General features: G+C 38.2%; 2 protein-coding genes across 4 annotated transcripts; one reads left to right on the forward strand and one right to left on the reverse strand.

Annotated features, from left to right (window-relative positions):
- Positions 1-7,883: 7,883 nt before the first annotated feature.
- GUF1 (GUF1 homolog, GTPase) lies at positions 7,884-28,645 on the forward strand. 2 transcript variants are annotated; one of them, XM_030449802.1, is made up of 17 exons: positions 7,884-8,205; positions 9,115-9,226; positions 10,699-10,847; positions 11,062-11,142; positions 12,553-12,630; positions 12,873-12,956; positions 13,427-13,491; positions 14,478-14,681; positions 16,168-16,307; positions 19,810-19,933; positions 20,339-20,471; positions 21,767-21,910; positions 22,834-22,967; positions 24,713-24,814; positions 26,158-26,277; positions 27,308-27,344; positions 28,297-28,645. In XM_030449802.1, exons 1-17 carry the CDS (start codon positions 8,068-8,070, stop codon positions 28,432-28,434), a joined length of 1,983 nt encoding a protein of 660 aa, XP_030305662.1. In that variant the 5' UTR covers positions 7,884-8,067; the 3' UTR covers positions 28,435-28,645. The 2 variants fall into 2 exon arrangements, with proteins under 2 accessions (XP_030305662.1, XP_030305663.1); XM_030449803.1 differs by lacking the exon at positions 27,308-27,344 and having other exon boundaries at positions 28,297-28,398.
- On the reverse strand, positions 26,864-38,592 carry GNPDA2 (glucosamine-6-phosphate deaminase 2). 2 transcript variants are annotated; one of them, XM_030449804.1, is made up of 7 exons: positions 38,442-38,592; positions 36,793-36,956; positions 36,368-36,469; positions 35,697-35,879; positions 35,190-35,374; positions 34,920-35,094; positions 26,864-27,171 (listed from the first exon to the last, which is right to left on the reverse strand). In XM_030449804.1, exons 2-7 carry the CDS (start codon positions 36,914-36,916, stop codon positions 26,903-26,905), a joined length of 1,038 nt encoding a protein of 345 aa, XP_030305664.1. In that variant the 5' UTR covers positions 36,917-36,956; positions 38,442-38,592; the 3' UTR covers positions 26,864-26,902. The 2 variants fall into 2 exon arrangements, with proteins under 2 accessions (XP_030305664.1, XP_030305665.1); XM_030449805.1 differs by lacking the exon at positions 26,864-27,171 and adding an exon at positions 30,612-31,635 and having other exon boundaries at positions 38,442-38,576.
- Between the last annotated feature and the right edge of the window lie 33,497 nt (positions 38,593-72,089).

Raw genomic sequence — 72,089 nt, forward strand, 5'->3', positions numbered from 1 at the left:
GGATTTCTAATGGTGCCTTGCAGGGCAGAAACTTTACAAACCTCATTTAGCAGATGCTTTGAAGCAAAATCTACCAACCAGAGCCAGTCACAGGCTGGCTTGACCAGAATCTATTAGGACAAAAAAGGAGTTACTTGAAGCTTCTGGTCAATGGTAAAATGAAATTCAGAGCAAAATTGCTTGAAAAATTTTGCAGTGACAGCAGAAGTTGACCACAATAGGATTTTCCCAACAGTGCCAGCAAGTTTCCTGTAATAGAACAGCTGATGATCAGATGAGATACCATATTTTAGTTCAGGAAGGGAATTAATTCAGTGAAGCTCCATGAGCTCTGCTTATCAGTGCTTTCTAATCTTAGAGTCTGTAAATAAGAAAATTTGCTTAGGCCTGAAGACTAAAGAAAACATTCAGAAGTGAAAAAAACACCTATAAGACTGAAAAAGATCAGAGAAGGGCTAGTAAAAACAGATGTGTCCATGACCATTATAGATATAACAAATGTTAAATGCTTAAGTTTGGTGTGAGTGGAGCACCCAGTTGATATTTCCTGGTACAGGCCAGGAGACTGAGCAAAGGGATGCCTGAGTTTAGCATTTCTTCAGGAACCTGATGTTTAGTCCACCACTGACACACCACATCAGAGAAGGCTGATACATATGTTAACATAAGGAAAAAGGAAGTTTTTGCATGCCAGTGCTTTAGAGCAGCGTGTAAATATAACTCTCTCTCTTTGATTGACATGCACATACCATGTCAACAATCCAGGGAAATATTAGTCTGGAGGAGGTCTAATAATCAAAAATGAAAATGACAAATTAAGCTGATGAGTACAAAAAAAGATTGAGTTAATGAAAAACGTGAGAGTTTCTACAAGAAATTTAAAACTTTTCTCTACATTACACTTCTAGGGTTTTATTTACCTATATTTTCCATCTTACCAGAGAAGGAAAATAGATAATGTGAGGAAAAGTATAATATCATCAGTTTTCATAAGCTTACATTTTAATGTTCAGCTTTTTTTGATAAAATGGTGTAATAGTTAAAATATTTACTAAGGGTCTGGTAAACATTTGTTAAAAATTAGCACAAGATGAAATGGGCTAAAGTAGAAAAGACTGGAATACTAACTATAGAATCAACTAATAACACAATATTTATTACTCAAAATAAACTGCTGAGTATGGAAAATTCATTAAAATAATTAGTCAATTATTCTATGGTTTTTTTAGAAAAAATTAATCACTGTGAAGATTAATTCAGTAAGTCTTAAGCTTACTTACACTTACAGGCCCCATTAATAATTTTATAAGTGGGACATCATTAAAATGTGTTACTAAAGAAAGGGGAAAAAATTAATTGCAGCAAAATATATCATTTACTACTTCTACAAAATATTTTTTTACCAGATTAATTGCTTACATTATATAAGGTGTTTACTAAATTAATTTTATGTATACCAGTCTCAGACACTTCTATGTACTGCCCTAGTTCTTTCCTATGACAGATCTTCCAAGGGTGCGTAGGAGGTGAAAAAAAAAAAGTGAAATCTAAATCTCTTTTATTTCCTTTCTTATGCTAAACAGCTTAGTGAGACCTGAACTAACAGGTGAGGTTATATTCCTGCATGAATGGTTTTACCTATCTATACCCACTAACCAGCAAAAGCACAATTCTGCTGCTAAAAATGATTAAGAAAAGACAGTAAAAGAGAAAACATCATTATAACACCGTAAAATCTGTGATTCACAGGGAAGCTGAATACTGTGTGCAGTTCTGGCTCTTTTTTGGCCTCAGGAAGTGTATAGGAGAATGGTGAGGTGGTGACAGAAGGGCAGGGGAGGTTTGCATGGAACAGGCTCCACGTGAGGTCAGTGAGGAGTCCTTGGGCTGGGAAAGCAAAGATTAGCAGTGGTTTACAAAACAGAGTGACATAGACTGGTGAGTGGGGATAAACTGTTCACTCTTCTGAAAGAACAACAAAGGCCACAGAGTGTTTGGGTTAGGTTAAAAACAAACAAAAGGTTCGTGGGGGACAGATCTGTGGATGGAATTCCTTGTCAAAGGAAGTTATACATTTTGAATATTCATATGGATCTGGAAAAAGTTCATGAAAGATAAATCCACCAAGAATTACTATTTGCATAGGAAGAGTATGTAGCTCAGGAAGTCCATAAATTATAATTAGCAGGAGACAAGGAAGATATTCAGGGAAAGCTTTCACATTCTTCTCCATGCATTCATCCTCTTACACCTAATATAAGCAACCCTTTCTCTTCTGCTGAGAAGCATTGTCTTTATTTGCAAATCTTTTGGGGCAATAAGTATCAAAAAGGTTTTAATTGTTCCTTCTCAACTACTGAATGACTCTTGCTTGCTAATACAGATGATTTAATGAGAGAGAAAAGCAATTAAAATTGGGATTAATGACCTTGGCCTAATCGATATCTGAAGGGAATTGAAAGAAATATTGAAGAACATTGATCTTGTTCCTTCAGATAGGGTTCATATGCCCTGCTTAATACTGTTGTCATCCTCAGGACTGTCCCATTATTGGGACCTCATGTTTAGACAACAGTATAACAGCTAATATAAGAGCTGTTTAGCAGAGTTAAAGATGTCTTAAGTGCTGGCTCTATAATATTTTCAGGGAATGAAATACATTTCTCAGAAGAAAAAACCTCCAATCATGTTGATTAATTTGGTGTTTCAATGATTAGATGAAAAATAATGTTTGTTATACAAAACAGTTGATTTCTGTCAAAATTCAACCCAGCAATATCTATATATGCATGGCACACAGTAACAGGATTGAATTCTTTACATTCTAATAGCAATACCAGAAAATTTTGCATAGTTAAATTTTAAAATAGCTTTATCCAGATAATTTGCATACAAAACTTTCAGAAGTGATGCCTGACAAGCTCTGTGCTTCACATTGCATTAACATTGCTTTTTAATACCTCTTGAAACAACCTGTCTGTTCTAGAACAGTGGTAGAGAGCAAACACGTTTCAGCTTTTAAAGAGTGCAATTATAGAGCTGTCAGCTGGATGTCAATCATATGCAAAGGAAAGGAACAGATGCTGCTGGACTATAATTAAGGATTAAAAGAGGATAACATTATTAATGACAATCAATCTGGATTGCTGAAAAATATATCCCATCAAAGTAACCTGATTTCTTACTTAAAATAAGGTCACAAGAAAGGTTGACTGAGGTGGTATATAGCATTGCCAGCATAGCATATCTAGATTCCTATATGGTATGTGACTTTGATAACATGCAATATGTGATAACAAAACAACATTTACACTGCTCATCAAATGAATTAGTATACTTGTTATGTCTCAAACATATGATGAGGGGAAATGATCACGAGTTACTTGTGTTTCTAGTGGAAGTCTAGAAGTTTTTCCTTACTTGCATAACAATTCTGTTTATCATCTCTAGGGAACAAAGTCATTTCCAATAGACTTCAAAATAACACAAAGGCTGAAGATTATGTAGGTAGTGAGAAAGACAAGTCACTTATTTTAAACAATCTGAATTTGGTTTCTAAGGTGGACATAATCAAACCTGGTATTTATGATGTGACCAAAGGTAAAGTTACCCATCTAGGAACAAAGAAAGTGGTCTGGGCTTACATGGTGGCAGCATCAACTTCAGAAACTTGGAAGCATAATAATTACTCTTAAATACTTAAATGGGTCAATAGTGAGAAAGAGAAGGCTATGTTACTAGTCTTTTCTCATTAACAAATCATGAACAGAGAACAACAAAAATATAAGAAAATTGATTAACTGGGAAATAAGGAAACAAAAACAATAAAAGAAACATAATGTGTTTAATCAGAAAAAAAACCCCAAACAAACAAACCAAAAAAACACCCAACCAAACAAAAAAACAGGGAACTTAGCCAGCTTTGGAAAGAAGAGACTGATGGAGTCCTACTGCTCAGGTAAGAACTTATACAGGAGAGAAACTTTCATTATGGTATTTTCAGTCCTGGAAACAGGCAGATGATAATAGAGTAATTCAGAACAGTAATAAATTAACTTTTTACAAGATTTAAAACTAGGCAGCTGATAGAGTAATTGTCCCAAGTGGCAGAAGATTCTGCACCACTGACAGCCTTCTAAATCAAGACTCTTGGCTTTTTATTAATAACCATACATTAGCACAAAAATGAATTATATCCAAAAAGTCTTAGAAACTTTCTAAAGTACAGGTGAAACATAAAGGACATCTTTTTTTTTGACCTTTTATCCACATACATTTGGCACTTTTTCAGTATTTTGAAATGTCTAGACTGAATTTTAGTTTAGTTCACCTTACTTCATTAAATATATGCTCTATATATCCAGCACACTATAATATATTGCTTAAAAAGTATCTGCTAAAACTAAGAACTTTCCTGTAAAAGTAAATGGATAATACAAGGCTGAAAACACATTTTAAATGCCCTATTTCTATGAAGAGGAAATTTGATTAGAAATCAGACCCCTCTCATCAGTAATCTTTTTTGTTCAAGCATTTTTCTCAACATTTGTGTTAAAATGGAGCAACCTAGCAAACATATTTGAACTGTTTTGTAAATCAAGATAATAGGAATCCATCTAATACTCATTAAGTCTTCACAAGAAAATTTAAGATAGGCAATTTTTCATTAGACTGCTAAACTCATGCAAAGATGCTAATCACAGTCTTTATACTAACAATGTAATACATAGGAGAGGAAGGAGAATATTCTTGATCACTGCTCATTGAAATGTGTTGGAATTATGAACTCATGAAAGTAAACAGAATATAATTCTAAAATATTGTCTTCCCAGTAAGTAGAATATAGAAGATGAATGTCTTAAATTATAAATGTTTCTAATATAGAGAAAAGCATAATTTATTCTGTTAAGTTGCACACTTCATTATATGCAAAGAAAGGAAAGGAAAAATAGGAATTTAGGAAAAATATTGGCAAAGTTTTGCTCTCCCAGGTACAACAAACTCTGTATCATCCTCTGGTCAAGAAACTGTCAGACACAGGTCAGTTAATTTGGGCACCTCACTCAGCTACAGACATACAGTAGGAAGATGAGCATCAGTGGCTTGCCCTATAACGTATTTAGTTTAAGAGTTGCATGAATTAATTTCATTAACCTTGGGGTTTTTTCTTATTTGTCTATTAGTTTTGGGGTTTTGTTTGGGCTTGTTTGCTTGGTTTTTTGGGGTTTTTTTTCAGGGAAAATTTAGTCCTTTTAATTAAGTTCATTATTGTGCAGTGAAAAGCCTGTGAATTTGGCTCAGGAGAATATATCTTATAGAAAACTTCTGCCTTTCAGCATCTTCTGGCAGAAGCATTGCCCAGCATCAGGAAGGTTTTTTGTCACAGGTATACTAGCTATTCGTGCAGAACACAAATCTGTCATTTTGCTCACCCAGCTTCTGCTAGAGAAATCCTCACAGAAGAAATAAAGGAATACTCCCCTCTCCCCCTATTTATTTATAGTATTTTCATTAATGCCATGGAATCCTCTCCTGGTTTTATTTTTACATTCCCAGAGTCTCCCAGTGCTACTGAAGACTGCTTCCAAATGAGGTGCATTGCTGACTGAATAGCAAGTGGTAGACTCTCTGCTGTGTTTCATGGGTACCACTGATTACTGATTTACTCAGCCTTGAGAGTGGATACATATCCATAGTACACTAAGAAACATTAGCTGCATTTTACCAGATCAAATTTTCTACTGGGTAAATCTTTCTTTTCTTTTTCTATCACTCACTGCACTCTGGTGTGCTGTTCCATTCAGTGTGACTGTCACCCCTACAGAAGTGTCAGAAGTGCAGAGGACTCAGATCACTGACCATGTAAAGCATAGAATCATAGAAAGGTTTCAATTGAAAGGGACATGAAAAATCATCTAATTCCAACCCTGCTCCATGAGCAGGAATACCTCCTACTAGACCAGATTTTTTCAGTTTATAGGAAAATAAGCAACTGTTAAAACTCAGGCTATGACACAATGTCAGCATGGGAATATAATTGTTTCTATTGAACACAACTGCCAACAAACATGTAACACTGACTGATTTGCAATTACGACATAATTCCATTGTTTTCAACAGAAATATTTATTGATGGGATATTCAATGCTGCATTCCTGTGTGGCTAAAATAAGAGACTTAGAAATCAGTCCAGAAAATCATGCTCATATTTTGTTTTGATGTTTTCAGTCATAATCTGTAAAAATATGAATTTACTATTTTATGTGGTTGGCTTCAATGCTACTCCATATAAGCTAATGATAGATACATTAAATTTATCTGAGTTAAAACTAATGGCTTTTGAAGTACAGGAAATGTTAATTGTTTATATCCATCCATCACATTTTGACATGTAAATGGATTACTTGAAAATTTATGTTTATGCTACTGATTTGCTGTCTCGTAAATACTTTATTATTCTGCTGAACTAGACATATTTCCATGATTATTTTAGTGTGTTCCATTGAATACAGAGCTCAAAGCAAATTAATCAAAAATCTTACTATTTCCTTCATATTTATCCAAGCTGAAACTTGAAAGTAAAGACAGATGACCTTGTCATTTTACTGTGTTGTATCCTGCCTGACAGATCACCGATCTGGATTTATAGTTACAATATTGCATTCACATGGCTAGCAGTCATACTTGAAACACGGTTCCATTCCTGCTTTGCTTCCTTCATTTCAGAATTCTAAAACACGTGGACCTCCCAATAGCCTAACCTTAGGGATGCTGTCTCCCTCCCTGCGGATGGGCACTCCCTTCAAGGGTGCTCACTCCATGTCAACACAAGGAGTTCCAGCATGAAGATGCAATGTGTAAGCTCTGCCAGTAACTCCTCCAGCACAGCTCCTCGAACCCTGGCTTCATCCAGACACCTTGGTCTGCAGGTGGGGCACATACAAGTCTTTGTTCTCTAATAAATAGATAAGGAGTGCAAGTGCAATCTTCAGTCATGCAGTTTTGTTCCTGGTAACTTTTGCTTTGGCAGGTGATTTTGTGCATGGACAACGTGTGTTGTGAATGTGCAATTTAGCTACCTCTGCCTCTGCTCTTGGAATTCCTCAAATGTGGAACTTACACACATGGTCTGTGGGGGTGGTATCTGAAGATATTCTGTAAAGCTTATTATTTAACTCCTGATAATGGAGTGCCTTCTTACATATTCTTGTCTCTTGAACAGTATTTTCAGGCAATGGTATTCTACCCCTTGAAGCAGCTGATGCTACTATCAAAAACCAAGGTGTTCCTGGGAGCAACTTCACACACACAAAGTTTCAAAAATTACAAAACTGGTAAAAACACAGTTTGCCTTATGTATAATTAATGGAGCCCAAAAACCAAACCAAACCAAACAAACAAAAAAACAAAAGAAAAAACCAAAACAAAACAAAAAAACAAACACCCCCCCCCCAACAACCCATACAGACAAGTTGTCCTAAGAACTGCTGTTCCTCTAGCATCACATAAGAGATCAAACTGCTGTGATTTTTTTGTAATTTTTTTTTTTAGCAGACAGCCAAGGGGAAAACCCCATGGAGGCTCCCCTGAGATTTCCGCACTTCTGAAGTAGCATTACGAGCCCGATGGAGAAGATTCAGAATTAGCAACTCAGAGCCGGGCCGGTCCCGGCGGGCAGCTGCCGCACAGCCAAGGCCACGGCGCGGCCCGGCAGGCCCCGCACTATCGCAGCCAGCAGCAGCCTCCTGAGCCACGGGCAGGAGACCGAGGACGCGAACCGTGCCACCTCCGGCACCTCACTGCCGCCTCAGCCCTCCCTGGCGAGAAGAGGAAGAGGAAGGAAGGTGGCGGAGCTCTGACATCTTCCTCCGCCTCCAGGGAGGGCTTCCGGGTCGCGGGGCTCCGAGTTCGGTGGGGCGGCCGCGGGTGTTTGACACCTGCAGTGGAAGTGGCGGCTGGGAGCCGCTGAGTGAAGGGAGAAGCTGCTATGGGGGCTGGGGCTGCCATGGGGGCTGAGGCTGCCGAGCGCCCCTGCGCACAGTGAGGCCGGGAGCCGGGCACAGCGCGATGGCTCTGGCCGGCAGGACGGCGATGTGGTGGGCCCGGCTGCGGAGCCCCTTCCCCGCCGCCGCCCCGCTCTGCCTTCCGCCCTGGCTGCCCGCGGGGCCCGGAGCCTGGGAGCGGCTCTACAGCTCCCACGGGCAGGTGAGTCCGCAGGGATGGGGTGCGGCACGTTTTTTTTGCCCGGGGCTGGGCTGCAGGAGGTCCCTCGAGTAGGAGGTGTCCTTCTCCGCAGCCGCCCTGTCCCGGTGCGGGCGTACCCCGCTTAGAGGGGGATTTTGCCGGTCTCTGCCCGGGTGTCTGCAAGGAGCACGGCAGTAGCGCTGCCCAGCGGCACTAGCGAGGAACTCTGGGCTTGCTTCTCTGCTTGGCTCGGAGCTTGTTTAGCCTGTGTGAGCGTGCTGGGCTTCTAAAATCCATGACCACAGCTTTTCAGTGAACTGTTTGCTCTTAGGGTTTTCCTGATGCTGAAAGCAAAGGAGCCACCCCTCTTCAAGATGCTTATTACTTGGAATGAGCGGGAGTAACACAAAATGAAGGCTTCCTGTATGTGAACCGAGGGGGTCAGGCTGGTTTTCTGCATATTTTTAGTTTTGCCAGCCAAGATAACTGTTACCTGTAGATTCCTTTTTCCACAAAGTTTGCTTGCTTCTTATGATAAGGTCACTGCTACTTGAGCTGCTTAGTAATGGCACTGTATCCTTATCATGCTTGTGAAGAGTGATGTCCATAATGGTCTCCTGAATCCAGTTTTGTAGTTTGGCAAACTTTAAGCTTTTTTTAGTTTTTCAGTCCCTCTATTTATAAGAATGTACTACCTTTCACAGTACTTTTAAACACACTGGTAATTCAGAGTAATAAATAAATGTATGCATGTGCATGACTAAAATGAAACTCTAGCCTTTGGAACACTGATGACAGTTTAAATTTTTGTATCGCTATTTAACCTGTGCCTTTTCTAGAGAAAAAATTTAATTCTTTTTTTAAAGTCCAGGTCACATTGTACATAGAGACTTTAACCATGGTTTATGAAAATAAATTTCTGTTTTTCAGGAAAAAATCGATATGTCAATGTATCCTGTTGAAAGCATTAGAAACTTCAGTATTATAGCTCATGTAGATCATGGCAAAAGTACACTAGCAGACCGATTGTTGGAAATTACAGGTGAGTGTTCCCATTTTATACAGCCTTTTCATGAAATGTATGTTTAAGTAGCTTTAATATCTAAATCTTGGCTCTTCTAGTGCCAGGTTGCTTGTGCTTTTAGGCTTCCAGTTTTGTCCTGTTACAGGTGGGAACACTACATACTTTCTTCCTGGTTGAGGTCTGCCTTCAAGTAGGAAGTGTGTAAATTCACTCAAGGAAGTATATTTTGGAAAGAGACTGGAAAGGAGCATACTTCAAGATGCTACTCCTGTCATTCTTGACCAATCATCCATTAGACCAAACCACAACAAGTTTATGATGTTCACTGCCAGTGTTTGGGGTGGACAGAATGGGACTGTTGTAACCTAGGAATTCTGGAGAGAGTAGGTTTCAAAAGTGTTGGTAAAATAGAGAAGAACCTCATCTGCCTGTACTTACATGAAAATAATGGTGTGCGCTCATGTGAGCAAATCAGAAACAACAGCCTTGCTTGGTGGTGGAGCTCACTGGTACTGAAACTGATACCATGCTGCCTAGTAAATTTTAGAAATATACAGCCCTATGTTGATTTAAACTTAGTAAAACTGCTGCTAGAAATTCAATGTAAATTCCATGGATTCTCAGCTTCTCTTTTGGCTTGCTTATCCCTTCACTGTAAATATGTTCATCTTCAGAGGCATTTATTTTGTCCTCATCAGAGTGATCCTTGGACTTCAGTGTTATTGTTGAGGATAAGGAAAACTATCCTCCTTTAAAGTGCGAATGAGTAGTAGAAATGCCCAGGCAATTTTCCATAACTAGAGGTAATTGAATTAACCTTTTCTTGGAAAAGAGACACAGAGGTTGCTTTAGAGGCTTCTCTTTAACTTAGCTGTAAAATTGATTGCTCTGTCTCCCAAGAGGAGATTAATTTCAGAGCAGAGCTTATATTAGTTTCTTGGAAATACTCTTTGGAAGAGGATTGCTCTTCTTATTTAAGAGCTGAACAAAACAAAACCTGGGAGAGAAGTTTATGATCAAAGTTACTCTTTATGATAGCCTCCTGTATGTCACTATGGGCAGTGATCCCTGTGGTAGAGTGAAGTTTGAATTCATGTCTGTCAAGCTCTATAATGCTATTTTCACACTTGAAATTGTTGCCTTCTAGTGATTGCAGGTGAAGTTTCCTTAAACATAAAAATTAGTTAGTACTAACTGGAATTTTTGCTACTTCTTAGTTTCTTGATTTAGACTTACATGTTTTGTGTCCTGCTTATTCAGTGAATTTATTTGATATAAATTCATATATAAGAATGTACTTAACAAATGTTACAGAGTTGAAGCCCAAGTTGTTTTTTTTAAATGAAAATTGAAGTAGTGCTAAATCAGATGAAAAAGCTTCATTTGCAGCAGCAAGTCCCATAATCTCATGGTTAATGGCATTTTTAAGAATTACTCACTTTTGAAAGCTAATTTACTAAATGTGGTAATAAAACTTTTTTTAATCTTAGGAACAATTGCTAAAACTAACCATAATAAACAAGTGCTGGATAAGCTGCAAGTGGAACGTGAAAGAGGAATTACAGTTAAAGCACAGTCTGCATCTCTATTTTACAGTCACGAAGGAGTAAACTACCTCTTGAATCTTATCGACACGCCAGTAAGTTAAGTATAAGCAGTGTTTAAATCATGCAAAACTAAACATTTTTATATTTAAAAGTAGGAGATTTCTAGCTGCTTGTGTTTATTCAATTTGTGTTTAGGTTTTTTTGGTAAGATTTGTGAACATCTATACAAATGGAAACATCATAATACAGAAGTTTTTGCAAAAGATTCTAGAAATACATGAAAATGTAAACATATTTTCTCCACAGGGCCATGTAGATTTCAGCTATGAAGTCTCTCGATCACTGTCTGCCTGTCAAGGTGTCATACTTGTAGTGGATGCAAATGAGGTAGAGTTCTTAATTCTTATTTTCTACTTAGAATTTCAGCAACTTCTTTAAGCAAGCTAGAGAGAACATTAAGTGGGTTGTTTTTGTAATTTTTCCATCACTGTTTTGTTTCTCATCTCCATAGAAGAATAAAGTTGCATAAGAAGAGTAATGGGAATTTTTGTTTAAAATCTAGGGACAAATACTTCTGTGTTGATAGATACTGCTGTTCCATAACATAGCAATAAACACACAGGATTCATGAAAAATCAAATAATACTTTTTTACAGATTATGAACTTTGCAAATAGTAGTCTGGGGAACTTGTAGTTATTGCACTGTTGCCCACTGCACTAACTTTCAGTTTCAGTGCTTATGAACACGTGCTCCTTGTAGCTTGGGAGGCTCAAGTAGGGTTCGTTAATAAATAGGTTTTCTAAATATGCTGATGTTTTTATGTTTAATGTGTAGGTAATTTTTAGCCATATTTAGAGGTTAAGTGTTTATTTGGTATTCTGTATTTGCTTTTCAGTCAGAGTGCTTCTTTTTCACTATAATTTCTAATGAGTCTTTCCCCTGTCAGCCTGAATTCTTGAGGTAACTCTGAAGATTCAGTTCTTGCTCCTTTTTTTTTTCCCCTAAAATAATTGCTCTTTGCTTCTTTACATTGCCTAAAAAAAATATTCCCATGTATCCATAGTGAATATCCTCATGTCACTAATTTTCTACTTGATCTGTTGTAAACAAAGGGGAGGACAGCAAGTAGCTTTTTCTGTGCTCTCTAGTCCAACTGTGGTACTATGCTTTATACTCTCATTTATTAGCATCTGTATATCTTTGCTTTCCTTTTTCTGGTACTTAGATCTAGAAGGTAATCTACCTTTTTTCTAATCAGATACGTTTTTTTGTTATCCTTTTGAAAGAAATGTGATATAAAATTTACAATTTGTTTTCTTTTTTGAGAATAACTGTAAGTTGAAGTTCCCCTTCAATTCCTCCCCTTTGGAGTAACTGCAGACCTATTACAATGCTAAACATCATTTTTTCTCCGTCTTAGTACATTTATTATTTTGTTATATTCAAAGGATGTATGTTTTGAGGTATCTGCTATAATCTTGGCTATTTAGAAACAAATTATATAAACAGAAATATGTACTTGTCTTTTCTATAAATAAAAGGATGTAAGTGCTCACACATACAACCTTATTAGTTTGTCTACTATTATTCAGTTATGAGCAATTATAATTAGGAATGTGATTTTCTTTCTCTGCAATGTGTGTAAACAATAACCTTTACTTATTTTCCAACCCCCAAATGAAGGGGTGGATAGAAGACTGAAGTAATCTTATATTGTATAGCATGTCTAAAAAAATAAAAACCTGTCCAAACTGAGGAAGATTCCATATTAAACTTTTCAATGCTTATTTTCTAGGGTATTCAGGCTCAGACAGTGGCAAACTTCTATCTTGCTTTTGAAGCACAGCTTACAGTAATTCCTGTCATAAATAAGGTATGAAAGTTTCAGAGTTTCCTTTTTAGTAGCTGGGTTGCTTAAAAGTGTAGAAGATCGGTAGGAAATGTGTCCTCAAATAGGAGTGTATAATATCAAATTCTAGTTATTTTTCATTATTATTTTTTAAGACCTTTGTGTATTTGCTTGTATTTTAATATTTTATAGTAATTGGAAACTACAGTGTTGCATCATACAGCCAATGTGATTGCCTGCATATTTAGCAGTTTGGTTTTTTTCAGATTGACTTGAAGAATGCAGACCCTGAAAGAGTTGAAAAACAAATTGAGAAGCTGTTTGATATCCCTATAAATGAATGTGTAAGGGTAAGTTTTATAACATGGCTGTTTGTGTGACTTTATCTACTTTTTAGCTAATGAAAGACTTGTGTATGTAGTAAATCAACCAGGTGTCACCTGTGTTTGACACACGTATTTCTGTAAAGATTGTCTCCTAGAAAACACGAGTGGAGACCATACGTCTCAGTTAAAAATTCTAGTATGTCTTGATGAATGGTATCAGATAGATTTAAAATTATTTCTCATTGTAAATGAGAAACCTCTTTTCATTTTTAGCATAGCAGTAATTGCCATTCAGGAGACAAAAAATTACAAAATAATTAATAGTGAAATAAGCATTTTATACTAATAGCATTATAAGTGTTGCTTCAGATTGCTTTTATGGCTACTATTACCTGTGACCACCAAAGCTGACTAAGTAAACGTAACACTATTTAATTGATGCTGAGTAAGCAGAAGGCACACATCTTAAAAAATTCTTTCTGGACTTTTTTTAGATTTCTGCTAAACTAGGAACAAATGTTGAAAAAGTTCTTCAAAAGGTCATTGAGAAGATTCCACCGTAAGTCTGAATTTAATTATGAAACCTTGTATGGTTAATTAGGAAACCATGGGTTGCATTTATACAATAATGGCAGTAGTTTTGCTCTTAATAATAATCTGATTTAAAGTGAATACTTAATGTGAGAAAAATCTAATGTCAGATTCAGTTTTAAATTGCAAACAGGAACCAATGACACTTCAGATTTGAGATTCATTTTTTAAAAATTGAATGTGTGAATATCAGAAGAGAAGATTTTCTCCACAGAAAATTTAATTCAATTTGAAATGAAATATGAAAGGTGAGCCACCAAAGGTGGTGCTTTAATGACTGTTTGTATAGGTTGCATGAAGCTCAGTGTCTGAGGATGTTTGCAGTTAGAACTTTGGACTGTTAAAATAGCACTAACTGAAAACTGCTGTATTTATGGTGCCATATCCTAAACCCAACCTTTAAAATAGACTTTTACCTAGGAGCTGGATGGCAAAGCTGCTGAAGTACAGTTTCGTTTCAATCACCATGTTGCTTTTCATTATTTTCTCCTACTATTAACTAATAATTAACTAGGCCTTCTGTTAGCTAATAATTATAGTTAAAAGAAACCTAAATGAAAATTTGAAATTAGGTTTCCATGAAATATGACAAAACAAACATCAGTGGACAGCTTTTTTTTTTTAAACCAAGCTGTTGGAATGTAATTGGTCAATTTTTATTGTCCTCTGTATTATGATATTTGAAGCATCAGTTTCACCTTCTGTCAAATGCACACAATAGATATGTATTTAGTTGTGTTTGTACTGCTGTTGCATCTGGGAAAATTAAATGTGAAGTTTTGCTGCTAAGTACGTAGTGAAACACTAAAATGATGCCTGGTATGAGCTTGCTGAAAATGATCTAATATTTTTATCTATATTAATATGAAGGTTTTGGGGATAGGAGTGCTTATTCAATCAATACTGAATAAACACACAGTGGTTAATTTATTGTTTTAAATTCTTTTGTGGCAGACCCGAATGTAATACCTCTGATCCATTAAAAGCCTTGGTATTTGACTCCACCTTCGACCACTACCGGGGAGTCATAGCTAACATTGCACTTTTTGGTGGGGAAATTCAGAAAGGGCATAAAATTGTGTCTGCGCATACAAAGAAAAGATACGAAGTGAATGAAGTTGGAATTCTGACTCCAAATGAACAGCCAACACATAAGCTGTAAGTGGAACAAATCGTAAATTGGTGTAAGAAACAAAATCCTGCATTTCTGTTTGGTTTTTGCTTTGAATGAGAGATGTCTGGGTTTTGGGTTTTTTTGTTTGGTGTTAGAGTTTTTTGTGATTACTATTTGTAAAGTAATGCTTAGTGTCAGTCTTTTTCATTTGGGGCATGCTGAGGCAGAAGCTTTTGGGGACTGCTTTTTGGGTACTGCTGGGGGTGGGAGGAAACCATTCTATCATCTAGAGTACATGGAACACCTGGACAGCTAATGTTTTAAGAGTAGCATCTGATATAATTATTCAGCTGCCCGATTTGTTTCTAGGAACTGCCTTGTTTGAGAGTGGAAGGGAATGGGGCTTCATCTTAGTTATTGCTGCAGCATATTTTGAGGGTGGAAAAGCTCAAATCCATGAATGCAACAGCTTCCAGAAACTGGCTTCTTATGGCAGCAGTGGGAAGAAAATCAGGTACATAGAATTAGTGGAGAAGCTTTATAATTTTTCATCCACAAATTTTTAATGGCTTTCTTGGGAGATTCTCAGTGAGACCAGCTAAATATCTGTGGTGAATTGCACCCAGCTGGCAACTAAGTACCCTACCAGCCACTTGCTCAGTCCCCCAACCCCAGTGGGATGGGGAAAAGAATGGGAAAAGCCCTGTGGGTAAAGATGAAGATAGATTTGTAACTGAAGGAAAAAGAAAAGAAATAAAACCCATAAGCAGACCAGTGCTATGCTAGTCTAGGTATCATGGACAAAGACTACACTCCTTGGTTTTTACAGGCAAGCATGACATTATATGGTGTGGAATACCCCTTTGGTCATTTCAGGTCCTCTTCTGGCTTTGTTACCTCCCAGCCTCCTGCCCACCTTTAGCCTATTTGCTGGACGGGGGTCAGAATGAGAGAAAACATTCACATTGTGCAAGTACTATTCATCAGCTGCTAAAATATTCATGTTATCACCACCATTTTTGTCACAAATCCAAAATGCAATGCCATACGGGGCTGCTGTGGAGAAATAAGCACTTTATGCATCTCAGTTTCCTTTCCTAACAGCATTATGTGCTGATGGAAAGCACTGGGCTTTTGTTGGTCCTGCCACTTAGCATAATGAAACTTGTTTTGGTGGTAGCTGGGAGCTGTTCTGGTTCTCTTAGATCACTGAACTTTCTTCTAACTCCACCTTTCAAACTGGGAGTAGCACAGAATTCAAAATCCAGAGCTATAAATGAACATTATAACTGTAACAGAAATAGAGCTACTTGGATCAGCAGATAGTTTGTCCCTTGAGACAGAGCTCACATCTTGGAGAAGGAACAACCTTAATCTGGTTTTGGCCTGCATGTAAGCTTTTAGGAGGGGTAACTGGATTTCTGACTGAGCTAAGTCAAGTGGGAAAAATCTAGCCATTCTTTGATTGTATTCTATGAAAATAGAGGAAATACTGATAACACATGTCCATATAATGCCATTTTTATTTAGATATGCTGGACAGGTGGGCTATGTGATTGCTGGAATGAAAGAAGTAACAGAAGCCCAAATAGGAGACACACTGTTCATGTATAATCAGCCAGTGGAGCCTTTGCCTGGCTTTAAGTCAGCAAAGCCAATGGTTTTTGCAGGTAAGGACTAAACTGATATCAAGTGGAATTACTTCTTTCCAGTAAAAAGAGAGCTTACAAGACAATATACATGTATGTTAAGAGTTGTGAGGATGAGAATTTTAGCAAATTTATATTGCATAGGCATGTCATTTGACAGGATTAATAATAGTTGCAGAACTGTTGGGAGAGTTTTTGTAAAATAATGGACATGTGAGCAATCCTGACTAATAAGCATTCACCAGAGTGAGCTAAAGGCCTTGAGGCCCAGCTGCAAGGTTATTAAAAGATCAGCTACAGGCAAAAGATAAGGGAGTTGGCAGCAGAAAAGAAGAATAACAGGATGGGAAAGTATCACATAGACAGCACATAAACAATTGCATTTAACCAGTTAGTTAGTGCCCTGTGGCATATGAAGAATGTGTTGTACCAATCAGCAATATGCTCATGTTATCAGCCTGACTGTGTATAAAAGGGCTACTGCTACTCTCAATAAATGGCACTACTTGGATTATATTACTCTGCCTGTTGTCCACTGCACTCTTCCCGACAAATGGCGCCTGAACAGGGATCCTGAACTGCTGGTAGTTGCTTCACACAAGGGTTTATCTGGCCATGGGGAAACGTGGATGGGAGTTGGCCCTGCCTGGTGATCATGGCAGGAGCTGGAAGTGCACTGGCTCCTCACCCCCGTGAGGTAGGCACTGCAAACCCGAGGGAAATGCAGAGGTGGCAGTGCCGTGACTAGGTAGTATGCTCTCTAAGAGAGGGATTCCTAGTAATTTGAAACAGATCCATGAGCTGATCAGGTGGGCTAAAGAGAGAGCCCTGATCCCCATTGTCGGTATAGCTTTCGAGCTGGAAACGTGGGAAGAAATTGGGAAGTCCCTATGGGATGAAATTAGCAAAGGATCTAAGGAGGCTGGAAAATTAGCCATGTTGTGGAGACTGATTCGAGACACACTAAAAGAAATGAAAAGTGAGAGGGCAGCAGCAGCCTCAGCATTCACTGCCTTAATGCCTGATCTACCAGTACCAACAAATGCTCAAAATATGTTGAACATATTTTCAGTTATTTGAGACACCTAAAATACCCCCACCAGCACCTGCCGGGACTATACTGATTCAAGCTCAGCCAGCTTTACCATTTGACCCTGTGGTTCCGCCAAGAAGTAAAAATGGAACCGAGAAGCAACACCAAAAGTGACTGAAAACACCACCAGAATCGTTGGAGGACCCAGAGGGAGAGAGGCCGGAGAACACGGGTGAGGAATCTCAGGATGCAGATGCCCCATCTCCCACCTGCAGCGGCTCCCGGCTGCTCTGCTGCCGCTGCCTTCCTTTCCACCTCCACTGCCTGTAGTGGAACAAAGCAATCAGATGCCTCTGATTACCGAGAAGTGGGTGTGAGCCGGTATCAAATCCACCTGTGCCCAATCAGGACAGGCCCCCTATTGAGCATGTGCAAGACCAGGGGGCCGATAAAAGGTGAAACTCACAGCCACAGACTAGCTCACTCCCGAACACTGTATCACCTTTATTGCGCCACTAGCGCTCATCGCCTCCAAGGTGAGGCTCTCTGTGGAGTCTCGAACCCGGGGCCTTCGTGGCGCAAAATGTTCGGGAGTGAGCTAGTCTGTGGCTGTGAGTTTCACCTTTTATCGGCCCCCTGGTCTTGCACATGCTCAATAGGGGCCTGTCCTGATTGGGCACAGGTGGATTTGATACCGGCTCACACCCACTTCTCGGTAATCAGAGGCATCTGATTGCTTTGTTCCACTACAACTGCCTGATTTATCTTCTCGATCACCGTTGCCACCAATCTATCCTCTGCTTCCCCTGTCAGCACCGGCAATGCTATAGAGCAACAACCCAAGGAAGAGCTGGGACTCAGAGACAAGCAACTAAGCGAACTCCTGAAACAACAGAAAGAACTGGAGATCAAGGATGAGTATACCCCTGAAAAACCCCCTGATCAGGGTGAGATTCCTCCAGCAAGCACACAGTACTCCCAGCTGTCAGGGCAATGAGCTGTTTCAGTCGGCTTTCCCGCTGCCCTCTCATTCCAGCTGTCTTCATCGCTCCTGGGAAGCAACAGCAAGAGGGTCCCTGTTCCAGGCACCATTTGCTGTGAAGAGCGCAAAAACAGAGTCTGCGGCACACACCAGTATGGTTAAAGCACAGATCCTAGATCTGTTTAGAATTGCTAGGAATCCCTCTCTTAGAGAGCATACTACCTAGTCACGGCACTGCCGCCTCTGCATTTCCCTCAGGTTTGCAGTGCCTACCTCACGGGGGTGAGGAGCCAGTGCACTTCCAGCTCCTGCTGCGATCACCAGGTAGGGCCAACTCCCATCCACGTTTCCCCATGTTCAGATAAACCCTCATGTGAAGCAACTACCAGCAGTTCAGGGTCCCTGTTCGGGCGCCATTTGTCGGGAAGAGTGCAGGGGACAACAGGCAGAGTAATATAATCCAAGTAGTGCCATTTATTGAGTAGCAGTAGCCCTTTTATACACAGTCAGGCTGATAACATAATATGACCATATTGCTGATTGGTAAAACAGATTTTTCATGTGCCACAGTGCACTATCTAACTGGTTAAATACAACTCTTTATGTGTTGTCTGTGAGATGCTTTCCCATCCTGTTATTCTTCTTTTCTGCTGCCAACTCCCTTATCTTTTGCCCATAGCTGAACTTTTAATAACCTTGCAGCTGGGCCTCAAGGCCCTTAGCTCACTCTAGCGAATGCTAAATAGTCAGGATTGATCACATGTCCATTTTCTTCCAAAAACTCTCCAACAGCTTTAGAAAGAAAGAAATTCTGTAAATCACTTTCCAGACTCAAGAGAGAATGTGTAAACTCACTTGAATTGTCTCATGGAGAGTAGGTGGTCTGTCAGTGGATGTGGAAAAGTGTAGTCCTGTAAATGAGTTTTTCTTGTATGCATGTGAGTTGCTTCTTGGTGTGGAACAATTAACATTTGCTGAACATGTGTTGATGTGAAAAGTGCTACAGTAGAAAAAGTGACTCAGGTAGTAATTATACAGACAGCTGCGCTTATTCGTTTCAAAAATGTGCAACTTTCCTGTATGTGACACTTTATGTGACACTTTTTTTTTTTGGTCTTCACTTTTACTTTGAAGGGACATCACAGTGAAATTTGTCTGCGTATTCATTTATTCTTAGGCTGTATGTTTACGCTTTAGCCCTGCAAAACAGTGCTTCTATGTCATTGTAAATCTTCTGCAACTGTGAAGGAGTAGTACAGTATCCCCACCATTATGTCTTGAATTTTAATTCCTCTTTTTCTGAGGTAATCTAAAACTTCAATCTGTTTTAAGTTTTTTTCAGGGTAAAAAAAAAATAAATCTTTATATTCTTTGTTTCACTTTAAAGTTGGAACAGTAAGTATATTTCTGATTTCATTAACCATGTTCACTTCAAGAGGCATGTTTGAAAGCTAAGACATTAGCTAAAGCTGTCTATCACATCAGTTCTTTCTAATATGTTTTGACAGGAATGTATCCTATAGATCAAACAGAATATAATAATCTCAAAAGTGCTTTGGAAAGGCTGACACTGAATGACTCCAGTGTAACTGTTCATCGTGACAGCAGCCTTGCCTTAGGAGCTGGATGGAGGTGAGGCTTTTTGTACTGCTTTCATTTTTGGAATGGTTTGTAAACTGAGAATGCAAGTTTAGGTCAACCGAAGTTTGAATTAAAACTAATTCAAGATTAGTCATTTGAATTAAAACTAATTCAAGATTAGGAGCTTTAATTTAAATAAACGATAGGTAAAGATCAAAATAATTTGATTTTCTTATGTTCTGTATGTGTGCCCAAGATGCAGTTGGTTGTGATTGATAGTTTCTGTTCTCAAAGACTCTGTTCTACTGTTGGATCTTTTGGTCTTCTGGAGGTTTGTTTCCTGTGCCTGATAATGCCAGACTAGCAATGTAAACAAGCTGGAGGGGGAAAAGAAAACCCACTGAGAATTTCCAGGAGGTATACACATACTTTCACCAACAAGATGTTTTTTCCCAGGTTGGGTTTCCTTGGCCTCTTACATATGGAAGTTTTTATTCAACGTTTGGAGCAAGAGTATAACATGTCTGTTATTTTGACTGCACCTACGGTTCCATATAAAGCTGTTCTTACCTCAGCAAAGTTGATAAAGGTATGCTAAATTTATTACAGCTTTATTTAATTAGCACTTATATAGTAAATATTTTTTTTCCTAATTTAGACTAGACCTTTATTTTATGGTAAACATTAGAAACACAAATACTTAACTTGAAATATTTTTAATGGATTTTTAAGAAGAATGTAAACTTCCCTTTCCCCTTCCACTTCAAGCACTCTTTTTACGCCTTATACCTGCCCTTGAAAATATGAAAAAAAAGACATTCCTTGCTATATTCCTTTAAGTTCATTAGGAAAAAAAAATAGATGTCAAGTTAATTGAACTGCATGCACTTTGCCAGTTGATGGGTGGCTGCAAATAGGCTGGCTTGTTGTTATCCAACAGGTACCTCTAAACAGTCCAGAGAGCCTGTAAATTCTAAACAGCTTGTATAAAAAAGGTTGCTGTACTTGCAAGGCGTAAGACCATTTTTCTTTCCAGTTGTTTTATTTCTTGCTTAGGCAGTGTAACAGGTATGCATGAAGTATTTGACACTTTTGGTGCATAAGTGGTTCTGTACTGTGGATGTGGGACCTTGTTTTCAAGTACTGGATGTTAGGTCATTGCTCAAGAACACTGTCTTGTCACTGGACATGATATTACACTTGCTTTGTGCATGGGAAGGTTCTGTGTACCTAAGAACTATGACCTTCCTTCTATTTCTGCTTCAGAAGGGTAACTCTATCCCCTCTCAAGATGTTTGACTACATGAAATAGGTAATGAAAGCACTTGCACAGGAATCAAAACCTTAATTTCTAAGCCCACTTCAGCCTATAAGGGAGCCTGAACCCAAGTTCCACTTGGAGAAGAATGTTCCCCTCACCAAACTGCAGAATACTTGGAGCAGGTCTTGAGGTGCTCCTGCACCTTGCACATTTGTTACAGGATCAGGATGGAGTAAAAGGGAGAGATGGAAAGATGGACAAGAAAGGCTTTTTTGTTTCTATGGATAACCTCAGGTTGTAGTCTTAGTTCTAAGCACTTCTTTTTAAAATGCAAAGAATAAAACCCTTAAAAAAACCCTTAAAAAAACATTTTCTTGGTGAAAGTAATTCCTATCATGTTTCTATATAATAATAGTTAAAGATGGGGTGGTCAGGGTCTTCCATGTGTGGTGTAAAAGTCTGTTCTAAAATTGTGCTTGCTATAAATTTGGGTTGCATAGTTGATAAATGTTTACAAGCAATTGAAACATTTTGTATTTTTTTTTTTGCTATTTTTGACTCCTTTGCTATTCAGTCTAATTACTTGTAAAATTACAGTATTTGTTTTATTTGTTTGTTTCCAGGAATATGGTAAACCAGAGATCACTATTATCAACCCTGCTCAGTTTCCTGATAAACTTTCAGTATCTGAATATTTAGAACCAACTGTTCTTGGTACTATTGTAACACCTCATGAACACATTGGGAAAATAATTGCTTTGTGTCAGGTCAGTGTATAGTTCTAGTTTTGTCATTTGCATTTTTAAGCTCTTCATAGTGAGATATGATATAAGTACTTAAACAGTACCTTTGACAGTTATTTCCTTCACAATTTTAACTTACGTGTAAAATAACTCCTGAACTACAAATCCACACAGTGGAAGTTAGTGATCAAGCTCAGTGACAATAAGGTACCTGGTCAAGCACCACCACACAATGAGATAAATTCATAGCTATCTCTGTTTTCCTGAAAGACTGGAATCTGCAGCAGGGAAGTAAGAGCTGTTGTGTTTTTGAAGTATATTAATGGAACTAAGACTTCTGTCAGCACTTTAGTGAGGCTTCATATATGTTCTCAGATGGCCAAAAACACTTCCCCAAGTATGTTTGTAATACTTTTAACTAAAAATGTTTTAACTGCATATTGTCTTCATATAAATCCTTTACAATATCTTTGTTTGTTTCTAACATTTTGAAATGCATAATGCAAAACAGTACAGTACTTGTATGTCAGTACAGTGAAGTATAAGATCAGTTAAAAAGAATTTCTGAAATAACTAAGAACACCATCCTGGGAGGAAAGAAAGAAGAAATTTCCTGGCAGGAATTTCAGTGAGATTTTATGAACAAATAAATATACCTTTCAAAGGCAGCAGTAAGCAGAAGCTGGGAGGGATTTCAGAAATTCAGCTCCTACAGACAAGTTAGAGCCAAAATAGGACTTGAAACATTTGTCCAGTTAAATTACAAATCCCTTCATTTAAGCTGCAGTTTGTTCTGGGACTTCAGCAAACTATCAATAAGTTACTTAGGGGCTTGAGAGTATGAGAGTTCTCTTGTTTAACTGGGTTCCTGTTTATTTTCATTTGCTTTGTACTTACTTGTAGAAAACTTCTTTCAAGGGGAACTGAAACAATGTTTATATGTCTAGGATCGGAGGGCAGTCCAGAAGGATATGCTGTACATTGATGAACAAAGGATTATGATGAAATACCTCTTTCCACTCAATGAAATTGTGGTGGATTTTTATGATACTCTGAAGTCTCTGTCTTCTGGTTATGCAAGGTAACTACATCCTCTGTACCCCTTCACTGCTCCCCCTACCCTGGACCCTGGATTACAAAAGTTGGATTAGAGGAGAAGATAAGGGCACAAGTATGTTCTCTAGTGACAGCGCTGCCAATAGTTTTACTTAACCTATAATGAATTAGATTCAGGGTGAAAAAGGATGGAAATAAATCTGAAAAATACTAAAAGTGCATGGCTACCTAGTAATACTTTTCTTTGGTAATGAATGTATTTTTTCCAGTGTGACCTAGAGTGTGGCATTTGCTCACTGACATGAGTAAGATCTAAATTGTTCTTAGTTATATGGAGAATGGGCATCTTCTATCAAAGGAATCACTGAAAATACAGTTCTTGTTATATTGTATCTTTGTAAGAAAGGGAAAATAAGCAAATATTAATTCTCTAAAGATAGTAAAATCAAACTATATAAACAAACAAAATACTTGTATGTTTTATTATTAAAGTATGTTGTCTGTGTTTTGAGACAAAATGTTACATGCTCTGAGTGGATTCTGTAAACTCAAACGCTCAAATAATGCTCAACTGTTTTTGAAGAGCCTTTGAGTTCAATGTCACATGGCAGATAGGCTAATGACAGAGGTGACTCAATAGCTCTTGCCAGCCTGCTATGTAGAAATGTAAGATACATTACATTTTGACAGGATCTGGTATACTCTTTTCATTTTATAGGCATAAAAATAAATTCTGTTGAAAGACTGAATTCGTGTTTTCTTAAAATATATCTTAAAAAGGTAGGATAGGATTTACTTTTCCTGGGCTGCTATATATTTGAAGTAGAAGCATAGGCAAAAGCAGGGAAGCAAGAAGAACTGATAGAAGAAACAAGGGAATGGAGATTTTTAATTTTTTCTCAGCATCTAGCTCTCCAATTACATAAAAACCAATCAATCAAAACGCTATCTCAATTGCAGAATTATGCTGGGTTTCCATTGATTCAGGTGTGATTGCAAAAATGCTGCATTGATTTATTTCTTGATTTTTTATTTCCTAATTGACTCCGTAATGTTGCTTGTGTATTTAATTGTGTTAGTAATCATAGTTCTGCTACATGGATCTATTCACATGGTTTATCTACACCAAGTAAGATAGAAGTATTTTTTCCATCTTTGCTCTGATATTTCATATTTGCCCAGGTCAGTGATTTTAGCATTCTCTCTCTATATAAATAATTTTTGCAAACTGACAAACAGACAAGACCCATACAGACCAAGGGAGAAATAAGGTTTGGAAATGAAGAGGAAAATTTGGTTGTCAGAGAGAATGATAATAGGGGTCATATTAAAAAATCTGCAAAATGAGGGTGAAAAGAAAATAATCAGTGTTAGTGTTTTGCTTTAGTGACACCACATTTTCTGTTCAAAACCTGTGTTGAAGGATTCTGTTTCCTGGAACTTTAAGAACTACAACTGATAGAAAAGGAATGTTTGAATAAACTCTTCAAAAGATTGCACTAAGAATTTACCTTGCTTGTTTACTTAGTAGCTGAAGACAGGACAATGTTTTCTGCTGCCTAGAAATGAGATTTATCTACAGGGAATTTCTAGTCCAGTCTTGCATAAGGGAGACATACTGAGAGACTATTCAAAAGTCTGTTCCTATTTTAATAAAAATTTAAAATTTTTATTAAGAAATATGTCCAAAACTTAAAATTTTATGGAACAAAGAATACAGAATGTAACTTTTCAAAAGTTAATGATGATTTTTTAACTCCTTTTGTCTAGTTTTGATTATGAAGATGCAGGATACCAGGCAGCAGACCTTATCAAAATGGATATTCTTCTAAATGGAAATCCAGTTGAAGAACTGGCAACAATCATACACAGGTAGGTTGACTGGATTATCTAGTCCGAATAATTAAGACTTCCTCTTAATGCACAGTGGAAAAAAATACATATGTATTGCTTATATATGGCAATTTTGTTTGAAGAGCACATTGAGAATTTCCCCAAATCACCATTTCTTTAGATGATTTGTAAATAGAGAGGCATTTAAGTCCTAGATATATTTTTGTGGTAATGCCAGGCAAGAAGAAGGAAATGCAAAATGTCATTCTTTTAAGAAGTTGGAGAAATTTAAATGCAGACCAGAATTGGAGATGTCAGATGAATCATTCATAGCACATACTATTTACTACTGAAAAAGAATTATTTTCTTGATCCCGAGATCAACTTTTTTAGGGTTTTGTTTTGGTATTGTCCTTTTTAAAATACTAGCTTGTAGTTATTAAAAAATTCCATATTTATGTGGTTTTTTTATGTAACTGAAATCCTCGGAATTCCCTGACTTCAGAAGATCGATGTAGGATAATGAAATCCCTATTTCATTCATAAAGAGCATAGGCTGGAGTGAAATAAATGGTGCATACATTTGCTACATTGTGTTTTTCATAAATGCATAGTCTTCAGCAATTCCTCTGCAGCTCTTACTTTGAAAAGATACAAAATGGAGTAGTCAACCTTTCAAAAATCAGTTTCTGCTTTAACATGTGTTTCTTCATCAGTTCAGCTTGCACCGGTGAACTGTTTTATTGACTCAAACCAATAGCCTTTCTTTCAGTTTTAGATTACAGATTTTTCTTTTTAATTGTACACAGCATTCATTCTGCTTCTGCTTCAGTTATTCTCAGAGTTCTCTCACTGTAAAGAGACTACATCTGCCTGTACAAAAATAATTATGCGGAGCTATTTTTAATATCTGGTGGATATTGAATATATAGGATATTTTTTAATTAGCAGATGACAAGAGAACATTAAATCCTTTTTTTCCTGCTATGAAAAACAGATGTTTAGAAATATTTCTGTATTACGGAGATCTTTTTGACCATTTGGGCCTACAGTCAATAAAAATCCTCATTGACCTACTTTGAAATTACATTTGAAGATGTGACAGTACTCACAGTGGCTTCAGTACCATAATTAGGGTATTTATTATAAGTATTTTAAATTTCCTTGAAGACTATCTGTTAATACAATCTTAACATGATTGTATGAAACAGGTGACATGCAGGGACCACTCATAAGATGTAAAATGAAGATCCAGTCAGCTTATCTTTAGCTTTAAAGAAGAAAACCTCTACTAAAAGCCTTTTATCAAACAATTTAGTCTATGGATATATTTCTGATGTTGCAGTATTCTTTCTGAAAATACTAATGACTTTCTTTTACAGTGATAAGGCTTATGCTACTGGTAAACTCCTGTGTGAACGTTTAAAAGATGCTATACCTAGACAGTTGTTTGAAATAGCCATCCAAGCTGCTATTGGCAAGAAAATCATTGCAAGAGAAACGTAAGTGAATCCCTTCTGTTTCTCTTTTTTTCCTTATTTTAAGATACTTAAAATACGGACTTTTAATGTCGTACCTAATTAGATTAATATATTACAGCACTTTCATTTTACTTTAAAGTCATTTTACCTTGTATATGCTACTCTTGAATAACAAAAAAAAAAAAAAAGAATTTTAAAAGTGTGACTATGTTGAAAGACTTTGTATAAATTTAATTAGTATTATATTTAGTGGGGAGAGTATAACTTGCAACACCCATGTGTTCACTTCCTCTTTGGCAGTATAAAGTTCTTACTATTGAACAAAATTAGCTAGTTGTTGAAGTTTAATTTCTGCAAGAGTCAGCAAAAAAAGAACTGAAGTGTGCTGTTCCAAAGGAAATGTGTTGCAAACTGGAAACAAAACTATTTCTTAGCAGCAATCACTTTTTGTAGATATAACTGTTTCAGTGATGTTCTCGTCACATTTTTGCCATTGCTATTCAAATAGGATTTAAATTGTGGTAAAAGAAAAAGGGTGGGATCCAGGCAAGGGAGGTGTAGGAATTTGTGTGTACAAATCTGTATACACACCTATGTAACACTTAACTGTAATTTTTTATGTACATACACACCCAAAGGGATATTTCTATAATTGAGAAATGTGAATTAGGTCTTTCTGGGGGAAGTTCAGGTTAGATATAAGGAAAACTGAGCAGTGGAACAGTCTCCCCAGTGAAGTACTGATGGCACCAATCCTGCCTGAGTTCAAGAAGCGTTTGGATGATGCTCTCAGGCACGTGGTGTGATTCTTGGAGTGCCTCACACAAGGACAGGAGTTGGACTTGATGATCCTGATGGATCCCTTCCAGCTTGGCAGATTCTGTGATTGTATGATTCTGTTTAGAATTTCATCTTCTGCATAGAAATTATGAGAATGTTATGATTCCAGAGCATCTTACAAAACTAATAAAAGCATTTTGACAACTCAGTATTTAGTGCCTTGAATACAGATATTCCAGTGTATTAATGTATATGTTACTTTATTTTACAGGCTGAAAGCATACAGAAAAAATGTTGTGGCAAAATGTGTAGGTGGTTTTTTTGTTTCTTTGGTTTTTTTGTTCATTTATTGATATTTCTGGTGTATGTAAACATAAGTCTTGCTAAAGTAATAGTCCTCTCTTTAAAAACCCACAAGGACATGTTCTGCTTGTCCTCCTAAGCATCAGTGGAATAATAGAATATATTTTAAGCTTTTATTTTTAAAATTCAACTCACGTAATCTCTAGTTGCAGTAAGACTGTATCAGAAATAGTGGCTTTTTCAAAATTACACTTGAGTGAACTCAACAGTGTCTTTGTTTACTCCCTGTCCCATCTGTTTTTTAATAGACATACACAAAATGTGTGTGTATACACACATGTAAGTATGAATTTATGTTTCCTAAGTTGACTTAGGTTTTCAGTATACATCATAAGGCTTTAAATATGCAGTAGTTGTCTATCAATGAGACTGGACAAAGCTGTAGCAAAAATGTTGCCTCTTAATTATCTTGTGTTTTGCTCTCTGAAGCAAACCTGTTGGAAAAAATTGAACAAGTGTCCCTTTCTCCAACTATCGTAGAATTCTTCTGCTAGGCACTTAGATAGGATGCTTGTTCAAGATTGTATAAAGGTTCTGTTCATTTGTCCAGACACAAGTGCCTCATGCTAGCCAAGGTGCCTGTGTATCTGAGCTGGCATCCTGCTGATGTTCCAAAGGGATTTGGATATCTTACAGGTTGTCTGATGGTCAGCCAGGCTTACATGAATGTATATATTCAGGTAACTGAATTCAACCCTCAGTTGTCTAAATGAATATGGTTACTTGCTCCCTTGTGGTCTTATGGGATCACTATTTGTAGCATAAAACAATATTCAGTCATAACATAGCTATGGTTTTAAGCCTTTCTGGTTTTAAGCCCTTGAGCCTAGCTGGTGGTGCTGATGTGTACTGTAGTTGCATTAACCTTACTGAAATACTTTTCTTGTTCATACACAGTATGGTGGAGACATTACAAGAAGAATGAAGCTTTTAAAGAGGCAAGCAGAAGGGAAGAAGCTGATGAGAAAAATTGGCAATGTGGAAGTACCAAGAGATGCCTTTATCCGCGTCTTAAAGAGACAAAGTGACAAATAGAGATCAGGGAGGTGCAGCCAATTCTTCTCACTAGTTTTTGTGCACAGCTGCATAATGAGCTAATATATAATTTATCACTGTGAGAGTGAACATACCTGACTTTGAATGGTGTAAATGAAATATATGTGGGAACATAAATTGAAAGGACTGTGTCTTTAAAATGTACAAACACTTTTGTAGATTATTATGAAATTAAAGTTACTTGACTGAATCTGAAATTTTTCATTCTGAAAGTTTTCATTGTATTGTCTTTCATTGAGCTTAATTCTTTTCATGTTTAACACTTAAAATCTAATTGTTTTACTTTTGCATTGCAAATCTTTGTATGAAAGAAAAGGAAAAATGGGGCAAGTTTATAAAAATAATTGAAAGGTTTGTATAGACAAAGCTGTGGTTTGGTTTTTACATTAGTTTTTTTTAAGATTTGAACGGTTGCCACAAAACTATCAAGGTACTTCCTGTTTCACTTTCCAAAGTTGCTGTTGTCAGGAAATCCCTCTGATATTGGGAAACCACTAATCATGACTTTTTCTAATGTTGCACACTGTTTATTGCAATGTGTGTTGTCAACTTACCATGAGCACAGCCTAGTTATGTTAAAACAGAAGATACATAACTGTTCCCATCAATAAGACCAGTTGAGGCCTTAAAGAATTCTTTTGGCATAAGGTATGGCTAGAAAACATCTTACTATATGTGCTGAAGTTTGACTTATATTGTTCACATTTTTAACTTTTTTAACAAGATCTCATGAAATCTGTAGTTCAGTGTGCTTTTGCTATAGCTTTTGGAAGTGCAAAGAAAGCAATCAGACACATTAATGAGCATGCTCTATGTTGTTATGTTGTGTTCTCAACTGCAATGCCTACCTCTATAAGCTTTTAAGCTGTTTTTCTCTTATTTTAGCTCCTCAGGGATTTGAATCTTCACAGAGGTATCTTCACAGATATTCTTTTCTTGTTAATAAATACATTTTAAGGAACAAATTGCTAGTTATGCCTACTAAAGCATTCAGTCACCATGAAAGGCTGTGCTTAAATTTAGGCTTGTAACTACAATTTGAGATCAGGTAGTTCTTTTATTTCTACCTAACTTCAAGTATGAACTGGGAATATCCTTGGAGGGATCCATCTTCAGAGGTCCCTTTTAACCTATACCACTTTCAGGCTCTACAGAAAAAGAAGGGAGAGAACTGTGATAGTTTAGGGGTTGTGGGGGGTTTTGTTCTGTTTTCTGTTTATTTTTTATTTGAAGCTACTTCAGCTGTATTGAAAACCAAAGATCTAGATATGAAGAAGGTAACCCATATCTAAGTACTGGTTCTGTACTAAGGAATAAAACTAAACTACATTTTCTAAGTAGTAAATCTTTCATAGAGTTCCTGAGTATGTACTTAAGCTGTGATGAAGCCTTTCCACATGCAACTTGTACCTGTTGCCTTTGCTTTCTCCCTGTGGCTCCCTATAGAGCCTCCACCCTCTTCACAGTCACCCTTTGAATACTGTGATAAACTGCAGTGAGGTCCCCTGAACATTCTCCAGCGAGAAGAGACCTAACTCCTCATTCAGCAGATTCTTCAAGCTCTTTGATCATCTTTGTGGCCCTCCTTTGCACTCTTTCTAGTTTGTCCATGTCTTGGTTGAACTGTGTGGAACAGACCAGGATGCAGTACTCCAGGTGCAGCCTGACAAGCAGTGAGTAGAGTAACATGTTCTCATATCTGCTGATAATGCCCCTTGGGACCTCATTTACCTCTGTTCCTCCAGCAGGATGCTGATACATGTTCAGTGCTCCTTGGCCCCCAGGACCCTTTCAGCAGGGGTGCTTCCTAGGTGCACAGCCAGGGCTCTTTGGGAGGGAGGGACTTAGGTCAAATTGATGACAGCACGACCTACTGGGCCAGTATTCTCAACTATAAAACAGAATTAATGTACTTGCCCATCATCACTAATGTAACTTTTCACCTAGACAGAAGTTTTGCTTTTTACACTTTCTCCCAGTGAGTATTTTACACAAGAGCATGTTCCCTCCCTTGCCTCCAGAAAAAAAAAAAAAAAATTAAAATATCATGAACTTTTAATTTACTCCTTAGGGATTCCTGATTTCTCACTGAAACCCTCAATTGTTTACTCACATCCAAATTTATACTGGAAACAATACAATTTTATAATTAGATTTATATTTGTTTTACTTATATTCAAAGTAGGAAATAACATTCCTTGTAACAGCTCAATGTTTGTAACAATACAGCAAGAGGTAACTATGCAGAGTGATTAACAGTTGACTTCAAATGATCATGTATTAAACCTGCAGACATAATATCTTGTAAATTAGCTTCTTTTCAGGCATTTAATAGTAACATCAATGCTACAACTAAACAGGTACCTCCAGAAAGAAGTATTTAGATTTTTTTTTCCTAATGTATAAAGCTCAATTACCAAAAATATAAAAATCCTAAAGTAATTTGAAATACATGAGAGGAAAAAGTGCTATGGCAGAAGTTTAATATTTTTATCTGTGGAATAAGTTATAATTTTCAAGAATTTGGTGCAATTTTAGGCACTGGTTTTTTTGTTTGCCTGAATTGTACAGCAGGACTTGAGATGCCCCAAAACTATTTAAGATAAATTTAAGGCAACCAAGTGCAAAAGCTCAGTGTACATTAGATATTTGTAAACAGAACATTTCATAGTAGAAATTGTACAACCATTATAAGTCCATAGTATTGACAAAGGCCAAAACCATTCTGTCTAGAGACAGTAATGCAAAATGTAGTTACACTAATCAAGCCAAAAATTACAAATTTCTGGAAATAAAGTATTTTCTCTAACACAAGGCAGATGCATTACATTGCTGTGCTAGAACAAGTGCTCTGCTTCCCCCCCCCCCCCCCAACATGCAGTCTTCCACGGGTTCTGTTCCATTTAGTTATGTGCCAGCCAACAATGGAGCTCCAAGTGTTAAAGCAAAATGCACAACACAGCAGAGATGGAATGTGAATGTACAGATATTGGACCTCATAAAAAATACAGTACCTAGGATTCCCCATTTTAAACAGCTTTCGGCATATTGCATAGCAGTGAACTCATCTGCTACGTAAAACTGTTGTTGACCCACAGGGAGTTCCTCTTCAATTCTTCTGTCAGTTTTCTTTCATACTGTACAGTGGGTCCACAAGTTTATTGTGCACATGCATTAAACCTTGGGGGGAAAGCAACAACGCCAGCTTTACATTAGTCATACTTTTTCAGCATGTCATTCTATCCATATTTTTTCCTTTGGAGTTTTCTCCAAAGTGTACATTTTATATAATTCACTGAAGAGAGGAATGATAGCTATTTAAATTAACAAGCCAAAGACAGCATAGATATTCCTGAACTACTTGAATATTATTGACATCTACAGTATAAAGTGAGCAAAGATGAGACAGCTCTGATAAGACCTGTCAAAAATGTAGATCTGGAATACTTTCAAATGAATACAGGAGATCCACCCATCTTCCCTTCATATTGAAAATTACCTGACAGTAACAAAGTTCCCTTATACCACAAGGTGTCACAAAAACTCATATATTCACATGCTTACACTGTTACAGCTTGAACTGAGATGTGGTAGCACCTGTGATATTACTGCCTTTGTCATTTACAGTGTAGTTGTGGCCCTAGGCCGGCAAAACCAGATTATTAATGCAGGTTCAGAACTTTAGTAGTTCAACAGTTTCAGTTCTAGCTGGGCTTTTTTTTTTTTTTTTTTTTTTCAAGGACAAGTCATCCACAGCTGTGATTACAGAAAGGCTTATTTTCCTATTCAGATACTTTAATTCTGGAAAGTGATGAAGAGCAATTAAAAAACAAACCAAAACACAACAACACAAAGCTGCTTTCTTAGTTTCAGTTTCATAAGAATGTTACCTACATCTAGGTCTGCATGATAAGCAGTCACTGGTGTATTTTTAACCTCATTTTGCCTTAAGGACTATTAACAGTAAATGATCAGTGTTCACAATCTGCAAAGTAAGAGTTCATTTTAGCACCAAAGATTAATTTCTAAACAACAATTTTAAGTAATAGGCAACAGTAAAAGTAGAGAAATTTTCTTAAAAACCACAAGAGAAGTCTGATAACTGGGCACATTTTGGTGATTATCTATGGGAAAGAATATTCAAATGTCTTTGCTACATAATGCATCTGGTGGCAAACTTAGTGTTACTGCAGCAACATGAAATTTGAGTAACTATACAATCTGAGGTCATTACTGTAGTTGACCACAACAAAAGGCATTTTATGCAGCACCTATTTCTAATCAATGCGTGATTATTTTACAGAAAATGAAGATGTTGCTAATTCTTTCTCTGTCTAGTGACCCATTCAATCCCATTAAGCAGCCAAAACACTTCTGACTCAGGAATGCAGCTCATTTTGTCTAGGCAGGTAATGACTTAGCTTCAGATATTTGTGCAAAAAACCCAAAAGCCCCCAAAAAACATAGAAGGCAACATAACTAAAGAAACTGTTTTAGATTTCAGAAAGGGTAACTACTGGGTTGACATACATAGGAAAGATCAAGGGAGTAATATTTTTCAGGAGCTTAACAGGAAGAAAATACTAAGTATACATTTGATACAGAAGCCATTTGTACTTAAAGAGTAACAGCTGCACACAATACTCGAAATTATTCCACTTCCTATCAGTGTTTTTCCTCTCCTAAAGAATGGAGATAATTGCCCACTTCCTAGAGGCATAAAAAAAAATGCTTACAAAGTACTGCCTCTGTCCTGTTTAACGAAGGTTATGTAAATCCTCTGAAATTTCAGGAAAAGCAGAAACAACAGCTTTTTTAAAGACATGCAGAATCCTTACTTGATAGATTCCAAAACAATTGTTTCAAAAAGAAGTCTCACTGTATATCCAAGGCATATACAAACTGTATATTGCATCAAGTAAACAATTTATGCATAGTTTTATGAACAGCATGGATAAGTACGGGAAATCTATTTTGAATTAACTTATCTGAAGCTTAGTTAGTAAAATCAAAACTAATTTTTTGCTTCATTCTGCAAGAAAGTTTCCCTTCCCTTCTCCAATAAAAATATCTAAGTACACTTGGTAATTTTAGTCTAAAACAGTTTTTCAGAAGCCTAGAAAAAAGTGAAAGGGAGTAAGAGTACTCTAGTTACCAGATAATGTGGTACTTGATTACCAAAAAGATTTGCAGTTTCATGTAGTATCTTGAGATTTTTTTTTAAATAGTGAAAAAATCACAATCAGAAGCTGCCATGATTAGCAGTCATTAAGAACTAACTTCCTAAGAAGCCTAACCTGAAGATCAAGAATCAGAACTAATTCCAAATTTTATTCAGAGATTTCTGCTCCATCTTAAACAGGAAAAAAATCAGTAATTTGAAAGTAGATAAATTTAAGCAAGTTTAAAGTAAATAATCTTTTAAAGACTTCTATTACTCTGTATTAGAGGGTAATTAACTAGTGTAACAATAGCACACATTCATATACTGTAGCCCTTGATTTTTTGAAAGCAATGTTCAGTGTCATTCATACCTGGCAATTCTACATTAGGTTTTTATCTTTCCCAAGCAAATACAGGATAGTGTTTAAAATTTATCCAAGCAGTTAAAGAAGCTTGTCTTTGAAAACAAATACCATCTACCAGTGTGATAAAGGTAAGACTGACATACACAATACTTAGCACAGACCACCATACTGAAAAAATACAAAATTAACAAGTTGGCCACAAATTGTATCAGGATAGAAATCACATTAGTGCCAGAAGTGCAGTCTTTAACATATATGGACACTGGTGATATAATACTCTAAAAATAATTTCATAAATTACAAACTTTATCTCAGATGCCTCAACTACTGCAAGTATCCATGCTAATGAGAAAGAGCAGTGAGTTACACAATTGCATTTGCTGTGCTAATACAGTTAAGAGAAAACAATTTTTCTCAGCTTACACAGTCTCAGTGAAACAGAATTCACATCTAGGAGTTTTCTGTGACTATCCCAACTTTGAGCTTGCCTCAATATAGCTGCTAGAAATATAAAAAGAAGAGCAGAAGGCTGCAACATACTAGCTCAGTATAAATTGTTACATTAATTGTATCATATGAAAAATGCCTCCCAGGGGCTTCAATGTCTGTGTCACACAATTACAGTTTACTAGACAGCACCTTACAGCACATAGCAAAAGCATCATGAAAAATATATTAGGATTAATAAATGTACACTTAAAAGTATATACTTCCCAGTATATTTAAGAGCTGCATTCTGGAATACTGATGCTTTGTCAGGAAGGCTATAGAACAAAAGGTATGCCTCCTAGCACTTCTCCATTCACAGGAAATAAATTAACATTTAGCATTCTGAATATATAACATCATACATTACTGTTGAGAGTTGGAAGGCTTAGACTTAATATAATTTTAAAATTATTTTTTAGTGCATGGAACCTCGGATTCAGTGCTCACCTTTAAAGTACTTCACAGTTTTAACTCTTAGCTCTAAAGTAGCATCTTCATCACACACAAAGATAGTACGAGGGTGTTGCTGGAAAGCAGAAACTGTCCACATGTGATTGACTCCTTCTTCAATCGCCTTGTACAATGCAAAAGCTTTATGTGCACCTGTTATAAGAATCATCACCTGCAAAACAAATGGCTCTTTACTTTCAATCCAAGCATCAATACCAACTGGTCTTGAAAACAGACACATGCAACTAGAACTAAAGGAGTTCTTACTTCTCTAGCATCCATCACTGTACCCACACCAACTGTTAGCGCCATAGTTGGTACTTTAGATAAGTCTCCATCAAAGTATTTAGCATTTGCCAAAATGGTGTCCATTGCTAAAGTCTTTAATCTTGTTCTTGAAGACAAACTTGATCCGGGTTCATTGAATGCAATGTGGCCATCTGGACCAATGCCTTTTCAAAGTTAAAAAAAGTAAATCATTCCATACCTGCGAATCAACAAATATCCTCAAACATTGTCAATGAACAAAAACATCTTAGAACCCATTCTTTTGTTTGTTTGTTTGTTTTTAATCTCAATAAATGCATTCAAAACCTACTTGAAATTACTTTACTAGTAACTTGGACACCAACCATTCTATTTTAAGAGATTCTTTGTTAGTCAAAAAGCTTTCTTACATAATCATTTAAAAAACTGATAAGACATGTTGTGGAAATTGTGATTAAAGAGTTGCTGTATTTGTTTGAATCATAACTGTAGAGCATTTCCTCATACCTCCAACAAACAGATCAATCCCCCCTGCTTCTTCAATTTTCTTTTCAAAGGCATCACATTCTGCCTGTAAGTCTGCAGCATTTCCATCAAGAATATGAGCATTATTTGGATCTATGTCAATATGTTTAAAGAAGTTATTCCACATATAGGAATGATAGCTCTCTGGATGATTTCTGGGAAGTCCTGCAATCATTTAGAGTGAAATTAACATTGTTAACAAGATTTAACCAAATAGCCTTAACTTTACTCTATGTGTAATCAATGTAGGGCATGCAAAGCAAACGTAAGTCAGATAAAGGAGTATTTGAAATTACATTAAGAGAAATTTCCTGTTGGCATGCACAAGGTAAACAGTTCACATCTTATTCACATTCATCCTATCACAAGGAGTGTAAAGTCTCTAAAAGAAATGCAGTCACAATACAATATGGCAACATATTTTCTACAGAAGCATTGAAGTAATTTACAAGCACAGAATTTAGCCCAAAACCAACTTAACCTAGTTCATTATTTGCATTTCTGCGGATAAAGAAAGAGGAAAAAAATCACCCCATTAACAAAAATCTGGTACAAACATAGTAGAATGATCTTGTGTTTTCTCAAATATTTACCAGCTTTAATAAAGAAGAAATTATCAGTATAGGTGTTCTCAAAAGCTGTGTTAATCTTACCTACATATTCATCCATGTTGAAAGTCTTTACATATTTGAAAGAGAGATCTCCATTCTTGTGATACTCTATCAGCTTTCTGTAGCACCCCAAAGGTGTACTCCCTGTTAAAGATAGGTTTTCTACTGTTCTATGTATCTACACATTGTCAGTGATTTAAATCTCTTTAAAACACAGATCTTGCTACAATGCTTTTCAGCAAAGAAATCTGTTATTTCTGATTTAGTATTTCACAGCTTCTCAAATCTTATCACAAGTTTTACACAAATCAAACTGATATTTAAATAGAAATATGCTGGAGTATTACCAAAAATATATTTGTATTCTTTTAAATACTGTATCTGTACCATATAAATACTGTATCTGTTAGCATATAAAAACATAGTTCTAGGTTTAGTCATTTACATAAGCTTTGAATCCAACTTGCCTGTGGGTAGACCAAGTGTGAAGTATCTTCCTTGACTTGGCTTGAACTGGATAATACGATTACAGATGTATTTTGCTGCCCATTCACTAGCCTGATCATAATCTTCAAGAATTACTAGTCTCATTATGGCAGTGAGGAACTTTTATGATAGAAGCAACTTAAACCTGGAGAAAACGTTGAAGTTTGAAAAATAAGCACCATAGGAATAGCTGTAAAACTCATGGATTATAGGAAAGAAAAAACGATCTTTTATATTGACAATGTACAGAGGTAAATAAAGGATATTTTACTTGAATAAGCATATTGCACTCCTGCAGTCCTAACTCAAGAAAATAAAATTCAACTGAAATAAAAGCTACAGAATCCAAGTGATAGATTACAGTCAAAATATTTATTATAATTTCCAGATTAATTTAAAGCAACATGGAGAAAAAAGCTGAAACACAATGACAACAAGCAATTTTGAACTTCAATATTTTACTGATTATTTTTACAAAAGAGGAAATACTCTGCTAGAAATTAAACAGACAAGTAAGTAAACAAGCATAGAGTAACTCCTGTTTCTTATGACCAGCTGAACACCTAGAATTTCAAAAATAAGGCCCAGAATAGCCCCATGCTTCTATATTCAAAATACAAAATTAGAAGTAAATGAAACTTCCATTCTATCTCTGTAACAATGCATCAGTAAACTTGTTAATCTGCAAGAAATGTGAAAACATTAGAGATCTTCACAACTCACAGGAAAATACCTATGAAGTCATAATTTTTTTCCACACAACTTAAAACAGAAGTCAGTCACTATTCACAAGCTCCAATTTTGCATACAACTATATCAACGATTTAGTTTATTATCTAAACCACAGGTTTGGCTGAAAAGTACCCGAGGACCTCCTAGATTTAAGTGAAAATATTTCTCCATGAGTTTTATGCTTAACAGAGTCGGTCAATCATCAGAAAAACTGTTTAGCCAGTCTGAAAGGTATCATTCTCTTTTTCCCAGGTTTGAGCTTAACACTAGCCAAAAAACGAGCGCTATCAGAAACCTAAGGCCAGCAAAGTGCCACACCACCTCTACTAAAAAAACTCTACTCTCACCTGTAGGACAGCTACAGAATTAAGCCCTAACAGTGCTTAACAGGGTAACATCTGCTCTTCACAGTGAGCGTGGAAGGAAATGGACACCACCACCTTTTGCTGACTACTCTGCCTCCTCTCCCCGGAGAGTAGAACCGTGCCTGAACTCACCTCTGTAGGGAAACGCTATTCCCCAGCTGTTAAAAAGGTTAACACTCACATCTCCTCCCGCAGGACAGAAAAAACCCCACCCCACCAGAGGGAGCTCCCGCGGCTTTAGGGCAGGTTTAGAAAGCTTTGCGGAATCTACCCGAAGAACCGGGGGATGCTCTCAAAGGAGCAGAGCCGAAAGGCACCAGAACAAACGCAGACTTTCAGCCGGGGCTCCGTTTTGGCAAAGTTGCGGAGTCTACACAGAGAAAGAGACCTGCTCGTGGCCGCTCCCCACCCTCCAGCTCAGCACCGGGCCCCGTGGCCTCCCCAGAGCCTCGCCCGGGGGCCTGCGGGCACGGTGTGCAGCGGGGCCCAGCCTCACCCCGCCGACCAGCGCCACCCCGCCCGGCCCCGCTCACCAACGGGAGAGCTCGAAGCAGACACCGGCAGAACGGGGCGAAGCGGAGCGGCCGCAGAAGAGAGGGAAGCGGTGCGGGAAGGTGAGGGGCGCCCGCCAGAAGGCTCCGCAGCACCGGCCCCGCCACCGCCCAACCCGGAAGCACCTGGCGCAGACCGGAAATACCCCGGCGGGTGGGCGGGGCCACGTGTGCGTAGGGGAGTGTTAGGGAGGGCGGGGCTGAGGCCCCTGGGGGTGGCAGAGAGGGGGCTGAGGCGGGGGCTGAGGCGGGGGCTGAGGGTGGGGTCGGGGTGGAAGCGGAGGAGGAGAGGTTCTTGCCCGGTTGGGAGGGCTGGGGAAGTTGTTGGTGGAATTGGGTGGCCAGAGGCTGCTGCAAAAGTGTGGAGCTGCTTTATAGACCGGAGTAGAGCCCGGGTGTGAGTTCTCTTTTGGGGCCTCTCTTTTGGGGGAAGTGTGTGTTCCACTGAGAGCTTGGTGAGGAACTCATGGAATCGTTTTGGGTGGCAAAGACCTTGAGGATCATCAGGGCCAGCCGCTGCCTTGGCACACTGCCGAGTCCATCACTGAGCCGTGTCCCTAAGCACCGCCTGTACTCCTGAGTACTCCCAGGGGAGGTGACCCCTGACTACAGCTCCCCTGGCAGGCTGCTCCAGTGCCTCACAGCCCTTCCCGTGAAGGATTTTTTTTTCCTTGTATCCAAACTAGAACTTCCTTTTACTAAGCATTTCCTTTAAGCAGCTAGAAAAGAGGCTGTTCCTACTTATTACAAAAATAGTTGATAAAGCATCAACCTTTTTTACCTCTTGCATGTTGGGAAAGGGCTGTAGAGGGTGCTTCTTCAGAACTGAGCTGGGAAACTGAAGGGGGGGAAATGTGAAAGAGCGAGCTACATAATTCTAAATACATGTGTATGTCCATGCTGTAGGCTTTACTAAGGCCTTACCATATTAGAAGACCTGGATAAATCTGTGTACTGGGCAGGAGTGTAACTGGCTGAGGAAAAGCATAATGATTGAGGGCTAAAAGGATGGAAACTAATAAAGAGCAGTGAGGGGATGTGTGAAAAAAAATCATCTGGACTCAGACATGAATATATAAATACATTTTTGGTAACCTTACTAGAACTACTTCAAGGTAGTTTAGAAAGCCTTGAGTAATGCTTTGCCAAGGACATGAAAGGGGCATTTGCAAGCTTGAGAGGAAAAATGCATCTTACTGGAGTCTCTGGGGTTCAGTGGGCAACCAATAAAAATATCCTTTGTTTCAAAATTTGCCTTTTATTTGCACTTAACTCTGTAGTATTTCTCATGGTCAAGTACCCATCCTGGGATTCTTGCTTTATCAGCCCCTGCTATCCTGCTAGGATCATCTGTTCACTTTCATTGCAACCTTAGTGTTACCATCTTCTCTGTGGCTTTCCAGTGCCACTGAAGGCAGCAGCAATGGGCTTCTCTACTCCCCTGACATCTTTAATAAGTATCCTGATCTCAAGGCGGTCTGTTGTTTTCAAGGTTTTTTTACTGTCGTGTGTGCTTGCTACCTGCTACCTTGTAAGGAGTGAAGGAAGCCCAAGTGGATGGGACAGCAAGAGCAGCCATTTGCTTTATCTTCTTTTGCCTTGGCAAAACCAGAATAATTATGCTTTCAGGCTTCCCGTCTCTGATTTCCTTCCTAGTTTTCCCCTGTAGATATGACCCTTACTTTACTGTGGTCATGGAATCATAGAATTGTTTTGCTTGGAAAAGACCTTTAAAGTCATCAAAGCCAACTGTTTACCCAGCACGCTGCCAAGTCCACCACTAACCCGTGTCCCTGAGCACTACATCCACATCTCTTTTAAACACAACCTGGGTTGGGAACTCCACCACTCCCCTGGGCAGCCTGTTCCAGTGTCTGTTCCAGTGTCTCACAGCCCTTTCAGTAAAATAATTTTTCCTAATATTCAATCTAAACCTCCCCTGTCCCAAGTTGTCCATTTGCCACATATTCTCTTGTCCTGTTGCTTGTTACTAGGGAGAAGTGACCAACCCCCACCTCCCTACAACCTCCCTGCGGGTAGTTGTAGAGAGAGATAAGGTATCTTTTTCTCCTGACTGAACAACCCCACTTCCATCAACTTTGGAAAACTCAGCATTCACACATTAGGCTCCCCTATGTTGCATATTCTGAGAGGAACTTCTTGCAGTTTCTTCTGCTGCCTCTGAATTCTGAGCAAACTCCTGTGTCTCTTGTCTTTTAGCAAATTTGGCAATATTATTTAAACTAGTTCTCTTAGGTATACTCTCAAATTCCTTATCTTTATTGAGCATATTAAATTCTGCCTCTCCTTGTTAGGATGCTAATGCATAGGGTATGATTTTTCCCAAATCAGTCTTCAGGTTTTTCTTTCTAATTAGTAGATGCAAAATGCTGTAAATGCACTGAATATTGTTGCTAGCAATTAGACAAACTCTTATTTCCTAATTAGGTTTCATTGAGCAGAATGACAAGGCAGTGTTTAAAATCTCACAGTCATGGCATTTGAAATCCCAACTGCTTCTTGAAACAGTCTCTGTAATTTTTTTTCCCCTTTATTTTCTTAATAGTCCTTTCTGTTAAATATTAATTCATGATTCAACCATGATGATTCTATTATTCTATTTAGTCATGGTAATCTGATTTTGATATATCTGCTAGGCCCAGGGAACTTTGGGAATGCTTTTTTAAACCTGTCTTTAGGTGACTAGAAATTGAAACTGTATATACTTCAGTAGTAACCAAGCTGCATTAAGTTTTTCCTGAATCCAGTCTTTTAACGAGGTAGCTATTCCTGCAAATTCCCTTTTTAACTTGCAGAACAAATAAGATCCTGCCCAAGGTTGGGTCATATGGTGGAAAATTTACTGAAATGGATGTTGATATGCAGGAAAGTCTGAGAAGAAGTCAGAAATTTGCAATTAAGATATTTGCCAATGTATTAAATGTAGAAGTTGACAAACCACTACTTGATGATAAAACTACCTTTTACCATATTACTGAATTAAACTCTTTTCTTTATCAGCGAGGGGAATTAATAGAAAGCATCTGTTGTTTGGTTTATTGGTGGACTTATGATAAACTGTGACAGTGAATCAAGAATATGGATACAAAACAGCAACTGAAACCTTTTAGAGTGTGATAACTGTACAGGGAGACTGCACTGGAGAGAAGATTGTTGAGTTTTTAAATGTTTAGAGCCCTGAAAGAATGTGAAGAGAGTGGTAGTTACCCCAGGTACTCTGTTTAATGTCACAGGGTCAACAGCTTTCTGAATTCCTGTGACTAAAGCATGTGGAATTTCAGGTTACCTCTTTTGTGTGTTGGTTTTATGCAGCAATCCCATTGTAACCATTTTCCAGTAAAATAGGAAATACCAGATTCTCTGATAGCAGAATATGTGGACACACAAATGGTTTCTAACTAATATTTAACACCAACTTCATTTTCATAGGCAGGGCTTTGAGTTGGTTTGTGCAGCTATACACAGTTACAGATAAGCACCCTGTGCTTTTGTTTTCCATTTCTTTTTTATACCTGCCACGTCTTGGTGCTTTCTACAGGGTTTCTGGCAGAATCTGTACCAAAACAGTTACCCAGTGTCAGATAGTTCTGAACATAAGAGTTGATGACTCCAAAGTAAACATTAAAGGTGATGGGGTCAGACGTATGTGACTGAAGTGTTGTATCATCACCCTGTTAATGTATTGCTGGTGAATTCTCCAGTTTTTGAGAGTAGGGGTTCAAGTGCTGGAGTTTGCTACTCAGTTCTATTTCATTTTGCCACGTAGAGAAAGCTGCTGCTGATAATTTTGCTGTGGAGTGCCAGGATATTTCTCCACAATCATCTCATTCAAGCACCTCTGCCAGAACCAGCAGGCAGAGCTGCCTGCTATGTTCCCTTCAGATCAGGTCTTTCCCTTATCACTGATGCAAGTCAGTAGGTGTGAGTGCCTAACAGGATGGTTTGGCAGTGCCCCTACAGTGGGCAACATTCTTGATGTATGCAGGGATGGTTTTGAGATAAATTTCTGAAAGTGCTCTCAGCTGTTGTTTAAACGTGTTCTTTCAGAGTGCACGGTTTAGGTGTTCACCATTTCTGTCCTTTCTTTTCTCTCCCCTTTTGTAATGTGCTCCTCTCCTGGGCTGCATAAGAGAGACTTTTGACACCCTCTGGAAGTGTGACTGGGCTGAAATGTCTACAACAGGTAGCTCACTGGACTCCTCTGGTCTCTTTCATGATCTGAAGCTGTTTCTAAAGATAGAAATAAAGGTTACAGAGGACAGAGTCCTTTGCAGGCTTAAAACAAAAGTTGTGTCCCTATTTCAACTATTGTGTGATGGGAGGGAACTTTTTTATTTTCTCTGCAGGTAATCTGTGGTGCTTCATGAAAGTTTTGTAAGTCAAGAATACTTTGAGGTGTTTTTAAAGGAGTACTGTGGTAGGTGTTAAGGGACAAAAACGAATGAAGAGATTTGAGCTTGGGTATTTTCTCAAAGCATGGATTCTTGTCTGCCCAGATAGGCAGCCTGATTAAAGCGTAGGAGGGGTGATTCACACCATCTGCAGGACCATCTCCAGAATGTGGTCTGCTGTGTGATGGGGGAATAAGACATCTGTCCTGGGTAGTTGAATTCTTGCTAATCTTAAGCATCTCCTTCAGGAAAATATGAGCAGCTTTAATATGTAGGTTTATACATAGGAATATGGAGTGACATAAATTGCAGGCCAGCTGGCAGTGTTTCAAAATTTAGCTATCATCTGTCATTTCAGATTCTTACATGAATAGACTTTTTGTTTTAACTGCACACATGGTGGGAAAATTAATACTCTGATTATCTTTTCTCAGGAAGTCACAATGCCAGGCACATAGTACATCTGTACTCCTGTGTCAAAATATACTGTGGGGCAAATCAACAGCTGTTTGCACTCCTCTGCATCCTCTACCATCACATTTTGAAAGGATAGTGAGGCCAAAGTAAAGTGCAGAGGAGCGGGAGGGCTTGACCCTGATGAGAACTGCTGCACCTAGAATGGCACATTGCCCGGTGCTGCTCAAAGCCAGTGAGAAAACAGTGGAAGCAGAAGATATTTCTGTTGAGATATTAGTGCATCTGGGCATGAAAATATGCAGGGTAAGTTTCATACTCACTCCATCCTATACTAGCTATGCACAAGGGAAATGCACCTGGGAAATTGGTTCCCTTTATTTGCAGACAGACAGGTTTTTACTGGCTCATCCACAGGCCACCCTGTGCCAGTCAGCTTAGTGCTGGGGAATATGTAATTTATGATTAATGAGAAATTTAGTGAGGCCCAAGAACTCACAAAAATGTTCTCCTTTGACAGTGTTTATGCAACACTAAACTAGGATTTAAAATTTCATGCCAGGCTTTTGAAGGTGGTGTGGGAGATAACCAGAAAAATAATGCTCAGTTTTTTATTAGTACTAGTAAGGAGAAAAATGTTGCATGCAATGAAATAATGCTCTTTTTTTTTTTTTTTTTTTTGAAGTTGACTTTGCCTTTTTTTAAATAAAAACAAACAAACTTGGAAAGGCTGGAGTTATACAACACCCTTGATAAATGCAGCTTGGAATTATTTTTTATTCTTTATTGAATAAACCTTTAAAAGTTCATATTCCATAGTTGGTTTTTTTTTCAAATACTTTATTATTCTTATTATTATTGTTTATTATGATTACTACTAATTTTTTCTTTTTCTCCTCCTTTTTCTCTTTTTCTTTTTCTTTTTGTTCTTCTTTTCTTTTTCTTTTTTCTCTTTTTCTTTTTCTTTTTCTTTTTCTTTTTCTTTTTCTTTTTCTTTTTCTTTTCCTCTTTCTTTTTCTTTTTTTTCTTTTCCTTCTCCTTTTCTTTTTTCTTTTTCCTTTACTTTTTCTTTTCCTTTTCCTTTCTTTTTCCTTTCCTTTCCTTTCCTTTCCTTTCCTTTCCTTTCCTTTCCTTTCCTTTCCTTTCCTTTTCCTTTCCTTTCCTTTCCTTTCCTTCCTTTCCTTTCCTTTCCTTTCCTTTCCTTTCCTTTCCTTTCCTTTCCTTTCCTTTCCTTTCCTTCCTTTCCTTTCCTTCCTTTCCTTTCCTTTCTTTTCCTTTTCTTTTTCTTTTCCTCTTTTTCTTTTCCTTTTTCTTTTTCCTTTTCTTTTTCTTCTTTTTTTCCTTTCTGTTTTTCTTTTTCCTTTTATTTTTATTTTATTTTTATTTTTATTTTATTTTAAATTTATTTTTATTTTTATATTTTTGTTGGAAGGTCATTGCTTCAACAGGCTGGCTTGATGGGAACCGAACTGTCCTCCAGCTGCCGAGTGTGGGGCGGCGGTCCGAGCGGTGCCCGGCAGGTGGCAGCACGGGACCGCCCAGCGGGGCCGGGCCGGTTTGTGTCGCGTTCTTAACTGCACATTGCATTGTTTTGTGTTCTTCTAAACCTCTGAATTCAGCTTTGCAAATCATTAGTTTGCTAAATATTCAGTGTTAAATACCTTGTGTTCTTTGTAGTCTTACTTCCTTGTTTCTTTGCATTCAGCACTTGGCATGAGATGATAATAATCGGCTTTAAACTCATTAAAAATATATATAATCATATTTATGTTAAGAACATAATTCATATATATATATTTCCCCCAGGTAATTTATTTCACTATATACAAACTTACCTTTAGAAACTGATTGCATCCTTTGCCATGTCATCCATTCAGTCAGGCTAGACTGAAGTATGGCTTGAGGCTTCACCTTGAATCCTGTGTTCAGTTTTGGGTCCTTCACTACAAGAAGGATGTTGAGGTGCTGGAACATGTGCAGAGAAGGGCTATGAAGCTGGTGAAAGGTCTGGAGCACAGGTCTTACAAGAAGCAGCTGAGAGAGATGGGATTGTTTCATCTGGACAAAAGGAGGCTGTGGGGAGACCTTACCATTCTCTATAACTGCCTCAAAGGAGGTTGTAGTGAGGTTGGTGTTGGTCTCTTCTTCCAAGTTACAAGTGATAGAACAAGAGGAAATGGCCTCAAGTTATGCCAGGAGTGGTTTAGATTAAATATTAGGAAAAAAATTTTCACTGAGAGGGTTTTTAGGCACTGGAAGAGTCTGCCCAGGGAAGTGGTGGAGTCACTATCCCTGGAGGTATTTAAAAGACACGTAGATGTACTGCTAAGGTGTAGTGGTGGAATTGGCAGTGCTGGCTTAACAGTTGGCCTTGATGATCTTAAAGGTCTTTTACAACAAAACCTAGTCTGCGATTCTAGAGTTTGCATCTAGTTTGCTGAATGTGGAGCAAACTACTGGTGGATATTTATTTGGATTGGCTTAGTTCTTGCCCCATCTGGGGATGTTACAAATGAACTGAGAAAACAGAGAAGACTTAAGCAAATTCTGCATGTACATGCTTTGTGTGGTTCCAGAGACAAAACAGCAGATATCCAGTTCAGCACTGATTACAAACTCTTTTTCTCTCTTAATACATAGATGAATTCTTGGTTTTGCATTATTTTGGTTTTTATATAAGGAGCCAGGGTTCTCATAGGGGAATGCAGTTTTGTGGCTGGGCTAGTTCCCACCTATCTTACCCCCATCCTGGGATTAGTCAAAACTTTCTTCAGATTGTGGCACTAGAAAGTACTATCATTTTCATCAAGTCATTATTATAGTTTTGAACTTTGAGAGATATGAGTTCTTATGAAGTGAAATATTCCCTTTAGAAATTTCTTTTTATGTGCTAAAGCTACCTTAGTCTGTTTGGTTTTAGTGTTCATGTGATAAGAGAGGATATTTGGACATAGCAAAGCTTCCATAAAGTATCTTTTATTGTATCAAACAGAAATAGCCCATTATTTTGTTTTACTCTATTTACTCCATTTTACTCCATTACTTAATTTCCATTGGCACCTCTTGAGCTCAGGGGGTGGTGATCTGCAGGCAGAGAATTTGTAAGACCTGAGGCCAGAATTGTCCCCGACTCTGACACTGCATCCTTTATTTCCTTAACAAAGTCCTTGTAGAGCCAGGCTTTCCAAATATATACACTTTTAAAGCTCTAAAAATACATAGAATGCAACCCACTTACTTCAAAACCTATAAATCTGTTAATATCCTACATGTGGGATAATACTGGCACAAAGGACAGAATATGAAAAAGTGTATGTGTCTTAATTCACCTCAAGGTTAGTGCAGTTTGGGAAGGGAAATAAATTTGTGGCTGATGTTACCTTTGACCTTAAATGTTGTTTTTAGCAGGCATTTGGGGAAGCTTGAAATTATGTCAGGATCTGGCTTATGTAGGCAGGGCAGGCTGAAAGGATCCATCACTCCAGCGTCTTCTAGGAGCACCAGCAGGCAAATCAGAAAGTAGGAAAGGCAGGAAACATGGGCAAGTGCTTAGGATGGCTACTGTTTGCTGAGCTCTTGAAACCTGCAGTTGCATCTGCAGACAATTTGACAAAGAGAGTAAATTCTTTCCCTGTTGACATGGCCAAAAGACTCATGCAAGCAGTGAGTTAAGGTTTGTCACTGGGCTTTGGATAAGTTTGTTCACAAGACTATACAAGTGTGCCTCTACATGATGAGTGTGCCATCCTTAAAGATCACACTCAGTTTTTACTCCACCTTCCTCTCATAGTCTTCCTTTGCTGAAGTTTTACCATGCTCAATGTCCTTCTTAGGCAGAAAGTATCAAGCTTGTTTTGAACTATGTAGATAACCACTAAAGACAGTTTTCAAAAAATAATTTGCCTAGGTCCATATCAAACTAGTCCCAGGCTTCTGGAGCTGTCACACTGCTTGCTGCCATCAGGTTATTTTCATTCTGTTAGACAATGTTTATGACAGTGCCCTATTTCATTTAATTTATTATCAGCAACATGAATGCTTTGCTTGTTGAGGAAAACTTGTGCTTTATGCTGAATTCCTTTCAGAAGCTCCATGCTGGTAGCTGCCTGTTTTTGTTGGGACAACAGCCAGTATATGGGGAACTGCTTCTTCAGACTGCTCTAGCACTCCCCAGGATGTTAGGGCAGAAAACAGTTGGCGTGTTACCCCCTGTAGCTTTCTCTGAGGGCAAAATGGTGCTTTGAGAGAGTACAGGACATACTCTTGGAGGTGGGATGACCTGCAGGTCTGTAAAGCATCTGAAGACTTTGTAGTTCTCAAGCCTGAGTTATGCTGCATACAAAGCTATGCTAAAATTCACTCTGTCTACTCTCACCTAAGGGTGAGAAGGAACCTTGGAAGGATGGGAGACTGTGCTTGTAGCAATAAGACTTTGAGTAGCAAAGAAGATGGGACAGGGTCAGGCCAGAGCTTAACACGTGGTTGACCTGCCAGTACTGATTATTTGGATTAGACGAGCCAGCATTTTCAGAATATTTTCATCTATGCAGAAGCAGAGATGTGAAATAGAAAGAGTGCATATTTGTGAGTGATGATAAAAATTGTGGAAACATTTATTTCCATTTCTTTTGAAATTCAATAGATTTTAAAAAAATCAGCCAGTGCTATTAATCTCCAAATTTTATTAACCTTACTCTTACAAGGACTGTCCTTCTCTAATAGGAATGAGCCTGTGTTTCTAATTGCTTGTTGCCATGTCTTCACCTGTCTACTTTACATACCTCTGGTAAAGTTATAAAATCCTACCAGGCAAAAAAAAAAAAAAAAAAAAAAAACTGAGATATGTGTGTTATTCTACAAGGCAAATGAAAGTAGGAAGTACTCTGAATATGAATGATGGTTGCAAATTGTGATTTGTATTTGTTGGTCTGATATGTGGCCGGAGCCTTTGGAGCTTACATATGGCACATTGGGCTGCTTGCACTCTGAAATTCAGTCTTATGCCTGTGTTGCTGCAACTGGCATCTGTTTGGGTAACCTGCATCCAATGTTCCCCATGAGTTTCTGTAATTGCTGTTGGCAACTGACACAGCCAGCTTATGCTTAGGAGTAGATGCTCCTGCTGATTTCAATTTAGACAAAGCATGAAACCACAAACATGAAGCCACAAACTGTTGGAAGGAGTCATCTTACCTGATTCACTGATCTATAGTAAGGATGTGTGGAGAACAAATCACACAGACTTTATTTGTGTACAGATAACAACTTACTGAACAAAGATCTTCTCTGCTCATTCTCAGGATATATCAAATGCTCATTGACTAAGAATAAGGGACAGTTATCTCCATCTTTTCAGTTTTTTCCAATGCAAAACACAATAGCACCCAGCATGCTGAATTTCTTTTCTCATGATAAAACCTCCTGTGGGGCTAGATGGACCTTTGGTTTGACTCAGTACTCTTGTGTTTTTATAAAAAAGAAATTTAAATTTTCTGACTTGCAAATTTATCTACAGATGGGGAGTATTGCTGATGCAGCAGAAGCCAGCTGAGAAGGACATGCTCTTGGTATGTGCTGTGGAACAACAGTGTAAACTGGAAATAAAACGAAAAGTTGAGAGACCATAAGAGAAAAGTGAGCTTGTGAAAGATAATATCTGAAAAAAGGAGGTGATATGACGAAGAAGAATGGTCATATTGCCTTCTTTGTATCAGTGTTGAAGTTACATGGTGGTCTCTTACAGGTGTTCAGCCATGCACATACATTTAATTTACAAAGCCTTTTACCTGTTCGTGTTTTACTGTGCTTTGTGAACTAACTCACCTCATCCAGTGAACTTCCCCAAGAGAGAGTGCCTGACCTCCTCTTTTTCCAATTCACCCTTCTGTTTCCTCATCAAATGTAATGGTTTCCTTTTCTTCCCCAATTCATAGGGCAACTGCTCTGCACAGCCATGTTGTTCTGAGGAGCAATGGGTGTACACAAGCCATCTATCCATGTATGTCCCCAGTTCAGTGGAAGGGACTCTTGCCCAGCCCATGACCTCTGAATCTGATGGTCCTCACTTCAGTCCCAGCTGCTGCCACCCTGGTAAGGCAATGTGTTTATAGCAAGCAGTAACTAAACAGTGACATGTGTCACCACATAGTCTCCAAGGCTGGTCTGAAAAGCACAGCACTTGCTTGAACTGTTCACCTTTTCTGCATGTCTCCCAGGGTGTGACACCCAAAACGTTTGCCTTGGATATTAATTCTCCAGTGCAGAGTATCACAAATAAATGGTATGCCATGGGTTTTTTAACTCTTAAAAAAGTGTTTAATTTAATTTGGACTGCAACTGCAAAGTGAAATTCTAATTCAAAGGAAGGCTTGTCAATCATTTGTAATCCATATTTGCAGGACTATATTTTTAATTCCTCCATTTTTTATTATAATTTATTTTTTTATTCCTCCTGGGGCTTAATAATCATTATCTGGGAAAAATGTGATTTTTTATTTGTAGTGAATAATTTATAGAAATTACCTGTTCATATAATTTTTCTCTTTTCCTGTTTCTGAGTTGGTGACCTGAAAAGTGTTCCAGGAGAGGCCATTTTGCTTCCTGTGGCCTCTTATAGTGTTCAGCTGCTGTTCCATGGAAGCTTAATGGAAGAAATTTTTTTTACAATTTCTCCTAAAAACCTGTATTTTTTTTTTCTCTTGCTCTTACACCCTTTCCTTCTTTCCAGTCTAGCTCTTCAGCTGGTAAGGTGCTACATTATGCAATATGTGTCATATCAAAGACATTTTACTAACCATCTGAGGGTGCACGGAATTTTTTACAACTGAGATACTTCCATAACAGCTGCAGGAGTTTGAAGGTGTCACAGAGCACATGGCTCTGCATACGTGAGGAAAACATTACTTACTATCAGATGTGCAATGTACTATGCTTTTGAGAGCTAAGATTAAAGGCTTTCCACTGCCATCTATCAGGCAATCATTTTTAATAAATACTATATCATGGAGATGTTGTTATGGAGCAGACATTGGCTAGAAGTGGGATGCATGCATCATTCAATGAGGATATTTTTGAAATAAAGAGAAAAAAGTAAAGAAAAAAGTGTGGTATTTTTAAAAGAAGTGTATTTTTTTAGTGTTTTGCTGTTTGTTTTTTTATTTTGGTTTATTGGTTTGTTTTTTTTTTTCACAGGTGTGGAAGAGAAAAATGGTCAGAACCTGAGAACTTTTGTGGAAACTACATAGTGAACAACAAGGAACTAAAATTTTCTTCTTGAGCCATTTATGTATCAGGCACATGATACCTGACAATCAGTTAAGACTATCAGCACAGGTAAGCTTTGGCCTTTTGTCTGTGTTTACATGTGCTCTTAGCTGTGAAGGCCACAGTCCAGTGAAAGCAGTCCCTGCTTTGCAGGTAGGAGGACAAAAGTGTTCCACATACTCTGTCAGTGGAGGGTTATTTCTTATGGGAACTTATTCAGACTCTTTAAAGTTACAGTCAAGCTTATATTGGTGGGTTTTGGTCATGTGTTAGATATGCAGCAGGAACTCTAAGATAGGCTCTAAAATTGTTGATAAAGTTAATTTTTTTTCCCTGAAAAACAACAAATTTCCTGAAAAAAAATTACAGAGGCTGCTGTGGACAGATCCTCTCAAACTGGTGTGTGTTCTGTGCAAGACTGTGAGGGTTTTCATCAAGATTTGATCTGCTGTGTCCAAACCCTGCTCTCTCCCAGTAACACACATGGCCTGAGATGTTGTCTCAGTAATATCGTATGGTCCATTCTACAGCTGGGTAAAATTATAGCACCTTCATCACAGACAATCACTTTGTGGTGAGTCTCAAAAGTGGTCAGTTGGACTTTTTCTATATGCAAGGTGCACAGACAAATGTGTGCCCAGCAAAGTGGGAACTGAGGAGATTTAGCTTCTAAATGCTGACTATCTCACTTGCAAACAACTCCAGACAAAAATAAGCACCACCAGAAGAAAGCTGTGCCTTGTTGTTCTCAAGAACTAAGGCAGAAATGGCAGAGGTTTTCTGTGTTGTTCTTGTGAATGCAGGGGTCTTTATTCTCCTATAATACTTTTTTTTTTTTCCACATTATTTTATGTGACTCTTTTGTGCAAACTCAGGGTATGAAAGCTATGCATTTCTCTCTGAGAATGTTTTTTTAGTCCACTGTTTTCTGGTGCCAGTGATGGCTTATGTAACTTGCAGTATGATAAGGATCCCTTCAGACAACAGCAAACCAACCATGAAATCAAGATCTTTTGATCATGTTTCAAGGAAGCACTTGTTTCTTTCTTCTTTGTCACTGTATTGGGCTGTCCTTTCTCTTCTGCTGTCATTGAAGCTGTGCAGTCATAAGACCAGTTGCATAATATATGAGATAAAACACTCATATAGTCATTAATAAAATGACTAAGTTGTTTACCTTCCTGCTGTTTAAGTTCTGTTACTTGCCTCATGTTCAATACCAGGAACAAATTTGGACCACCTGGGGCTAAATGAGACATTCTGGAAAATGCATTGTAGGTTTTCATGCCAAAAAATGCCGTGGACTCTGTAGCACATTGCAGGTGAGCAACAATAGTAAAGGTACTTGTCAGTACCTCTGGGTACAAAACACAGGCCAAGGTTTCCCACCTGTGTTTTTGATTGGGAGGAAAAACTTCAGTAAGTGGGTTCCTTTGGTTGGTTGGGGTTTTTTTTGTTGATTGGTTTGTTAGGGTATTTTTCTTGTTTTGTTTTGTTTTGGTTTCTTTGTTTGGCATTTTTGTTTGTTTGTTTGTTTTTGTTTTTGTTTTTTGTTTTGTTTTGCTTTGTTTCTTTGTTTTGTTGTTTTGTTTTTTTTTTTAAATGCAGATTAAATAATTCTAGGTGTTTAGTTTTACTTCCATAAAATAATCCAGGATGTGAATAACACATAAATCTGCATGGAATCACAGTCATTAAAAAGAACTGGACTGAGGGATCTTAAGAAGCCAATTTGTCCATTACTCAGCTTCAGGCATAGCTACATCTTTCTAGACTGTTTCTTGTCTAGACTGGCTTTTAAACCTTCTCTGGTGTATATTTCATAGTCTCCTCTAGTGCCCAATTGTCCTTGCTTCTGTAATATCTGTTGCGATGTCTAACCTAAATTTTCACGTTGTGCAATTTGATGCAACTGCATTTGCCCCTTTAGCAAAGGTCACAACATCAAGGATCCCTTTTGTCACTGCTGAAGCCTTTCTTCTGTTTGAAGACCACTGTGATGGTTCCTCTCAGTGCTTCGATCCCTAGACAAAACGTCCCTCAGTCTTTCTGACTTGAGGATAAGATTCTTTTCTTGTTGCTTCTGCGTAAGAGAAGAAAAACATCTTTTTTGTTCCATTTCTCTGGCTAGCTACATGTTGAGAATATTAAGCATCTTTCACCTTTTCTGGTCAATAACCACTAGGCATAACTTTCTGAGTGGGCCCAAGACACATCTAGCAAAGAATGGATAGAGGCAGAGACTCCTTCAAAATCACAAGAGAAGAAAATAAGACATGCAGGCTTTGAATGTAGGGCTTATTTTAATGCCTAAGACAAGTGGTGTGTGAAGGGAAAAGAAGTGCATGGGATACCTCAGAGGAAGGAAACTTCTTCACTGCAATGGTTCTCTCTCCCATCCCTCTCCTGTCTTCTGTGGATTTTTTAAAGACCGAAGTGGTCTGGTTCTTGAAACTTTTCTGCAAGACTGTTACGATTAAAGTACAGAAGATTACAGCTACAAAGCATCACTTGCAAATCTGTTACAAAGAATAAGAGAAAAATGCTGCTCTTGACCTTGTGATGAAAAAACACAATGTTTTTTCTTCCTCTTAGACTGCTGAAGAGTTAACAAAGATATGTCAGAAAGACAACAAAGCCAGAGGAGGAGTGAAGGAAGGGAAAGAAACCTCAGTGTCACTTCCTGCCACAAAGAGCTTTTCACAAGTGCCAAATAGTACACTTGTTTTTCTAACCTTTGTAATTGTAGCATCAGTCCAAGTGCCTTAAAGCTTGATCTTTCAAAGCATTTCAGATTCTCAGATTTTGGTAAAAGCAGAGAATAGAAGGAAATGATTCAGGATAGGTGCAAAGCTAAGGAAAGTAATCCATGGTGCTCAGATAAGAAGAAATCACTCATCTGCACTGTCAGAAATGAAGCAGAACCCATTTCCAAATCTTTCCACTTCACCAGCAGTGAATATGAAAATGATCAAGATTAAGTACTGAAAAGATGGCATGAATATTTTATTTCTACAAGGATATGTGAAAGAGTGCCTTTTCATCAACTATGCTGCTCTGAAGGAGAGACAGATGAGATTTCTGACGGAAGCCTTCACTGTTTAGTCAAATAATTTATTAACAGAGGCTACCTTTAAATGCATTTGGGTCTATTTAGAAGTAAGCAAAGTATGTTTGTTTTAAAGTATAAGTAGAAATAAATGATCATCCAACCCTGACAATGTGGATTGCCCAGAGGTACTTTAAAATCTAAATCTAAAATGCAAAATCAGTAGACTAGTGATAATTACAAAAAAAAAAAACCCAAAACAAAACCAAATCCCAAACACACAAAAAAACCCAAAATTAAAAAAAAGAAACACAAAACAAATAACAACAACAAAAAAATTCTAAACACAATAACAACCAAAAAACCCCACAACAAACCACTAAAACAAGAAAAAAAAAACCCCACCCGAAAATCAAACCAGACCAAACCCACCAAAATTGGTTTGTCCTACAAGAAATCAACCAATCCTTTTAGCTCAGCTTACCTATCTAAATAAAGCTAAAGAATAAACTTTTCCATGCCCTGGGGATGATGGATACATGTGAGTTGCACTGCATGAAACCTGAGTTCCTTCTGCTGCATGTACATCAGCTGGTACATCTACTGGAGTCCTTTATGTTTAAAAATAATAAAAAAAATCCAGTATTTAAAGTAAGAGTAGTGTACTGATTGAGAAGTTGACAGTCTATCACCAGGGGTGCCCCTACATTAGGCAGTGGAGGGAGTGACCTGTATTCAGTTGCATAAAAACTGTTTTGATCTGAAGGCTTCATGTCCTTATTATGCATTTTCCAGCAGTGAGGTGCAGATGAGCAGCTGGCCCTGGGTGCTCACCATGTGTTTCCACATGACAGGCAATGCAAAGCACTCATCTCTGTCTTCCGCTGACTCATGTCTCTGTGCCCAAAGCTTTCTTTTCTTTTGGTCTGTTCTGCAATCTGCTCAGTCTCTTTAGAATTAGGAAACCACACCTTTGCTGTCTTCCCCCTTTCATCTTATTATGCAGACCTTTAATTGCCACCGTGTGCTCAGGACAGTGTTGTGGTTGCAGACATCAGTGGTCTGATCCATCCTCATTCTTGAGGCTAAGTATTCTCTTTGTGGAAGACCAGCAAGAATTTTCAGTGTTGTGAGCAAGTTTTATGGCTTTCTGCAAACTTATGTCTCGAAGGAAGGATTTCATGTGGTTTGACTAGATAGCCATAGAGCTTTATCTCATGTGAACAGCAAAATCTGGGCCAGACCAGTCAGTGCTTAGGGCAGGAGTGCACCAGTTCCCAAATTCTAAATGAGAGGGCAATACTTGTCATGATGACAGTCTCTATCATGACAGAGCCTGCATATCCACCTCCACGGTGGATAATGAAGCTCTACCTGGGTAGTGACAGACAACAATTTGACAGTGTCTTTTTATTCTGATGCTGCAAGGTGGAGCATGCACTTGCCAAGCTATAAGCAGGTTGGATATACTTGAACAGCATGGAGATGCCAACACTGAAAGTCTCCTATGCATTTTTTTAAGCCTTTTGTATACTGTGGAAAGAAACTGGTGAAAGGTTTTAGCTAGGTTGGGACACTGCCATCCTCTTCAGGGTTTATTCATGCAGGCAGCTGCTTCAGCTCAATCAAGGCTCCCATTGGGGTCTAGCAGTATGTGACATAATCACTGGATTCCCAGAAAGGGAAAGGAGGAGTTCACTAACATGTCCACCCTTCCACTGTTACAGGGTTGTTCCAAAGCTAAAATCAGATTCACTATAACATGTCAAGGACTTACTTAAATTAATCACATTCCTGTTTTGCTTCAAAAGGTTAATGAGCTACTACCTGATCATGATCTAGCAGCATCCTCATCTTATAGTTTGCTGAGACATTTTATCAGTCACTTTTCTGTAAGTCAAAGCTACTAGGTAACTACACAACATTAAGGGCTAATTCTGTGATCTGAATCAGCAGCAAAAAATCTTTATCACATTTTTAACCAGCAAAGAGCCCTGAAAGAAAGAAAGAAAGAAAGAAAGAAAAAAGTAAATCCAAGGTTCCTGATGTCAGGGGAATATTCAGTACTAGTTTGTCATTACCTCTATGTATGAGGTCACACTGATGTGTTGAACAGAAATTTCTTTGGGAATGGCTTTAGGGTTGATCTTCTACTCTGTAGTGGTGATTCAGTGCCAGAGCTGGTTCTGGCTGGAGGGAATCCAATCTGAACACATCACTGGTACACTAAATACACACCAGTTGGCTGCCAGTGTCGGCAAAGTTGTGTCTGTAAAGAATCCCCATTGCGTGGTATATCTAAAATCCAGATACCTATGTAATCCAGGGTAAAGTACAGCTGAGGGACCTGGCCTACCTCAAGTCCAGCTAGGTGAATATCTCTGGTGTCTAGGGGCTTAGCAATTTATTCTTTTCAGCATTTTAAATGCTAATTTTTGTTTTCAAAAGCTTAAAAATAAGGACTGAACAATGACAGTGTATGCCAGCAGGTTTATTCTTAGTCTCTAATGAAATCAGATTGAGACCTTACAATGGGAACTGAGATCACTGCACTAAATCAACTTCTAGTTCAATGTGCATCTATCCTACCATTATGCTAATGAAGTTCCTGGAATGGTGCAAGAGTTAAAAATATATTACAAAGTGCTACATGTACTGAAGTATTAATTATTTATAAATATGCAGGATGAGGACATCCCATCAGGGATACTGCAAAATTGAAGAATGGAATAATACATAATGTGGCAGGTAGTTTGAAGAAAGCAGGGAAGAGAACAGAGGAACAAGTGGGAGTAGGGATGTAGAAAACATCTGTGAAATTCTGGCCCCAGTGCAGCAACTACATAATAGCAGCATTTTAAAAGGCCTGAAGGGCTAGCAAAATAAGACCTCAGAAAAAGTCATAGAAAGATAATGAAGAAATTTATCAAGGGATAAATTTGATGTTTCTGGGTATTATTTCCTCTATGAGGACTGCATACAAGTGAGATGATAAGAAAAGTGTTGTATAGATGCTGTTATGGCTTCCAACAATGCTCTTTAGCTGTGCTGAATGCTAAATTATAGCTCAGTTAACACAGAAGCAATGTACACACTCAAACCCCTCTCCCCACAGTCAATCTCAAAAGAGGTTCTGCCTTGAGAAAATACTGATGGAAAAATTAAAATCTTTGCAAAATAGCTAGACTGGTGGAAAAAACACTGAGAAAAGTAGCTGGATTTGCTTGTAGTATTCTGTGTTGGTTTGAATCTAGAGCCCTGAAAAATTTGCCTGAGTCCAGATTAAAGAAGGCAGGACTAGAACAATATGAAATTAATCTGGAGAAGTAGTGTATCCAAAGAAATTGTGTCAAGGAGATAACACTGGTTCCCAAAGCTATAAACATTAATCTGACCCATCAAGTATTGCAGAGCTTGCTTTATAATCTTCCCTGCAAGCTGCCTCTCATGGGAGGCAGAACTGCTTTCCCATGGTGTGTAGTGAAATGAGGCAACCAGGTGCCACTAATTACCAGGTAATGGGCATGAGCTTGTGTTAAGCCCACCTGTGCCTGATTAGGGCGGGCCTCAACTGTGCATGAGCAGGATTAGGGGGCCAATAAAAGGTGAGGCTCAAACTCACAGGCTCAGCTCGGTACTGAGCAAGCCAGGAGAGAGGTCAGATGCTCTTGGAGCAATGGCACTGTTCCAGGCTAGTCAGCCCTGAGTAGGCTTACAGCACTACTTGAGAGTCTCTGCTGGAACACCTGGTTGGACCTTGAAGTGCCGTGCCCTAAAAAAGGTTTGTCTTGCTATAATGGTGGGAAGACAGCTTCTTGCTTTAGCCATGAGCATAAGAGAGGTTTAAAAGCAGCTGTATACATGCTCCTAGTGTAAACTTGATGGCTCTATATACTGCTATGGGCTGTATAATATACAGAATATGGATTTGCCCCTGTACTCAGTGCTGGTGAGGCCACACCTCAAGTACTGTGTCCAGTTCTGGGCCCCTCAGTTTAGGAAAGATATTGAGGTCCTGGAGCAGGTCCAAAGGAGGGCAACCAGGCTGGTGAAGGGACTCGAGCACAGATCCTATGAGGAGAGGCTGAGGGAGCTGGGGGTGTTCAGCCTGGAGAAGAGGAGGCTCAGAGGAGACCTCATCGCTCTCTACAACTACCTGAAAGGAGGTTGGAGCCAGGTGGGCGTTGGTCTCTTTTGCCAGATGACTTTCAACAAGACAAGAGGGCATGGTCTTAAGTTGTGCCAGGGGAAGTTTAGGTTAAATATTAGAAAGAATTTCTTTACGGAGAGAGTGATCAAGCATTGGAATGGGCTGTGCACTGAAGTAGTGGATTCTCCATCCCTGGAGATATTTAAAAAGAGACTGGATGTGGCACTCAGTGCCATGGTCTGGTAACTGCAGCGGTGGTTCAAGGGTTGGACTCAATGATCTCTGAGGTTCCTTCCAACCCAGCCAATTCTATGATTCTTTTCCTGTGCATATCTTGATGTAGTGGAATTTGTGTCACTGAATAAATTGGAAGAAAGAAACTGTTCTTTTTACCCTAAAAATGAACAAATACCTTTCTTTTGCTTTCCTGTCTGCAATTTCACACAGGAACTGTGGTGTGCTCTCATGCTTTGTTCAGTCTGATAATCAGTTTGCACCTTGCCACTTTCAGAATGACAGGTTACTCAGTCTGGCTTCTCCCATTACGACTGCCCTAAGTCCTTGCAGTAGTGATTTTAGGCAGTAATTTAATGTTGTCAGTTTCTTACACTTTGTGGGGTATCCTTAGAAAAGAGCCACAGATTTGGAAGAAAATCACAGATGGTTTGAATAGGGCTTCTCACATGCTTCTGGGCAAGGAAGAGTGGACAGTGTATTGCTGAGCAAGGAACAGCCTTTGGTAAAAGCTGCTGCCGCAGCTGGGGAAGTAGCGGAGAAATGTATGTAGGTCCTATTCTCCGGATGTGTGCATGGCTGGCACAGTAGGTGTGGTGACATCCTGGTGTTGGGGTGTGATCCATGGACATAGATGTGAGTCCAGGCCTGATAGGGAGCTGGGAGCAGTTGCAGTGGGGTGATCTCGAAGCTGAGCTCTCTACTGTTGAGCACTGAGCAAAGCAGGGCTGATGTGGAGCATCTCTGGATCCTCTCTTGGAGATGGGCAGCAGGTCTTTGTCCCTTCCAGCACCTGCCTGCCTGTGGCAGGAGCAGGAGAGGGGACTAGGCAGTGGTTGCAATTGAGAGGAAGCAGCTGCTTGGGTGGATGCATGACCTGAAGGTCCAGGCTCCTCAGCTGTCAGGCTCAGATTATCTTAAAATGTGTAGCTACACACACTCCAGTCACCTGAAGAGAAGATGCTATTGCAGAGCTTTTAAAAAAGAGAACAGACTGTGAAGAAGACAGTGGGGAGATAAATGAGAGGGGATAAACCATAGAAAACAACATGTACAGAGTAGAAGACCACTCTTAACAAATTCATGGTCAGGGACAAATAATTTTGTTTTCAGGGTATCTGCCTAGAAGTCCTATTAGAGGTGACAGATCACAGTGCAATAGCTATGTAAAACAAAGTGACAAAACCATTAAATCTGAAGCAGTTATCTTTTAATTAGAAATTGCTCAAGGAGGAAGGTGTGTTACACAATATATTTTTCACACAGTTGTGTCACACAGTTTAATAAATGTGTAATGAAAAATCCATGCCTTAGCAAAGAGAAGCAAAGTCATTGCTGCCTGGTACTTTATACAGTGCTGCAACATTATTTCAGAAACTCAAAAATGCAAAAGCATTTTTACATCCAGAAGAGATTTTTTTTTCCTAAATTCAAAATTGCTTTTAATCAAATAATACACAATAATTGGCTAATACTAATTTTTCTAGGCCTTTTCTTTCAGTATAAATGGAAAGTTAAAAATCTCCCATGTACTACTTGAGTAAAATCCTAAAAATGGTACTGCCCCATACTAGTATTTTGATAATCACACATGTATGGCCCTGGCTTCTCTGTCTCAAGTCTTATCTGACAGCTGAGGCTTTTCTTATGGAAATTATTGAAAGCTGGTTCTTTTTTAGTTCTCCAGACTTCTAGAAATAGTGATACATCTCAAGAATTCCCTCTCTAGATGAAGCTGAAAGGGGGCTGATTTTTTCCCACACAAGCTTAAATTTGTTCACATCATTTTCTTCTGATAGCATCAACATTAAAATTATGAGGCATGACAACAAAAATCTATGGTCATTTTGAATGTTCTGTTTGAAAATACCAAGCTGCTGACTCATGCCCAATGCACAGTAGGAAAAAGTATATTTTTTATTGTCAGCTGAAGTGGCAGACTCCAATTTGTGCTGTACCCATTATGGGCTTAAGTGATTTTAGTAACAGCACTTTGCTGTCTGTGAAAGTAGACACCTCCAAGACAGAGCCAGGCACTTGTGTTTGAACTCCAGTTGGGAAAATGAGATATTCCACATCCCTCTTGTTCTTTGTAATTCAAGACTGAAAAAATGCTACGTGCAAGTACAAAGGGAGATTGCAATATCTAATTTATTAAGCAGTGTAATCATTAGTATTGAGAAGTTATCAACATAATCTTTTAAGGCCTGACAATATATGTGTTGATACATTTAAGAAGGAATAGTTTTAGGACATTTAAATATATATATGTATGCAAGTGCAAAACAGTGACTTTTTTGTAATTGTATCACCTTTACATCATCACCTGTATATCAATATGCAAGTACTGATGCTGTAGATGGTTTTAATCCTGCCTTAAGCTTTTTTTTCTTTTTTTTCTTTTTTTTTTTTTTTTAAATTACATACTTTATCTTTTAAAACTAAGCAGGCATACTGTTAAGGAGGGTCTTGACCCTCAGCAGGTTGGCAGAGAAAGAATCCAGATCACTTACAAAAATAATACCAAATCTATGAAGGCAAGTCATCTAACTCATCATAAAATGAGGGCTAATGCCTTGACAAATGAGCCTGAGCAGATGCTAATTTGAACAACAGGAATCCACTGAGGCAAAAAAGCTGTAAGAGACAGCAAGAATCCACTGTCCTGCACTGTGTCACTTTCAGAATCCCTGAGAGTCAAACATTGCATTAGCGTTGATTTTGAGTATCAGTTAATGCTCTTTCCTATTAGTTTTAGGACATACTTGACTAAGAAAACTATAGGTGTCCTTAATGACATCAGGTAGCCCTGGCCATCTGGTAACTGCTTGCTCTGAGGACTTGCATGGGCTTTCTCTTGCCTTTCCAAGGTTGGGAATGCTCAGCTTATTATTGATCACAAAAAAAAAAAAAAAAAAGCAAATGGATACCCTTTAAACACTTCAGTTTTTTAAAACAAAGTTCTAGAGTTTTTTAAAGTTCATTTGTGATCTGCACCCATGCACAGATCAGTTGTAGATGCAGAATCCAGAATCAGTTCAGTTGTTTAGAGGTGAAGAAGTTCAGATTCTGTCTAGCAGGCAGCAGTTTGTCTTTCCTCCATCTGTCAGAGCCAATTTTTTATTGTCATTCAAAGTCCAGCACAGAGTGCTTTTAATTTAGCTGATAAATTTGCTATAGCCTATGAAATAAGAAATGACTGGTTCCATTAGAGACTTTGAAAAATGAAGCATTTAATTTCGAGGCCATTAGATTTCAATGCTACTGATTCACTTGCTGGATTTTCAGCTTAACAGGTTTCATTTATTGGACAGAACTATGATTTTTATTTTTTTTTATATTGATGGCCTGAATAATTGATATGGCATGGCATGATTCACTTAGTAATGGCAACAGCTAAGCAAAGCTGATGATGTCTCATATGTGGTGTTTGGAACAGTGCACGTGGTGCCTGTTTCTGACAGTTGGCTAGACAAAAGGAGGCTCTGGTCAGATGTGAGGTTTTAGAAATTGTTTGAGAGGTAATAGATTGTAAGGACTTGGTCTCTAGAGAGTAAAAGGTCTTGGAATTTATCCCCACTATCAAATTACTGCAGAATTTTAAAAAGCTTGCTACAGCAGATCATTTAGCCTTTCCATACAACAAAGAAGATGTGGGTGAAGAAGTGGAAGGAGATTTATTTGCACTAAATCTGATCCTTTTAAGTTGTATTCAGATTGCTTAATTCTCAAGAACCCTCTAAGGACAAAGCATTTCACAAAGTCTCAGTCTCCCTGTGTTTGGAAGAATTAAATTTTAAATGGGGTGAACTCTACTGTTTTTTCCTAAATCACAGATGAAAATAGTGAACACCTTGGTGCTCAGTGTTCCTTGCTACATTCCACTTGCGTATATAAATTGAGATTTGCTTGAATGACCCAGTTAATTTTATTCAAAACAAAACAAACTAACCAATACCAATAATGAACCAATCTATCAACCAAAAATATCCAGACCCCAAAGCTCACATTTTTACATGAATAATTATATGGCTTAGGTTAAATCAAAAGTTACAGCTTTCTGTGTCCTTTCTCTGGGGCTGAAAAAGGATGCTTGCCCAAGAGCGTTAGTGTTAGAAGACCCATACAGGAATTATCATGGAATGACACACAGATATACTAGTGTTTACTTGTCTTTTTTTCTAGCTGTTTCTGGGTTTGTGTATGAGCCTGGCAATCCTGGGCTCCTTAGATAGCCTGCCAGTGTAGGAGAACCAGCAATCTGGAAAAAGGGAGTAATTATGGAGGATGTAATACTGCAGTTGTGGGTGGGCAGTCTGCAGCCCCTGCTGTGTTTCCAGTCTTGACCAGCACCCTTGAGGCAAAGTGGGAACATTTCCCTTCCTGGTCCTGTTAGAATATTTTATACACTGCAAAGCCAACAGAGAATGTCCTTTGTCATTAAGTCTGTTTTTGTGGAGTATAAATATTTTTAAACTAGTATTGGAGTTGAGCTCTGAGTCTGATGCCTCAGCCTTGTGGGATGTCTGCTGGAGAAATGGAAACATTTCAGCTCAGGGCCATCCTAATCTCATTTTACTGCACCAGGATGTGCCCTTAATTGTGCTGTCAAGGGCAGAGCATTCACAGGTCCCTCTCACAAACACATCCAACAGGGAAAACTATTATGCATGGAGGCAAAGTGAATGATTGGTAGCTCTGCCCTTGAAAAGACAGACTGCAGTCTGCACCCAGAAGATGAGTTGGACATACAGAACCTTGCTACTGCCTAGCTGGGGCTTTCTGTATCAGAATTGTTTTCTAGAAAACAGGTTAAAAACCCTATAAAAGGAACAACAGCATGTAATGATAGCACTGCAAACACCTTTCTACAGGAAAGGTTAGAGAAAAACTAGGCAACCTGGGTTTTAACCAGATCTGAGGCTACCACAGAAGTATGCAGGTGAAGGCATAGTTCAGATTATGAAAGAACCAGGTCATTGTCAAGAAGACAGAGCAGGCTTGTTTGATTAAGAATTTATAACATGCCTTAACTCTGAGAACTTTGCTGTGGCCAAGGGCAGCTCTCAATGATGATGCATCAGTTTTAAAACTGAGGAATTAACTGTGCAGTCATACTTGTTCTCAGTGGTGGAAAATGTTCAGGAGGAGTCAAAGTGATAAGAATGTGTTTTTTCCTGGAAAGGGATGCCCAGTTAAGTCTGAAGAACACCTCTGGTCTTAGTATTACCAATGCTAACAAAAAGAAACAAAAAATCTGAAAATTATGATCTGAAAGCTGATGCTTCAGAGATGATCAGCTAGACAGACGTTGTGATCCTCACTGTATGGAAAGAGATTGCAGCATATGGAAATTCATCATCAGGCAACAAGCTTAAATGCCAACCTGCTGCTTCTTCCTTCAGAAGGCATCAGTTCTAAATAATTAACAAAATATTCCAGCAAACTCTGAAGTGTGAAATTACCTGGATGCAGCCTCTCTTTGAGCTCTGGCACATGATCTGATTATGATGAGAACAAAAAAGGAAAAAGATTTATGCCATTTCCACATCACTTGGATGATGCATGGTGCTTGTTGCTGGACTGATTGCTGCCTTTTGAAATATAGACTCTCCATCATCTTCTCTCCATACGCCCTCAGACAGCCATCTGCCAGGGAGGCTGATGTCAGCAAACTACAGAGAGAGGGTGTGATCACCACATTCCAAACGTAGCTGCAGTTTTGGGTTGTGGGTGGCATTACTGAGGAATTGGGCAAAAGATCTTGGGCCATCAGATTCTGTAGTTCTCCCCTAAATGCTGAAACTGATTTAATACCAGTGAAGAAGAGGTCAAATATATCTTCTGCAAACTTGCTTTAATATTGTACTCAATACTATACTTCTCATTGCTCCATTAAAAATCCATGAGGAGAAATGTTAGGAGACCTCATATACCCCGACTTCATAAGGCTACAGGAGGAGGAAGTGACTAAGGAGTGCCAAGTACATTAAAAAAAAGTCACATTTTCTTATTTTTCTAACATCATGGCATTAAAAAGCCTTTTGCAATACTCAGAATGGCACTTCTCCTATTATGCTGTCCTCAGTGCAGAATTGCTCAAGCATTCCTTCTGCACCTAGGAGATGTCATCAGTGCAGTTGAGCAGAAGCCTCTTCTCAGCCTTGATAGTTACTGTGTAGTAAGGAATTTAAAAGAGCAAGTCTTAGCTGCAAAGGAAAAATGATGTTTCCAATGCCTTTTTATATTGTTTGCCCAAACTTCTAGTAAAGGGCAAGGCTCTCAACTTTCAGGTGCCTCTACTGCATCCATATATAAGGTGAAAATCACATTTTGTGTGACAATCATTATGGCATCTTGTTTGCCTCCATGTAGTAACTGAAAGGCCTTCTAAACATTTATTTTGCAGACAACAAAATCTTGGTAGCTGTAAGGGCTCCCTAAAATCCTCTATTAAAGCATTCCAACTCTCTACCTGTAACTGGAAGAAAACTTCAGATACAAACTTTTGCAGGCAAATCTATAGGAGAGCAGTGTATGCTTTAAGAAAAAAATCATCTAGAGAAGGGGAAAGCAAGCAGGCAGAAAAGTTAACTCAAAAAAATCTCACTAAGCGTTATAGAACCATTATAAGTGTGTGTACTTGAATAACATTTCTTGAGCCAGAACTGCCTGAGGTAAATCCAACACTGAACTTGCTCCCAATCAGTGTCTGCACACACGAGAGCCCTTATTGTCCCAGTGGACTGAGGAACACCCACCAGGCAGAGGCAGTGGCAGCACTCAGCAGAGCTGGGGAGGTACAAATCGCCACCACCTGCCCTGCTGCAGCCAGCCAAGAACCAAAACCATAGAGAATTACATTGTTGAGAGCAGTGGCAGCCTGTTTCTGTACTTACTGTGTGCCAATCTCCTGTCCTAGCTCTGGAGTGAATGATGAACAAGGGGAAAGGGAAGAGGAAGGTGATGGATATGGTAGTCTTGATGACCTGTTGGCCAAGGCAAGTGGCCAGATACCAGAAGCAAGGCCTGCTCATTTTTTTGAGGCCAGTCTGTTCTCCCGTGGGGGAGTGCTTGGCCAACAGAAGTCATTATCTACATTCTTCTGAAGAAATTACTATTAAATGAGGTGACAACCATATTTGAATAGCGAGTGTCTCATATCTTCTAAATTGTCACACTGAACAATCAGGCTGAGAGAAGAAGCAATTACAAGGCAGGTGTTGAGGTCAAATATATTATAGTCAGACTGTGACTTTTTTTAAAAAATGGGATGTTATGGAATTGCTCCTATAATAAACTTTGAAGTGTCATTTTTGTAAGTAGATGATACTATTCCCTATGTTTGAGTCAATTTAAGTACAGGTATATGAGTGGGAAGTTCATAGAATTACAGTGCAACACAGGTTGGAAGGAATCTTGAAAGTTCATCTAATACAAACTTCTGTGGTAAAGAGAGCTTAGGTGAACTTTCTAGCAACCCATCCAGTCATGTCTTGTAAACCTTTCATTATAATGAGTCCAGAACACTCCTGAGAAGATTGTTCCACTGAATTATTTCTCTCATTCTAAAAATAAATATAAAGATGAAACCTCTCCTGAAGCTGGGAGTAGATACAGGAACAATAATAAGGAAGGCTGTATATAGTCATCTTGTGTAGCAGCAGGTTACATTCATTCTTGATTTTGGGTGTCTGGGTTGTTTTTTGTTTGAGGTTTTTTTGAGGTTTATTTATTTATTTCCACAGATTTGGGCTCAGTTTGCTTTACTGAGCTCTTCTTAGTGATACATGGAGCTTTTTCTGTGAGGTCAGACTACTTGTATTTCAAAAACATTTGGCACTGCAAAATGCTCCTTTCTCTGCACATCTCCATAGACTTCTTCACACTGGTAATTTGCTGGTCTGTTACCAAACTGCCCATCCAAAGGTGGACTTTCCATTCAAAGTTTAATGCAATGCTCTGCTGACTATCTTTTATTGCATTGCTGCTTTGTCCCTCTATCCAGAGAGTGAACAAAAAAGTCATTCAGGTTTATGAGGTGCAATCTGCTCTCTGCTGGCTCATGCTGTTGCTGTTTATATAGCAGTTGCCTGCCTTTTGCTTCCAAATTAAATCCCTTATCATTTGGTCAGTTGTTTTTACAGGTACTGATGTCAAACTAAGTGATAATGTTTCTAGACTTTGCTCATCTTTGCTAGACATTGATACCACATTTGCACTTTCAGATGTTTCTCATTAATTTTGAATAAGTATGTGCTAATGGTATCCTTATTTATCCTCCTTGTCAGTTCTAGAATAAAACTAGCAGAGGTGTGACCCTGTTGCCTGGGACTTTGTGAGTAATCACTACATGAGCTTGGGTAGAGGAAAGCTATATGGGTCTGAGGATAAGCATTCACTGCTGAGGGATGCTGGCTCCTCAGCTCACAAAAGCTTCAGTCCTTGGATGCAGTCATCATAGACTCATAGAATGGTTTGGGTTGGAAAGAACCTTAAAGATCCTTCAGTTCCAACCCCCCTGCATGGGCATGGACACTTTCCATGAGCCAAGGCTGATCAGAATTAACCTGGCCTTAAACACTTCCAGGGAGGGAACAACTTCCCTGGGCAGCCTGTGACAATGAGTCTAGAGAAGGGCTACAAAGATGATCAGAGGGCTGGAGCACCTCTCCTATGATGACAGGCTGAGAGACTTGGGGATTTTCAGCCTGGAAAGGAGAAGGCTCCAGAGTGACCTTATAGCAGCTTTCCAGTGCCTGAAGGGGCTACAGAAAAGCCCCTGGGGAGGGACTTTTTGCAAAGGCATGTAGAGATAGGATGAGGGGTAATGGCTTTAAACTAGAAGGGGGTAGATTTAGACAGTTCTTGGTAGTTTTATTTGACAAGCATGGACATAAGCTCTCCTCACCTCAGAACATAATGGACACATACAAACTGATACCAGTGTGCTGGCAAGGAGCCAAAGTCCTGTGCCCCTGCTCACATAGGACAACATATGACATGTTCCTGAAATGCTGTATTTTCTATATTTCCTTCTTCTCAAAATGAAATCTCCCAGATAGGCTAATTAACTGTATGTTACTTATATGAGTTACATTCTGCAACCCAGAGGGTAACTAGGACCTTACGATGGATTTTGAGTTGTGTGTGCTTGCGCTTATACTACTGGAAAAATCTGGCAAACACTTTACAGAAGCAAATTCATTACCAGCTGGCAAGATGGTGGTATGAAATTCCATCTTAAAGTGCAGCCTCCTACATTTGCTTTTGTATGTTAGGGATCTTCTGAAAGTGTATCCTCTAGCACCTCAAACAACGTAAGATGAAAATCATAGTTATCATCAGTGACACATAAAGAAGATGACTTGTCTTGAAAACTTTAAACTCCTCATCAGATTAAAAAAAAAAACAAAACAACCATATTCAGAAACTACTTAACATCTGTATTTTGTTCCTTAATAACCAATGCATTGAATCAATATTGCATTTTACAGTGGTGATTGTCTTTTATCTGAGGACTGTACTGTCAGATTAAACGTCCTATTAATTCCACACTGATATCCTTTTCCTTCCTTCTAATTGCTGACATGAAAAATTAAGGCTTTTCTTTTTGCCTCAATTTATTTTTATATTTAGAGCTTCATCACCTTCCTCCTCTTAAAATTTTATTTTTCATTCAGGTTCTGCATTTATTTATGCCTTGTCATTATTCCCCTTCTGTGTCACAGTGCCTCTCTATTCCAGCTATTTTTTGTCAAAACTTAGCAATGTTTCTTTGTAGAAAACTATTTTAGGCTTAAGAGTTTGTGCTGCTATAATAACTCAGACGAATATCTGAAAGAATTAATAATGGCATCCAACCCAGAGTACTTTGTATTCTTCAGGCACAGTTAAAGTGTCTCAAGCAAAGACACTGCCCACAGATTGGAATTAGGTCTGTATTTTATGTCTCCATTAAATTTCATCTTTTGATACCTGGAAAAAGATGTTTGATCGTGAGACATGTATTTCCTCATAAATGTGACTGATGGGGACAGCAAGAACTAAGTTTGAGTGGAGTCTTTATGACCTCTGGAATAAATGCATGACTACCCATGTTACCCTAGTCTTTCTGGTGCTGAAGAAAAGGACATGTGGGCTTTGAACTGATACTGATCTTTAAGAGACAGAAGATATTATTTACAGAAGAGTACAGAATCACCAGTAGAAATTAATAAATGACTCTCCCCTTTTCTTAGTCATATTGGACTTAAAAGTGCAGAAGAATATTAATAAAATACAGAAAACCTGTTGTAGAATTCCTCATATTTTTAAGGTTTTTTTGACAGAGCCTACAGACTTTATGTTTTTAATAGCCTCTTTAAGTCATAGAGTACAATGCATCCACACATATGTACAGCCCTTTTTCTGCAGACAACAGATAAGCTACTGTGAACTTCAGTACTGCCAGAGATACGTGTTCATAGATATCTAGTGAAGCAGCTATCTTTTAAGTAACTACCTATTAGATAAGGGCATTTTGTTTCAAGTGCATGTTTTTTAAACATTAGACCTAAAATGAGAACATGAAAAGCAAAAGAAACAAGAATGTTTCACAGTGAGCTAAAACTGAGTTATCTTCTTAGATGCTTTTACTTTTAAATGCCCCAGGTGGCTATCTTTTATTTCACCATACATCTAAAGGATGTATCTAAAGGGTGTCTCTAAAGAACTGTTCCAAAGACCATCTGTACAGCACAACTAGCAAGTTTTTAACATCTTCACAAGAGCACTGTATTCCAGAGGCTTTGTCTTCTGAATGAACTCAAGCAATTTCACTTTCATGTGACAGTGGGTGGGCTGGAGACTGCACTGAAGAAGAAAATGTCAGCTACAGAATGCATGTAACCTTTTTCTCTCGTACACACCTGGTTTGATCTATTGCCTACAACATTCCAGGATGTGAAATTTAGGCTAAGGCAGGCAGGCAGCTACACATTACCAAATGATTGCTGTGTGCGCTGTTCTTCAACTCTACAATATCAAAATTACAATTTTTACTTTGGCTGTTGTCCAAGCCTTTCCAACATGACATTCTCTTTGCCACCTACCAGATAGAGATCCCATCTGTCTTCCCAGTGAAAGTTAAAGAGCTGATATATGAAAAACACCATCTCCTTTTAAAATAATTTTCCCCAATGTTTTGTATTCATGGTGATCAGACTCTGTTTCTTGTTGCTCTTCCTTAGTACAGGCAAGTTTCTTAGCTATTGAGACTGTAGCTGTTTTAAGTAAGTGTTGTTTGGGGTTTTTCCTTCAAGTGCAGCTCTCTGAGAAAGTGTCAGTTGGAACAATCTGGTGTTCTTTTCATGGAGATTTTCCCTTCTGGTTTGAAAGTGACACACGTGTAGGAAGAAAATTACATGTTTCTTCAAGAGGATGTGCTATTTTTTGCTATTTGAGATCTGTACATTCTGTTCGTGTTCCATAAAAGATGAATGCAAAAGGCTTTTTATTCTTGTTTGAAGTTCTTAGAGAAAGCTTGCACTATTTCCTCTGATATTACAGAAAGAAATTATGTCCCAGAAATGTATTAAAAAGTAACATGGAACAGATTGTGTTGGCAAGAGAAATAATAGATATATCCCAGCTGGGTTCCTGTACTCTCCTAATTTTCATTGACTTTCCTCTGATCAATTCTTTGCAGTTCTGTCTGGTAGCTGATATAGTACATCAGGGAAATTACCACTGATCTCTAAAACCTATTTCAAGGAAAGTATTGAATGTAACTAAAGGCTCAGCACAGAAGTGACAGAAAGATAGAGTTTTCCTGCTCTCTCGTATTTTAGGGCTGTCTTAAAAATTACTCTGTTTCCTTCCTTAATTACTGAAAATGATAGAGATATTGCTTAGATAATGACACTGAAAGACTGAAGGTAATGAAAGAATTTTTCTCGAGCCTTTGATATAACCAACAAAACCTTTAAAAATTCCCAAAGTGATGCAAAATAAATGAAATAGGTTTTAAGGCCCTTATATATTATCTTGTGCCCAAGGGTACAATTTACTGTCCCTATACAGGTGTTGATTGTAATTTGTCTTCCCCTTCATATTTAAATACATATATATAGAGAGAAAGGCATGTTATAAGATGTTAACTAAACTATGTAGAGATGTGTTGTGGTAATCTCTATGCCAGCTGTGCTGTGAGTAATTAAAGGAAATCCATCTGAAAAATGCATCCTTATTCCATGGCTGACTTCTGAAATGTAATTTAACCATTCCCCTAGGTTTTATGTGCTTAGAAGACAAGAATGAGTGCTTCATTTCTAGCAAAACAGATGACATTACTTATGAAAGAGGTGCAAAATACATATAATCATACATATAATCAAGGTCTAAGATCCCCATTCCAACCAAGCTTTTCATACATTTCACACTTTCCCCGGTAAACAAAGGACTGGGAATAAGGTTTCTCCAGTGATAGATACACAGTTTCAAAAGTGCAATTGTACAGAATTTTTTTTTGTTATTATTCCTTACAGCAGAAGGATTTAATGCAGTATCAAAATAGCATGATCTGGCCTATTAAAGTGGATTCAGAGAACATGTGATTTAATGTGTTTTCAATGCTAGAAAAACTATTAATAACACTGTCATTTGCATAGAGATGTTCTGAAATTCTGCATCTGGTTTCCATCTCAGATAGATATTCATGTAATGGGGGAAAAAATATGCAACATTGGATGAAATGAAGCAAAGTGGTGGCCAATATTTTCCAATACATTCTCATATATTGCATTCAATATGTATCATTAGATTGTTTTCCCTTTTATTTTGAATAAGATGATTCTGGTTAGTTTATAAAATGTCAGTTTTAGCAGCTGAATCCTATATAAGCATGCTGATTGGTCACTGTTTTCAAATTACTTAGATTTTTTGATACAATTATTGTAATTTGGATTAAGTTTTTTAAAAGATAGAAGGACACTGTCCAAAATAAAAAGATAAAACATTCCTCTGATTGTATTATTTGCATTATGTAACGTGGTCCAATGTTAAACAGCTGAACAAGATTCAGCATTTGAGAATAGACACTCTGGTATATCTAGGTATTCTAGTGCATAGTGTAGAAAATATATGACTATGCTGACAAATGTCTCTTACTCTTTTTCTCACCTTCTGTATTTAAAGTAAAACTGTTCTTAGAAATAAAAATCTGGTTTTGCAGAATAACATTGGTCAGAAAGTTACCTTTTCTTCAAGAAAGTTCTTTCATCCTAAAGCTCTGGTGACTAGTAAGGAAGAAATAGGGTAAGAGAGAAGATATTCTGTTGGTCAAGTGGCAAAGAATTTGCAGCTAATGTTATGAAGATATAAATCATCAGTTGCATACAGATGCCCTGCATTTGCAGGCTGTACATGTGGCAGCTCTTTAAGATTCCTGCACATTTACCCATTCCAAAGCATCACCTGGCTGCTTTGCTCCAGGCCTTCCTCTCTGCTGCATCTATGGTAATAATTTGTAGAGTAATAACACTGAGAGCTGAAGCAAAATCCTGAGATCAAGCAATTATGCAAACAATTGCTTTGAAATTAGATACATTGTTTCTATTGGCTTGTAAGAAAAATTACTTCAAATTACTCATATATTGAACAATAGCTGATTTACTACTTATCTTCACTATACCCCTTCAAGTACACCTTAAATATTGCTGATGATACATCAAAAAGCAGAGTTTCTCCAGATATGTAAAGGACACTGAGCCCCCTTATGCCTGTTGGCACCAGCCATAAAATAATGTTTGTACGTTCCTTCTGCACAGTATGTAACTGGAATTTGTCAAGATGAATGAATCTTTTGGAGTTCAGAAACTGTTTTGACAGCCCAGGTATGACTGAAGAACACCAAATTCTAGAGGAATTACCTTTTACCTGTCTAAATAACCCAGAAACTGATTAACAAGGCACTAGGGGATGCTGATTTTGTCCTGTCAGAGGGTTGTAGACTCTGTTGGAGAGACAGTCAGAAGCAGTACCTGATTCAGCCATACAGTTTTAATCTGAGGCAAGACCAGTCATTTCATAGTGGACTAAATATACTAATGAGGAAAGGTTCAACTCCA

Source organism: Calypte anna, chromosome 4A, assembly GCF_003957555.1.
Source record: "Calypte anna isolate BGI_N300 chromosome 4A, bCalAnn1_v1.p, whole genome shotgun sequence".
NCBI lineage: Eukaryota > Metazoa > Chordata > Aves > Apodiformes > Trochilidae > Calypte > Calypte anna.

What these genes read in the sequence shown, in the direction of transcription:
- GUF1 (XM_030449802.1), top strand. Translation starts at nt 8,068, where the DNA reads ATGGCTCTGGCCGGCAGGACGGCGATGTGGTGGGCCCGGCTGCGGAGC. An exon ending in TGAATCTTATCGACACGCCA is followed by an intron (nt 10,848 to 11,061) that starts GTAAGTTAAGTA and finishes TTTTCTCCACAG; the next exon opens with GGCCATGTAGATTTCAGCTA. An exon ending in CTGGCAACAATCATACACAG is followed by an intron (nt 24,815 to 26,157) that starts GTAGGTTGACTG and finishes TTTCTTTTACAG; the next exon opens with TGATAAGGCTTATGCTACTG.
- GNPDA2 (XM_030449804.1), bottom strand. Translation starts at nt 36,916, where the DNA reads ATGAGACTAGTAATTCTTGAAGATTATGATCAGGCTAGTGAATGGGCA. An exon ending in GATTGATCTGTTTGTTGGAG is followed by an intron (nt 35,375 to 35,696) that starts GTATGAGGAAAT and finishes AACTTTGAAAAG; the next exon opens with GCATTGGTCCAGATGGCCAC. An exon ending in AACTGTGAAGTACTTTAAAG is followed by an intron (nt 27,172 to 34,919) that starts GTGAGCACTGAA and finishes ATTTCTATGCAG; the next exon opens with AAGATGAAATTCTAAACAGA.